General features: G+C 28.6%; 1 protein-coding gene across 1 annotated transcript; it reads left to right on the top strand.

The window, feature by feature from the left end:
* Positions 1-39,535: 39,535 nt before the first annotated feature.
* Positions 39,536-64,589, top strand: LOC119674163 (homeotic protein distal-less-like). Its single transcript, XM_038085289.1, has 3 exons — positions 39,536-39,893; positions 57,689-57,864; positions 64,366-64,589. Exons 1-3 carry the CDS (start codon positions 39,772-39,774, stop codon positions 64,587-64,589), a joined length of 522 nt encoding a protein of 173 aa, XP_037941217.1. The 5' UTR covers positions 39,536-39,771.
* The last annotated feature ends 7,500 nt before the right edge of the window (positions 64,590-72,089 follow it).

The raw sequence follows: 72,089 nt of genomic DNA, 5'->3' as shown, positions 1-72,089 counted from the left end.
CAATACACATATGCAAATGTTTATATACAATACATGTTTGAATTAATGATAAATATTCATATGCATGCAAGAAATACTTATATGTTGCGTTGTTGTAGAGTTTGGTTGTGCTTTGTATAAGTGACCATCTATCAAAAATAACAAAACAACTTTGTTGGCTACCTGTTAAATACATGTTGCACGTATAAGCATTAGACATTTCAATGCATTGCTCTATCCTAGGCGGAAGCTGTAGCAACATCAACATCAACATCAACAAAACAGGAGCAGCCAGAAAATTTGTAGTTGAGTTTTTATGCATTACAGCGCCTCTGGGGGTGGACCTTTTCAGCTAACTTGTAAATTTTTTGTTGCTTTTAATCTTTTTGCTATTTTTGTTTTTCTGTTTACGTCGTAGTATGTTTGCTTGCTTACCATGATGTTTTCAATACATGAGCTTCGAGTCTCGATAACTGCACCTGATGCAATAACAACTTCAAGCTGCTTTCAAACAATATTGGCGTAAGTGGTGGGCACGTTGTACACGACAGTGATACCAATACAATAAACATAGGGAGAAACCCCAGCCGTAATAAAAAAATGCAAAAAACAAAATACATAAAAAACAATATAACTATATGCATATAATGTAAAAACAACTTGTTGCTACAGCTTCTGTATACATTTTCTTTATTGTTGTTATGATTGTTTTTGTTGTTGTTGTTGTTGGAGCACATCGCAAGCTATAATTACCCCATCCATGTCGTTGTTTTGCTACTTCATAAATTAGCATACCATGTGTTGCTTTGCTTATATTTTATAATTTTTTTTGTTATTTTTTTCTTATTTTGTTGCTGTGTTAATGTTAGTAATATTAGAGTACAGCATCAAAATAGTTGCCAAGTCTAGTTTGGCAACTTTAGCAATGCTTACGGCTTCATTTTAATTCATTGCAAACTAACTGCTTTTCTTTTTAGCTTCTGAATATGCCACACTTACTTCTTAACTTTTACTAAAGTTTTTTGCCGATTGTTTCTCATGAGCGTTTCCAAGTTCTCAGGAACTTCAGCACAACTTAGTATCTTCAATACTATATTTACTTATAAAAGTTGTCAGTATTCTTTAGAAATATTGTGGCCTGTTAAGCCAACGAGTTACTGTTGCCAGACACAATACATAAACTTTAACTTGGTAGTCACACATGTGGCATCGATCACTGCTACCCAATCCAATCCAGTCCAGTCCAAGTAAAAGCATTCTATTCTAACCTAACTTAACGATCCAAGCTTTGAAGCTAATATTTTATTATTTTATTTTACTTTGCTTTGCGTTGTTGTAAGATTTAAGCCTGAAGCCATGAACCGCGTGTTCATTTTTTAGTAGGCCTGTTCAGTCTGTCTTTGAGTAGCTGACTCTCCATTCAAGTAGCTATATTTGTACTTATGAACCTGCATTTTCCATGAATCCGTGCAGACCGTTTGCTGTTCAGTTTGCCTTTGTGGCACTCGAGCCCAGCGCTTAGACATAAACAGGGATGTTCGTTGCTGTGTCGTTCTGTTAAGCGTTTGCGGCTACTCTCTTTAACTTTCTGTTCTGTAGGGCTACGCCTTCGTCTTTTGTCCTTCCACAGCTTTTACTTTGCCTCCCTAAAATTTGATTCCTTGCTCTTTTTGATTTCTGCTATCATATTAAACAGTTTATTTGTATTTGGCTTTAAGTGATTTGGTCGCCGACTGTGATATCTGCCTTCAAAACACAACATTTTTCTGTTAATTGTTATTGCTGCTGTTGCTGACTTACTTTTATTGCCGACTTACGTCAAAAATTAAGTTTGCGTGTCTCAAGGTTGATCCTTGGCAGGTTTGGTTTTAAGAAGAAGGAAATGTTAGGCTTAGTTTCTGGAAATCAATCTTATTGTCATTATACCTGAGTTTTATGACCAAAATGTTTCGTGTTTTGTACACGGATACATATTGGGTGTGTATACAAGTTTCCAATATTGCTTTCAATCTATTGTTCAGTTCTTGAAAAAAAATATAGAAAATATTTGCTTGATTTGGAATTTACAATTATTAAATTATATAAAGAAATGTAGAATATATGTTTTATTTAAAATATACAAATATAAAATTTAAAAACTACAAAAACGATAGAAACAGAGTAGAAAAAATGATTACCTATCATTACCTATCATATTATTAAGGACTGATCGAAAAGTCCTTATACATATGTAATATCCCTTAACGTTTTTGTTGTGGGGTGAAATAAATAATTTGAAATATGATTCGTAATTTTAAGCTAAAATTGCTAAAAATTTGAACCGTTGCTTTCCTGAGTAAAATAAAAATGATCTCCTTTGCAAGCGTAAACACCAAAAATAACGTTAATATAGAGATTCAACGAAGAATCATTCTTACCGACAGATATTACTTTGGGCTAAATAAACAATTAGGAAATAAAGCCCTCTCCCGACAAATAAAAATCATGCTCTACAAGTTTTTCATCACGTATTTTCTAATCAGTGAGGCGAATGTATTACTAGCATTCGAAAGAAAAATTCTTCAAAAGGGCTCTGGTCCCGTTAGATGGAACGGTCAACATTACCACGATATTGACATACGAGTATAATTAAACGAAAAAAAATTCAACAGCTTCATTGGCTTGCTTATTGACGACGATTATATAAAAATACTCCGACTAAAAAGGTGTTATGATTTGGTACCCGCTTGTAGAAAGCTCAGAAAGGACGTTAGCATGTTTGGTGGAAGGATCAGTTGATCTACGATATAAAAACCACTTGGTACTACCAGCTGGAGGCAGCAAACCACTGGTCAAGTTGGCTGGCGGAGGCTACTGAAAACAACGAAAGACGACTTACGTTAGTAATCGACAACTAAGAAGATGAAGGATGTTGGATATTATGATTTAGTTATTCTACAACTTTTTTTAAAGTAATCAATCAGTATTAGAAGTTATTAGAAACATAGTTAAATCTCGCAATTCACACCGTTGTAGAAGACAAATGGCGTAGACACTGTCATTAATAGTTAAACCAAGTGAATTTGTGCAAGTTCGAAAAAAGATAAGATTTTAGCGATATTTATAAAACAATTTAGCCGATAAAGCAGGATTGTGTCGATCATGTGTCAGGCTAGGAGAAGATTTGAAATCTATGTGACTCATTTTCTTAAGGACATGACAGATTTGTCATCCCGCATCATTAGAAACTTCATCAGTTTTATAAACTTGTCCGATTGTTGCACTTTCACTTGAATCTGGGCGTCGAGCCTTTCAGCGAAGTTTGTATGCTAGCACTGCGGTTTTTCGGGAATACTCCTTGTCTGAATCTTTGGTATCATAACAGACTATTATTTGTGGTCAAGTGGGCTTTGGTAAAAATACTGTATCACCAATCTTTAGAAGAAAATAGTAGTAATAATTAAAAATATATATTAAATATTTTGTTTCGATATATGGTAGTATAATATATATTTCATATATGTAATACATTGAAATCCTCCTTATTACTGCTTATTCTTATAAAATTTGCTTTATTTTGTATTATATTGAATTTGCAATTCTACTAGATTTTGAATTTATTATATAAATAAAGTCTGTGCTTTTTAACAGTCATTTAGTTCCAATGAAAATAAATATTTAAAACTAAAATACAATAAAATAATATACAATTGTGTATATATATGTATATATGAGTACGTCTTATGTCTTTGCACTATTTCGGTTGAAACAAATCGCGTGCTGCACTGGAGGTCTTCAAAAAAGCTTACGAGTTGCTGCCTTCGAGCGAGGTTGGATCTTATTCGTTTTCTAGCGAGTTTGGCATTTGTATGAAAAACTGGGTGTGAACCGTTGGTGGAAGAGTTAAGTTGCCTCCGGTTAGAATGCGAATGAATACAGTTGAGTAAGGAAAAATATATGGAGTAATGTAAAAATTAAAAAAATCCATATATATTTGTAGCTAAAAGTTTTTTATTCCACCTTAGTCAGTGCTCTTCAGCTCTGCAGCTCTCCTGGCATTTCTTGAGTCTTGCTCTTGTTGTGGCTAATGATGTTGATGCTGTGCCTGTTGCTGTTGTTTTTATTGTTACTGTTACTGTTGTTGGTAGCCGTGGTGTAGTGTGGTTGATGATGATATCCGCCTAATGTATTTCGATGAAGTACAATCATGAATATCACTACACGAACTTTCAAGGTGATGGCGCATAGTATGGAAAAATGATTTTTTTTTGTCATATACTCGTATTTTCGTGTCATATTTCTGTAGCGATTCACTGAATTGTGGTTGAATGTCTTTCTGTTTTTGTGGCTTTGCATGTTGTTTTTTATTCTTGGAGTTGGAGTTGGAGTTATGGTAATTTTTTCTTCATTTAAGTATATTTTGCTTCTGTCTGTAACTTTGATGATTTGTTGCATATCATTTGAGGCTATTTAGTATTAATTTTTTTCACATTTTTAAGAATTTTTTTAAACAGCTAGTTTTTGGTTTAAACTAAACACTTTTGAGTGCAAATTTAAAATTTTGTTAAAATTATTTCTATATATTGTTTTAAATATATACATATATGTTTAAATTTTGAAAAAAGTGGTAATACGGCATGAAAAGTAGATAAATTTGAACGATCGCAATTACTTGCAAATACCATTTATTTTATAAATTACCTCATAAATCCAAAGTTATTAGAACTCCTGCTACAGGATATACAACATATTTGAAGTTGTGTTAAAATAAAAACTTTAAATAAGATTACCGACTATGGTATAGTAGACGATGGTGTAGTAATTGTATTATTACAATTAAATTAAGATAATTTAGCCCTAAATATATATAAAAGACATATTAAAAATTTCTTAGTGTCGAATGAAAATATTTTTTATATTGCCTGAGTACTTCAATTAATGATTTCACATCTGCCCATGGTAGTCCCACTAAAGCATCGGAATAAAGCATCCCATTTCCGGGTCTGGCGATAACTCTTAGCAAATTTTTCGGCATGTTTTTAAAATAGTTTCTACACTTTTATTGTAATAAACTACAATGTAGAGTATTTCGTCAGATATTTCACTCATTTTCAAATTTATATAACTTTTTACACAAGTAACGAATGAAACAACTGCCCTCACAAAAAATGTGGCTTAAAACATTACCTTTCAAATACATGTTCGTTTGATATAATCAGACTAGTATTGTCAGATACTATATACTATATATTATATTTTACATAATTAATATTTTATTAGTATTTTATTAATATGTATAACTCAAATTGTTAATATTATTATATGCAGTAGCAAAGTTAGGACTTGATGTGGTAGGAAGGCGGCCCATAATAGAGTATTGAAGAGACGCCAAATCCAAGCCAGAAAAGAGTTCTTCATTACGACTTTGTATATCCAATCGCACTAAAACAATAAGCTACAAAGCTGGGAGATATAGTACATATGATCATATTAAGCAGTGCACAATAATCAGCGGTCTGCTGCAACCATTCACCGCTTAGTTGACAACAAAGCAACCCCAGCGTTTTTATATAGGTTAATAAGAGAAACAATATAATAGTCTTGTTCAGGGCGATAAAAGTAATGTGAAACAGGCACTGATTATATGATACTTATGTTATGTGTAAAAAAACAGACGTGATTACTATAATAAAATACTATGGGAAAGAATATTCAGGCAATAATTTCTGAGACTATGATTAACATTTGAAAGTAATAAAACAAAAATATAGATTCGTAGGAAGATTTTGTATAGTGCTAAAATATTTTGAATTAATTTTAAGTAAGATTTTTGCAAAAATTACAGAAGTAGCGAAGATATACTTCAAATTTATTTTTATGTTGCATTTTATTATTTTTAAGAGGTTGTTATATAAATATATTTACTTTTCTTCCATTAACTTAAAAACTCTTCGTTTTGTTTGTTTGTATTTTCTCATTTAATGCGTAGGTTTTCGGTTTGACGATTAAAACCCTCATATGTCAACTTAACCATTCATCATTACAATATACAAAACTGTTTCTATACCAGTTTATTAATTTGTATGTTGGTCTGTCTGTCCAACTGTCTCTATATGTATTTCTGTCTATATGTCCATTCATTCAACATTCAAAATCACTTATGCGCACGCATCTGAATGTTGATGAGCTCAAATCTCAGTGTCACTGAGCGCTTCAAAACCAAGCAAAAAAAAAAAAGAAAAAAATCCTACAATACTTGATACAAGAATCTACAGATTGTAATCTCTGATACACTCAAATGAACCATAAAAGATACAATAACAACTCAAAAACTTTGTCTTCATATTTATCTTACAAGTATATTCAATCCAATCAATCCATAAAACCATGTACACAACACAACATACTGGTGTACTCTTCAGTGGACACGATGGACAGACATAAGTTGTGAGTTGATGACTTAATTTTCATTTCATAAAACAAAAACCAACTGTAAAGGTAAACTATAAAAAGACACAAAACATGACAATACGAAGCAGAAGAGAAATAAATTTAATACAAAATAATACTAAACATCTACAAACGTTATTTTTGGAGTACACGCAGTACAGGTGCCACTATACATCATAGCACTTAAGTGGTAGAAACACGCTATACTCGTACTCATACTCCATACTTCATACTCCATACTCAAGGAAATGCCAAAGTGGCAACCAAAATTCGACAAGAAAAAACCAACAAACAACCAACAAATAACCAAGAAAAAACTTTTTTCCCGCATCTAATGAAAATGTTAACTTGTTTACTTAAAAAACTAATCACAACTTTTGAAGCATCATCGAAATGTGTGACGAAGCAAATATACTTAAAGACACTTAAAGTAGTAACCATATGTATCCATCTTCATTTGATTTATGTACCATACATCATAAAATTTAAACATCTTTTTTCTCTTCTGGGTCAGCAGCCACGCAGCCGAGCAGACGAATTGACGAATCGTTGAGAAGAAAGCAATGAATTTGGTTTACGGGGCGCAGAGTTTTCTTGGGGAAAATATGGTTTTCTCTTAACAGTTGAGGGAAGTAATTATTTTTGACAATTCAGTTTTGTTCAATATTATTTAAAACAGAATAAAAATAATCATTAACGAATATATTTAATAGTGATAAAAGAAAAAGTAGTAGTAAAAATTATTTAGATAAAAATAAATATGTTTATAGATGACCTTGCGAAAAAAGTCTCATTAATAAATGTTTGGAATATTTTAATACATTTTATAAAATTAATTACAATAGCTAAAATATTTGTGTGGTTTTGGACTTAGTCACGTAATAATAAATTTTAAATAAATAAGAGATTTTAGTTCTTTAGGACATCTGGTATTTAATTGGTACTTTAACTACACGGGTACAACTGTTAATTTTCTCGAATAATCTTCAGCTTTCTATAGAAGTCAGAGGGAAAATTTAAAGTTATTGAGATTACTAATCCGAATTCAAATAATATTAATAAAAATAATATTTAAATAATAGATATATAGAGGTTTCTCGAAAAGTAGCGAACTATAACAACAAAAATTCTTTTATATTATTTTAATCAATTGAATTTTTTGCTTACCATACAGCTGTTTCGAGTATAGCCAAATACCCATCATCAGTAGTTTTAAAAATAATTCTTGTTCTATAATTAATCGCAAATAATTTTTTGACACTGCAAATAACAGGAATCGAACTCGTGCCCTGCCAAATTTGAAGCCCAGAGTAAGCGCCCCTTAAAGCCGTACTTGACTTTTAATGTTCGCACATTCTTTTTGAGTTTTGTTACTTTGCTGTAAAAGTTTTTTATTAACAAATTTATATATATATATATGAACGTATATTCATATATAAATAAATTCATATATAATACATATATGTATAATCATATATGAATAAATTCATAAATATTAGAACGAAATCATAAACCACCTGTAGAATAATTGAATTAATTAATAACATTTTTTTTTATTCTTAATTGTTAAATTTCAATACTATTCTGTTTGTTATATAGTTACACATTTAATAATATTTATTTTTATACATATATATATCCCAAAATCCGAACTAAAATCTTTTTCCAATACACTTTTGGCATCACCTTCTTCCTCAAGACAGTATTTTCATTTGTTTCTGGAAAAAGGCAAGAATGATACTCTCTAAGGCCCATGTTATGTAGAGTGTCACGGGCACGTCAAAATTGGCTCCTTCGGGCTATGACGAAAATGCATGTTATGCAGAGTTTCACACCAGTATGTCAATTTCCTATTATATTCATACATAGGTACAAGCAACACGGCTTTGACTAAGTGACGAGATAACGTCGGCTCCCATGATCGAATTTAAATCGGTCATTCTTTTTTCTGACACTCACTCTCAGTTTTTTAGTTTGTTTGAAAGCAAGTTAAATATAAGTGTTTCTTGATTCAAAATTGTGTGTGAATGACTATAAATTATTGTAGATTGACCGAATATCAAGCTGCCCGATTATAAAATTGATGTGACTATTAACCTTATATGGCTTTATACAGCTGGACATATATAAGTTGTCTTTTTATTTTGCATTGAATGAATGACTTACGAATTATTACACGAACTGCAAAATCATCATATAATTGTGACACTTTTCAGGAAAACTTTTCATAACTAAAGTTAAGTATGAACTCTCTTAATAGTTTACTTTTATCTTACTTTATCGTAGTTATTTTGTTAGGTATATTATTTTTTGCTTTAGTAGTTAGATGACTTTAACTTGATAAATATTTTGCCAATTAAGATTATTCTCTCTCTACTTATCTTTCTTTCACCCACTCACTTTGTCTTGCTGCATCCCTCTTATTATGGTGGCATAAATGAAACCATAATTACGATTAATACTTTTTTCTCTGGATTCCCATAAAGCAGTTTTAAGTGGGTTATATGGTATCGTTAATCTAACTTCCTCTCCCTATACCATACCTCTTCATTTCCCTTTCTAGCTATTAAGTCTCTTCATCTTAATTGCCTCCCGTAATTACTGAAACTCAGTTTTTCATATTGCTGGGTAGTACAAATGTTCTTTATTCATTCGAAAGAGATGATTTTAGTGGGTTAAAATCTCATACTGTTACTGTCGATGCTTTCCATATACCGCATAAGAAAAACAATATCGTTATAGAAAAATGTAATGATAAATAAAGAGTAAAAGATTATAAGACAATCTTGAGATATTTCTCAAATGTCATAAATGGTAGAGACTGAAATTAAATTTAATTCAGTTATAAATATAAAGACCATTCTTGGTATCAGAACTGGCCATTATATGTACTTAAGCGAGTTTTGGTGCATTAAGCTGCCACTTCGACCTAACTTAACTTATGATTATTCTTAAATAGATCTCCTGAAATATAAATATGTGAATTTGAAACCGACAATTCGATTGTTTAGATATAAAACAAGTATATAGTAATCTCAGGCTTTTGAATATTTTTTTGTAAAATTTTTACTATAGAAAATTCTATAATTTGGAAAAATATTCCCTATTCTGTCTACGCCACTGTTTTCTATAAGGTAACTTCTGTTTAAGTTACAAAAAAAATTGAAGTTTAGTGTCTTTGAATTGTTTTACTCGTATTGTAGGTTGACTGAGAGATGCTTTTCGATTCAAAGAAATGATTAATCTTAATTTGATTAGCATTTGATGTTCTCTTACTTGATAATCTGTAAATAACTTGTTTAAGCTATTTTGATTAATTAAAAACGAATTTATCATTTCAAATGAGTTGCAATGCCATTGTCAATGCTAGGAAACTTAATTCTGCTTATATGAAGCAAATGTAATGAATTTGTTTAGTGTTGTTGTAAATTTCATTCAGTAAAACAAATTACATATAAAAATATTATTTATAAATAATTAATTTAAGATTTAATACAAACAAAGAAACTTGTTGAAAGCATGATCTCGATGTATCTATTGTTCTAATAAAAGTCTATTGAATTTGATTACAATGGATAAGCAGCTGAAAATTCAATAGGTACAAATAAGTTAAGAGTATTGTTATGTTATAAGCTTAAACGATATATGGGCCTTACGTATATAGAGCGTTTAAAGGAGTATAAGTAATTTTTTTGTTCCAAAATATGGGAATATTAAAATAATTTTGAATATTGTAATAAAAACTTGAAGAACAGACTAATCGAAACTAGCTAGAAATTGCACAAAGCCAGGTTCTGAGAAGACTTTTCAAAGTACCATGGTACATTAGGACGAATGACATCCTCAGGGACCCTGAAATTAGCCCTGAAATTATATGCGAAAACTGACAGACTTACCAACACCGCGTTTTTAAATTTTAGAATGGTTACAGGCTCCTCAGGGAGGTATGCAGATCTGAGGTTAATTATTGCTTAGTCTGATGAAGTGATAAACAATAATCCAGTCGAGGCGTAAAGAGGGGTTTTAAAAATACCTCGAGTTAAGAAAGAGTAAAACTGCTTAAGTGCACTGGCTCAAATAGCTTCAACATAATTATAATTAAAAGAAGTTTACGATTTTGTAGTAAAAATCTGGGTAATAAAGTAATGTTACTCCTCTAATTAGATAATAGCGATTATTTCAAATAGTTAATATTGATTATTAATAAATAATTCTTCTTCTATAATCCATCTTCTATAATTTTTTCATATACACTAGCTTAATAACACAATAGATCTAGTAGGTCGCTGTGCATGAGTACTATTACTAGTAGTAGTACTATAAGTACCAAACAAAAACAAAGTGTAACACATATTAATTGAAATATATTGCATTACTTGATTTAATAGTGTTCCATTTTAATAATCTTCATTTCATAGAAATAAATTTAAGACATGTAGAAAGAGAAATATTGTAGACAGTGAAACAGCGAAAATTGGAATACTTCGTTTCTGTCTGAAGAACTATGGTCTATTTAAGTTGATTATTTAGAACACAGTTAAAGGAAGACACGACCTTGATAGATGAAGAATATCATGACTTAAAAATCTATGACAGTTATTTAATAAAAATACAGAGCAGCTTTTTGCGAAGCTGTGGACAAATTAATATAATAATAATTATGTTAGCCAACGTTCGAAGCTGATAAGGCATTTAGCAGTAGACATATGAGTATAAATAAATGATTTCGTGAGTTTTTTTTTTAACAGTAGTAGCTAAGTAGATTTCGGAGATAACTGCAGAAAATGATGTCTGATCGATAAAAAGATTTTTAGCAATAAATACTCCCGATAAGATAAGGTACTAACTAGCGGGTTTTGCTAACAGGAAAGGAAATCATCGAAGTATGTGGTCGGTAGATGCTTTGCACTGATGTATAAATGAAAATGTTTCTTGCGGTTGTTGGGTGAATCGACTACGTCCTATTATGGATAAAAAGTCAGTAAAATAAAACAAAATCCTACTATTTATGGAAAATTTAGGTTATAAAAAGTTTAAGTCAAATTAAGTGTACTGAAAACATTTGGTTAGACCCTGCATAAAAGATTTAGTGCTTAATACTTTGTGTAGGAATACAGACAAATAGATATGATAAGATGGATTATTTTAGAGTCAAAAATTTAGACCTAAACAACTTTATGACTGTGTTATTTATGGCAATGCTGTTCTATTCACCATTAGAAAACTCCAAATTTATAAGAATATTGTGCTGAGAAGTACTAGTATAATATGCTTTTAGTATACTAGTATGCTAGTAAATCAGAAATGAAGATATACACAAAAACTTTACAGTTCAGAGTGTGCAAAAGTATGTCAAAGATAGAGCTTTGAAATTGTTTGATTCTGTGGAAGCGTACACTAATTCAAAATTTCACTCTCTCAAATCAAATGCAATATATATATATATATATATTTTGGGACGAAGATATGCTGGGACTCAAAGTATATTTCTATAAAAGCATCAAAATAAATTATTATCGGAATTCTATGGAGGTCTTATTACAGTGATTCATCTAAATATTCACAGACACTATTGAGCGAAACTGCTTTAGACACTAACTCGCGTTTCATCAAGCAAAGAAGAGGGAGAGATGGATTATTCGATTTATATTATTGGAATATATTAATACTTTTGGAATTAAGCATCACATTTTCTGTAAATCGAAATATCTGTAAGTTGATTGATGTAGAATGCAGTCGAAATCATAAACTATTGCTTTGTGCGCTTAGGATAATGAATGAATGGATCGATCTAAATAGATCTGTAAAATTTATTATTATCCTTAATTTGTGTAGCATAAATTTATGTGGAAGCTATTATTGTTTTATTGAACTCCATAATATGAAAATATTTTACTTTTAAAATTATGATAAAAAGCCGCAGTATTTGTTAATTTACAATTATTATTTGATCTATCTAAACAGAAAAGAAGACAACATTTAAATCCATTGATAAAAATTTTTTTTCTCTGGTAATCATATAGTGCTTTGTAGAATAAAGGCTTCACTGATACAAATCTTGAATGTATCTAGAATATAAGTATTTGCATTTTTTCATTTTACATTACAACTGACAACATAAAGTAGTTTATAGTCTGGCACTTGTATTATATACACTTTTACCATACCTATAATTAATCAAGAAGCTAAACTGAACAAAAAGGATTATCCCTTGGAATATGTACAAATATACATAATATAAGCCCCTTCCACAAAAGAAACGTACACAACACCACACGCACTGAAAATCGACAGTTTCCATTGTAGACATCCTGATATGATCGATGCGAACAATAATCAAATTAGAGCAATCGGGGTCATTAAGAAACAAAGCAACAAAACACTGCACAGCGGGTTGTCTGCGCCGTAGAAGGCTTCCGTCAGCTCATAAAGCAGGTACTTGTCTTAAGGTCGTTGGTTATCGATTGTATTTTGTTGCTGTGGCTGTGCTACTTTGTTTTATCAGTGTTCGGCGGTTGATGGCAATCTGTATCTTTTCTTGCTGGCGTAGGAGTTTGTGTTTTAATAACATCATTAGCACTATGCAGATAACGTTCACTGAAGTGAAGTGAGTGGAATTTCTATAAAAGGTTTTGCTTTGCAAATATATACAGTTTGCAAAAATTTTCTAAAAGGTTTTAAATATATTTTAAATGAGTAAAAATTATTATTTGAATGTAACCTTGAGCCGCAATGATTCCAGTCCTTTAAAATGTTTAAGAGTATCTGATTTTCGTTCCACTTGCACCGAAATTAATAGACGAAAAATTGTGCATTAGAAAAAGATGGGTAGGGGACAGAGAGGGAGAGTGATAAACAAAGGTTGACATTGCTCTAATAAACTTTTCTTTAAGACACACACTAGATATTACAATGCAATATGAGTACTACTTTAATAAAAATTAATTATAATTCTTTATGAATTTTTCTATATTTCTACACAAAAAGTTTAGCTTTTTTTTAAGATTTCTTAATTTTTTAATTAAGTTTACTTTTGTGTGAGGTTCTCGTGTCCGAATTGGCGCCATCTCTTTTAGAGTTAACGTGAAGGTGTGAACGTTTGCAACACATTTTGGCTGAAAGTATTAAAATAAAATATATTTATACACACTACACACATATGTGTATACCGAAGGTTTTAAGGTTCTTTTTGAATGTGTCTACAGAAATGCCTTCATCAAATTGAAATAAAACTACATGCGAGATCACATACATAAAAGAGGCCGACATTGGCGCCAAACCTTAAGACGATATAAATCATATCATTTATTATTGTATGCATGTTGAAAAAGGTGTTCGGAGCTATTTTTCTTTAAATTCATTCATTATTTATTTGTTCTTATTTTTAGTAAAATCTTAAAAATGTGGCGAACCGAAGTGCCCGGCATTTAAAATAGCAAATAAGTATTTTCATTTCGTTATCAAAATGAGACTCACTTGATGCACTCAATGCGATTGTTATTACTAATAAGTAATTGATTCATATTCTTTAATGTTTATTTTAATATACCATATACATTGTATTTTTATCTACAATTATATTTGTTTTTTATGAGTAGAAAATGTTGAATAAATTAATATTTTCTCAACAATTTTGTCATTCGTTGAGACTTACCTTTTGAGAATCAAGATATTGTAATCTGCGACTGACTTTGATCTATTTCTACATTGACTTTTTTCCAACGACTTATTACTTTTTAATTAAGATACCTATTTTTAAATTCAAATGTATCAAAATCTCAATCGCTAAATCTAAGTCTAAATTATGAAATACCAATGGTAGTATATTAAGAAATATTTGTGTTAGCGTGAGAAAAAAGCGGGCGAAAACTGAGGAGTTATTAGCTTAAATTTATTGACGAACTGAGGTGAAAATGATTCTTCAAGTTTGTTTAAGTCAGTTAATAATTCCATACTACAATCAGTATAATAAGAACTATGACTCTCTTATCGGTATTCCGCGTATCTACTATTTGATACTGATGTCTAAAAAGAATGAATAACTATATAGCGTTATGAGTCCAGTATTACTATTGTCATAGATTGACTTAAAATTTGAATGAAACAATAGATGATACAATGACTATTCAAATGATTAAGTGCTATAATATATAATATATCTATATCCATATATCTATGATATATCTTTAATATGTATTACAATGTAATAATATAGATAGAAAATTATTTTTTCATGGATGTTAAGTAACCTTATCAACTCATTATGGGAATAATATAATAATTTCGAATATTCTAATAAAAACTTAGAGCACAGACTAATCGAAACTAAAAGAAGTTTACGATTTTGTAGTAGAAATTTGGGTAATAAAGTAATATTACTTCTCTAATAGGATAATATTGATTATTAATAATATAATTCTTCTTCTATAATTCATCTTCCATAATTTTTTTGTATACACTAGTATTACTATTTAATATATATTACAATGCAATAATATAGTAGATAGAAAATTATTTTTTCATGGATGTTAAGGAACCTTATCATCTCATAAGAACGGTGCCACAGATGAGTTATTCTCAAATTTGAGTTCACTGATATATATTTGAATTAATGGACAATCTACGTTGAATAGGAATGTTTTACTGTTTATCGATTATTGTTTGATGATTGATTGATTAGAAGAAAACTGGAAGAAAAACAGTTTATGGCAAAGGGTATAGATCGTCTAATTGCTGGACTTTGATATAGACACATAAGTAGGCATTATAGCTTATAAGTTATTTTTAAAATATCATGTTATAAATCTTTATTTGAAGCTGTGAGGTTCAAGTCACTTTAAATTGATGGCTGAGTTAGCTGAATCAGGTATGGGAATTAATATTCAGATCATCCTATGCTTTTGAAGCTTTAAACAAAACTTGAGTATAAGCTGGTCTCAGACAACATGAAAAGTATTTCTACTTAAAAAAAAATTGAGGTAAAACTTCCGTAGAAATTCGCGATCATTCATACCCAATTGATATGCACAGAGTGATGAGAAAATTCTGTATTATTCTTTTAAGAAATTATTATTATGACTTTAAGATATGTTGTATAGTTCTTAGTGCTTTTCATAATCACATACAAATGTTTCTATATTTTTTATATGTTTTTTTTTATTTTCTTATTTTTTTAATTATTATTATTATTAATATTAATACTATTTTATTTACATTTATTATTTAATTTATTATAAACATTTTTATAGATCAGTGTAAAAAATGAGTGTATGAAAATCAGTTATTACGAGTATAAGAAATGATAGAGTACACATTTTAATATGGAAAACTAATATCAAAATATTTGTAAATAAAACTGAAAGTCAGGTTTCCATGAGTTCATCATAAATCACAAAAACTTTATGAATAAAAAAAAAACACGATTTAATTTGTCAAAATCATTTCCCCCGCATTTAAAGTGTTGACAACACTTTTTTCACTAAATTAAATTTTGATTAAATTGTTGAAAAACCTAACAAAATAATCATTTTATTGTTAAAAAATGGAATTTGCATCCTCCACGTCGTAGTGAAAACAATAGAGCACAGCGGAGCATATAACTTTGAACAAATGTAGCGACAGAGTGACTTTTGTTGCTTTAACCGAGTTAGATACAAATAAAGAAAAAAGATTGTCAAATGCTAAATTAAACATAACAAGCATTGGAAAACATTAACTGAAGTACAACATAATTTAAATCAAATTAAAATAACATCACCGCGACGAATCCTTCAATTCGGCGCGTAATTGGGTTGAGCTCAGTGGGCAGGGTTCGGTTCTTCTCTGGTGTTTTCATATCGGAACAAGCGCAACAAGTCAATTTTTCATATGTGCCAACGTCACATGCCAGGCGTAAAGCATTTATTTGAAAAGTCATTAAAAAACTTAAAAATATTATTAAAAGCTGGCATTTAACAGCAGCAAAAGGTAAAATTATTCAAATTGTTTACGATTCGGTTGTTTTTTTTTTGTTCGGTTGTTTGAAAATCGTCAAGCTTTGCCCTCTCCACTTATAAATCCTACCATTGACAACCCAAAAATATTTTAACACATTTTTTTTTTGGTGGTTAATTTGAGGTGATAATTGCTTTTTAATGTGACACAACTAAATTTGGTAGTGCGTTAGTTACTTTTATTTCTCTCTGAACTGTGACAACATTTTCCAAACCTTGTCATCATCAGCCACCGGAAGCATATCTATGCGCATGTGCAGCCATGAGAGGAGTCAACGACAATTATTTTCAAATTTTTACTTTTTAATTTTGGGAAATTAGATTTCACTAAACCTGAATCAGGTAAATACATATATTTCGTCATATCACTAAAAAATGACAATGTAGGGACGATGTTGTCGGCATTTGACTGCTTACTGAAGCATTAGCATTTAATTTAGAAACGTTCCGTAAAAAACTCGATGGCGGAAAAGTGTCTTCTATTAACTAAGATACTAGACTATTAGAGAAGCAGATTTACAACAAAAAAATAATTTATCTTAGATGTGTAAGACTACCTCAGAGTACAGTTTGGAGTTGTAATTCTTTCATTTTATTCTTCCTGCGTTTAAGTAATAACTGGTCACACTTACCATATATATGAATGTTACAAGTTATATCTTATTCGACTGATAATTAGAATAGTTGTCATGAGTAAAAATGGTAAACGGAAATAGGAATGCAAACGATATGAGAAAAATTGTGCTCAGCTTATATCCATTTTAAGAAACAGTCCTCTCCGAACTCTATGGATAAGCTATATGTATGCAAATATAAAACCGATAAAATGTCGTGTTCTAGGTATAATAAAAATGAGAACAGATTTTGATGTTAAAGAAGATCTCTTAAATAACTAAATATTGGAAAATACAATATTTTTCTAAAAATTTTGGCTACTGTTGTCATGAAAATAAAAAAATACTAAAAGATACGTTTGCGGATACTTCAACTGAAACGATAGACTTTTGATCTAGAAATTTATTAATTTAAGAGATCACTTTCTTAAATTAATAAAATTGAAATGTTTGATTTTTAAACTACAAGCTTCCCCTAAAGAAAATTTCTAAAATGAAAACATTGAGTAATATATCAACCGGTGTCAATTTGAATTATAAGAAGTAAGAATTGATTAGGTTCACAGTGTCACACAATGAAGGTCTTCTCAGAACCTTTTGAGGCTTACAGAGGTCTATAGTGACCTCGTACTTTTATCTTACAGGATTCGGTGTTACAGGCCTTGGTGTTACGCAGATGCAATTAAGAATCGAAAGCGCGAAATATAAGCTTAAAAATAAAAAAATTCAGAGTGTATCTTAAATCAATTTTGTGTCACAAGACACATTTTAAATAACTATGACAAAATTTCTAATACCGAAATATGAGAATAGAAAACAAAAATGTAATGATTGGTTGGTTTGGTTGGTGTTGTGGCAGGTCAACAGATATTCTTCCAATGACCGTAATTAGCTATTATTTGCCATCTTAAATACTATATTCTTCGATCAAACTAATTTTACAGATATTTCATCATACCCCATGTACAGTCTAATAAATTGTTAAAGAAGGACTTTCCTTAAAATATATTTCTTATGAAAATCAAAGTTGGACAGTCCCAAAGAAAATGCTTAAGTATTTCTTTTTCTTCTAAGTTTCCACATCAATATAATGAGTATTGATAATAATGAGCAATTGTTCGAATTTGGTTCCCATACACCAGTGACCAGAGAGAACTGCATTAAGTCTGACTGAACACATGGCTACTGTAGGAGTTGTCACAGATCCGACATGGCAATATTATCTTGAAGATGTAGTGAACTCTGAAAATTTTCTCTGTTACTGTTTAGCATTTGCAAGAACGGCGCTTAGACTGTTAGGTTAAGATGTGCTTGGTATGAAGAATATTTATGCTTTCTCTTTACCTGATCTTGTGACGTTCATTTAGAAAGTTGAAAAATTCGAGTTTAAGTAACTTTATTTTTCCTATAGTCTCCCCTGTCCCTATCACTAGTTTGTCTATTTTCGGGTTTGGACACAATGGCTTCCCAATTCAATGGTATCGGATTGCCCTGACAATATTCAAACAATTCCTTTTACTGAGTTGTATATATAGATCAAATCAACTAGGAAGTTACACATAACATAAATCTCTTTCATTTATTATTACATACCTCTCTAAAGAAAAATGCCGTTACCCCCAAGATACATCCAGGGAAGCATAAGAGCTGTCTGCTATTTCATTCTTTTCAATATTTTCAAGAACCCAGATTAGAAGGATATCAGTTAGTCAGTTTAGTTTGCAATTTTTGCTCTGCATTCTTTATTTAGCTTTAATTTTATGAAGAAGAAGATTGGGTTCAATTACCGCTTGGCCAATAAAAATAGTACATCTTGATCTGTACTTAATGTGCCTTACAATTAGTCGACATGCATCCCTTATCGTTATAACTTCAGCCTGAAAATCGTGGCTTTATTAGTAAGCTTCAGAATGATTTATATCTACAAATAGTGAGAAAGTTCCTGCTCCTACACCCCATCCATTTTTAAGTCATCTGTGAAAATTGCTATGTTATACTTTGCTTGAAAGTTTCTTATTTTCGACTCGTTTCTTGACAGAAATATTGTCTAAAACTTACTTTCGGAGGTGAAGTGTTAATAGAAATCATTAAACTATGCCATTTTTATAATAAAGAGCTTTAGATCGTACTTATTTTCTGAAGATCATTGAAAGAAAATAAATATTAATAGTAAACTATCAAAATAGATTTCTTTTCATTTAACCATTTATTATAATTATTTTTTATTTGTTATGAAATAAATTTTTACTATATTTATGAATAAGACATCAAACGATATACGATATACGAAATTCGATATTTTCTATTTTCAATTAATTTTATTATGATTATTTCATATTCGCTCCCTTTTCATTTTTTTAAAAGACTTCACATTTATAACAATAGTTTCCGCTATAAAATTGAAGGGCAATCTTTATAGGCAAACCAATTTATGCCGTAACAACTCACTCAACATGTGGCGCCCAATGGCTTTCGATGCAAAAGCTGCAGTGCACCAAACTGAATGGTTACTATAAGCCGCGTTCCAGCGCTTATAGTAACTCTGGTACCGCAACAATTTGTTAGTGCATTCGCTGGTACGTTTGTTCACTAATAAATTGTCGCTCTAGGCTAACTAAACTGCACTAAATGCAGTAAGTGACTTCAGCCTCGTATCTGTTCCTGCTTGGCTATTTTGCTTTCAACCTGATAGCGTCATTAAGATTTAAGACCATTTCACATGCGCATCGGCGGTGCGGCAGCGCTTTAGGAGCGTAATTCATTGCTTTTGACTACAGTAGCATTCACAATATTATGGCGTATTGAGGGTAAAATAATGGTTAATATTAGAAAGTAAACTGCGCATAACTAAATATTTCTTTCCAAAGCAATTCAATATGGTTTGGCTAGGTTCAGTTCGCTCGACACGTACAATCATTGAATGCGAAATCGACCAGAGATGCTAGTTCCACAAACTAATATAAATAGATGAAGGAAGATTACTAGTATGTAAATATGTCTGTATATTTATACTTACTGCAACAGTATATACACATAACTACGTATAATGTATATAGATTAAAATATGTAAAAATGTTTACTTATCATAATCATTTAGCTACCGTTCACTTGAGTGCTACTTTCCGTACTCACAAGTGCAAGTTACGACTTTGGGATGTATCTGCAATAGCTTCAATAGTTTTCTCATCCATTCTTGGTGTGTTGCGCTCTGTTTTAGCTTCAATAAAAAAAGAGTATGCAAATTATTATTTAGGGTTTTGTGGAAGGTTCATTGCATTTTTAGCAAGTATATGGGTGTTCATGTGTCAGCAGTTAATCATTTTGTTCTAAGTCATTTTACATGGGAATTAACGCAATAAACTGAACACCGGCATGTTTATTGCTCATTAGATTCTTTTTTTTTTTGCGGTTAAACTTTAATTGAAATGAATGCATATATTATTTCCAAGAAGATTATATATCTCTATATAGTATTTTAAATATAGTTTACGAAGTTGTGTAGGGAAATCGGAATAAGACACCCTAGAAAACATTTATAAATGTTTTGGTCATATGGTTTTTATATAAATGAGTGGTTTAATTGTGAATGTTAGAGAGACTTTTATATCTATTCAATTGGCACCACTAAATTTATTAATTGGATAAATGCAGCAATACCAAAGATTATGGTTAAAAGTTTAAATCTGTGTTTGTGATTTTTGAGTATTATCAGATTTCTACATTTGCATATATCTGCAATGTTCATGTAAGATAAAATATATGAGTATCTAATGCATAACTATCAATGGTTATAATATAAAAGGTTAAACAAAGCTAAACAATAAAACCAATAAATTACGTCCACTGAGCAATTAAATGAAAGTACGATTTAAGCCGTCATATATTGATTACACCACCGCAAATATAATTTTTAACAATTGATGCATAATTCTCCTGTTAGTTAAGATTGAAACTCTGAACTAGTAAATAGCAACGATTGGGCCCGTATTTATACAGACAGCAGTCCCTATATTCTCTTTCAAACCTTTATCTAAGCCTATCTACTTATAAATAATCTCGAAAGTGGTGTCATTGCCAGTCGAAAAGAGCCTATAACATATCAAGGCAACTTTATCCAAAAATAGATCACCTATTATTACTATTATTTTATAGTATAACTAAATTTTCATCTTTAATATAAAATAGCTGTTCTTTTTTATCAGGCAATTTATATTTATGACCAAACTGTGTGACCCTGTAGATTTGTTTGCAGATGGTGTCAAATTAGGCCATATTAGGATCTCCATCTAAAGAGCATTTTAGGTATTACCGAAGATTCAAGATGATTTGCAAGCCTTTGTTTCTTTTAAGCTAAGTTTGTTGTAATTTACATAACGTGCCAATAGAGCTAATTGAATCCTCTGAATTGTCTGTATAACCTAACCTAATCTATCATATTAGGAGTGTAGAATAGTTCAATGGAAGACCTGAGTATCTGTTTAGTATTAACTATTTAAAACTTAATTTAAATAATAATAATAAATAAATTCAAATTTATTATGACATCTCTGGTACCGCAACATCTCTATCCTACATCTAGATTTCTTCGCTTTTTGATAAATTCTCATAGTAAAGGCCTTGAACCCTCTTTGTTACTTTGATTTTAGAGGTCAATTGATATCAGTTCATATCATTATTATTATAAAAAATGCAATACTAATTCATCAAAGAAATTTTCCTGCAATGGAGGTTAAAAGTTCATTTTTTAATAGTGATTTTCAAAACATGAAAAATTTTTATGATGTGCTATTAGATTTAATATATATAATTAAAGACTTTCATAGCAATATTTTATTTTACTTATCTATATATTTGCACGCATAATATTGTGAATGTACATATAATATATAAATATATCTATATATTATAAATATAACTATTTCAACTATATATTTAAAAACAGATACCTATAGTAAGTAGATGAAAAAGTTTAAACAATGAAACATAAATAAAAATATTTTTTCTTAGCACTTTGTTAAGAAAAGTTAATTGATGACGATTTTTTTGCGTAATGATGTATATGTAAAGTCCCGACTTGTTATATAGAAGTAAATTGGAAGTATCTAGGTTAATATCTGTACTATCGTGACATTGGGCTATAGGACGATATGGGGCTAGGCACGGTCTTCCACGTCTAATCTTCTGATGTACATGTCTACTGACACTAAAAAAGGAGAACCTGGAGAACCTGGAGAACCAGGCTTAATCTATTAGGTACCCTATTCTTTAACATACTCGAATATATTTCCAACATTAGCATTAGCCATATGCTTGATGCTTCTGACTGGTTCTAATATGTCGAAGTTTCTACCCACAGTTATTCAATCAAAACGGCTTTCCTAGCTAATTGAGGAGAATTCGGAACTCCACTTCAACAATATATATTGTTGAAAAATATCTTTTACTGAAAAGATTTCTTTATTATCACAGTTATCTTGTAAGTATCGGTTTTTAGTTCATGCAAAATATATTCGTTAAAACCCATAGTTCTCAAGACATAGATTTGTTTACTATTTAAAGTTATGCTATAGTACGAATTCACGTATTAAAGTTCTTTATCAAGCACTTTATTTTACTTTATTACGCTCCTCAAAGTGATTTATTTCAATCACTGATGTTATTTTGATGGTATTTTATCTTAAATTTAGTATTTTGTCCCTGTTATTTTATATTATTATCAGCTTGAAGAATGTAACCAGATACGTATTCTACTTTCTTTATTATCAGAGTTAGTTTGTACATATTAATTTATAGTTCATATAGAATACTTTATATACTTTCCACAAGGGTTTTCGAGACATAGATATGGTTGGTGGAAACGATAGTCCAGTACATACGTTTCTGTTGATCTAAATAAGCGGGTTTTCATCGTTTTGTTAGAGCTATAGATATACAGGCAAAAATTAAACCAAATTACGACTTTCATACCAACCATACGACTTCATTAATGTGCAATATTCAAAATAAGTAATTGCTTAAAGAAATACATTCGAGTTTATTATAACAGTTTACTAACCTAATGAATTGATATGATATTATGCAAGAAAAAACCGGCACTTAAGGCAAAACATATTAGTTATGAAACGTGGATATCCAAACAAAACGAAAGACTTAAGCAACAAACTTGATTTTATTACCTTCGATCCAATTTCATACAATAAATAACTATATTAAAATGCATAATACCCGTAAACAAATATATCAGTAATCTAATAAATTAATGAGTTAATAAATTTATCGAAAAAATATAAACACGTTCGCCGTTGCAGTCTCGTTTCCAGCACTTCTGTCGCCACCATCACTGCTAATATACAACGCACAATGGACAATAATGAGTTTATACCATAAAATGACAGCTTAGCTAATTGGCGGTAAGAATCCGTTTGCAATTTGTTTTGACAAAGTGACGCTTGCGCAAAGGCTAAGACAAACGAGCAGCAATTCCAGGAATGATAAAGTGTTTTTAATGTGAGATCATGTATCTCTGTATGTGCGTTGCGGTATGTAGTGGTATGTGATGGTAAGGTGTGGAGGAAAGCGCGTGCTTTACTATGGTCACAAGCAATTTAGTCATCAACAGAAACATACTGATCATGTCGGCGATGCCAACACGGCTCAAATGGGATTATTAAATATTGTACATAAAAATACATTCATAAAATCGTAAATCGCAATGTCCAATAGTCGTACAAAGAAACTCTATTTGGCGGTTCAACTAAAAATAACACAACAGCAACAACAACAACAACAAAAAGACGATATACTCTCATAACCGCGGATACAAAACGAGCGGTAATAATGAATGAACACATCAATCTTAAAAATCTATTGCTCCTGCTGCTGTAGCTGATGCTGTTGCCGCTGCGATTATGATTTTATTGCACCAAAGTTATTGCCATTCTGTACAACATTGGCGGATTTTTTAATAAATTCGCTTTAATGGAAGCGAACACAAAACGTGCTCCATACCAGTTAGCCTATTCTAAAGTCGCTACCGCCGGTACACATAACCAATTATTGCAGTAGTAAATACAGCAAACGCTACAAGCTCATCAAATACATCGAACTCAAAGCGCAACCGCCATAAGGTTTTCATTGAAGTCATCATAAAAATGATTTATACTAAATTAAACGCCAATATACTGCGGGAGGTCTTTCCGACGTTAAATTATAGAAAATATATAGCAGAATTAAGCGTCATAAACTCGTCGTTAACGTCATCGCATTAAATATACAAAACTTTAAGATAATTAACAGTGTCGGAAGCGCCAATACGAGAGACGATTTAGTTATGTCTTTTGTACTCAATCCATGATCCTATTTGTATGTAGAATTGGGTTTTGAATGGTTAAGCTGTAAAATTATTCTTCAGAATTACTAAAATGTCTAATCTTTGAAGGCCCAGCAACTAAAAATATTAATCGTAAAGCAATTATTATAATGTAATACTAATAGTAATATTTTCAAATACTAAATTATTATAGTATTTGTAACTTGCAAACCATTCCAATTAAAAGAACATATAATCGAAATTGCTACTTGTATATGATTGCAGCTCTTATACTTATTATGTATATAATATATTGTACTATATTATTATATAAGAATTTCAAATATTGATAACCTATTAACACTTCAATTCAGAATCTTCCATTCCCAATTCTGCTGTCCTCAAAGCTGTCAAGAGGACAGCAGAACACAAAACAAAAAATTGTAGATCAACCTATTATATAGCTTGACAATTCTTCTATTAGAGATAATATGTAGCTGGTGGTGCAATATATATGACACTTATACATAGACAAGAGAAACAGCCTCTTTAAAATAGGAGAATCAGTAGAATTTATACAGAACTTTAAATTTAGAAAAGTAGTTAAAATCTATAAAGAGGTGACTATATTTCTTAAGATCACAGTACTTTATCTATTCCATGGTTCTATATTCAGGTATACATGTTTTCGAGTTTCTCTGTTACTCAGTTTATAAAGAATCAAATATATTTTGCTCTTCTTAACAAACAGATTTTGAAAATTTTTTATGGTATTATTTTGTCTTAGATAACAATTTTTCAAAAATTTACACTTGACACGTTTAATTGACGGTACTACAAATATTGATGAGTAGTAGTAATTATCGAACAGTATCGGTAATTGTGAAAACGAACACATTATTGAAAGTTTTCGAAGCGTTATTTTGTTTTGATAATTACTTTTTTTGAAATTTAACTTTCAACATACATATCATAGATACATACTTTCAACGCTTAACATATCCAGAATCATTGACATCCTATTAACCTTTTCTGATAATCTGAAATTGATGGTGGTATTTATGTTGACTTCCAGTTGGTTGATAAGTTGCATTGACAGATCAGCAAATAACTTTCCGATGACCTCAGTTAGCAGTCTTTGGCGGATTTACTACCTAATTCTTCGCAAAAACCTTAAGATATCCATCTGACATGTTGTCAAAAAATTATTTTCCGTAAAACTTATATCTTCTGGAGGCAAGCGCCTGGCATTCATATCGGAAATGCTTAATTGTTTGTTTATTCTGTAAGTTCACACAACTTGTACAATGGGTATTAAAACGAATTCACCGTTTCTCTACATGGAGTCCTAAACACCAGTGACTAGAAAGAAATGTATTAAGTTTTACAGTATTAACTCGTATGCTTTACAGTTGTTTTCCAGTAATAAAAGGAAAAGACTTTATCTTGGATAAATCCTGCTTAATTTGGAAATGTATTTCGTGGATGATAAACAGATTTCCGTTCCCAAAACTGCAACAAACAATCAACCAATCTGCATGAGTATAGACCTGCATCAACCCTTTAAGCCTCTCAAAGGATACGAAAGAAAGAAACAAGTAGATATCATATAATAATATTATTTAGGAGTTCATATATCATGAATAGAATATATCTTTTCTTTTCTGAATTAAATTATATATTTTCAATTTACAGTTTGTCGTTATATAGTATGTGTGTATATATTTTATACATAAATAAAATACATTTATAGTTCACAACTAATTCTTATTGATATATCTATGTTTAAAATGTCTTTTTATTTTATATTAAAAAATATTTCATTTACTAATAATTAAATATTTATATAATAATTGACTTTATTATATAAATATTTTTACATTTAAATTTAAAAAAGAAACCTACATCCTCCAAACTTTTCTGAATTTCCCTTTAATGCTCCTTGATTCCTCTTGCCTGATTAATTTCGTATGTACTTTCCAATTTCTCATAGAAGACATTTGACTTGTTAGCTAAATTTTTATGATAGGAAGGAGATTAATTCTTCTACGTGCTAGTATCCATGCCACAATTTTATTCGAATGATAAATTGTATTTGAGCATTTTATTCCCTTAATGTTGCTGGTTACTTAGTTTGCAGTACGACTTCTTCCAACATTGTCAGACCCGACCCTCGTGTACATTGAAGCATTAAAGGCGGAGGGGTGATCACGTTTCCTTTGACGTGTGGGCGTTTGCCGCATACTCAAATTTTCCGTTCATTTTATTTTAACATTTACCCGTAATGTGGAAAATGATGAACTCCAAAAGGTTTCTGACGGCCTTTGTAAATTAATTGTGGCTGGTGTCTGGCGCTAATGAGTGTAATGAGAAATGTTTCGTATAAAATCGATTAGGCTTCTGTATTGAATTTAATTTGGTATATTTTCTGCTTAATTTTATGTTTTATTACAAATACTAGAAGATTATGTACTCCAACACCTAATAAAGGCACAAAAATAGATATTTATTTACATATTTATATAAAAAGAATAAATTTTTTTGAATACAAAAGTTTATCGCATTTAACTTTATGACTAAAATTTAATATAAAAATAAATGCAGAAACTAATTTTTATTTACTTTTAAATTTATTTGATATGGCTATTTAATAGAGAATTAGAAATTCTCTTAGGTCAAGCATTGAGCCTTTATTATCAATTCAAATCGAAGCTTATGGGAAGAGGTAACGACGTCATTTCGTAAATAATTTGCATTCTTCACTTCGCGTTCTATTATCATTTCCCAAGTCGTAGCTGTCGCTTCGGGTCATTTAGAACTTTGCAGATTGCAACTCAGCCCTTGTCCCGCAATATTGCAAATTGTTCTACTTAAAGTGAAACATATTCACAGTAATTTACATTGTTGAATTTTTTCTTCTGCTTTAATTTGGTCTGTCTGAGTCCATAACTTGATGTTGGACAGTTTTTTTAAATACATTTATAAAGGTTTGAATTTTAGATTGGATTATAGTGACACACTCCTATTATTCATGGGAATGGGTGGCATTGAAAGTTCGAAGCTTTGTAGATCTGCATATATAGCCGCAGTTCCACATAATTTGACAAAAATAACTTATTTGTTTCTGCTGTTATTGGATTGTCATAATGGTCCCGACGTATGTTATTGAAGAAGGATATGTCAATGGAAGAAATGGAAGAAGGATATGTAACCCTATATCTGCTGCTCTTGATCTTACTTTTTCCACCACAAATTGTAATATGTGTATATGATTTGTAAAATATCAAACTAATACCTGAGTATTACTGTCAGTATATATACTTCTGAAAATGTAAAAGGATGCAAACATATAGGCGTAATATATCCTAGTACAAAATTTTACGCTTGGCACATGTACAATTCATAGTTATTAATAATATAATACGAATACGTAGGTATCATCGTCTTTAGTACAGATGATCCATCATTCTATATTTTAAACCACTTGGCCGAAGCTAATAAAGCGTTCTATATTCATTTCACACTATTTAAATTAAATCTCCTAACCTGAAGTCGTATTTCTAGCATTTGGTTGCGAAGCATAGACCCTCTAGGTACAAGCAGCATTATGACATTAAATACTAAGGGAAATTTATAGCACCTGACGCATTAATATTGCAGGTTTAAAATCTATTGCAACGCTGAACTGAAACTACTATCCAAATATGATAGTATATATTCCATTTCGTCAAAATATAAGTTGACTTGGCCACGTAACTCGAAAATCGTTTGACAATACAATGAAACAGATTTTCAAAGGATGATTCTAGCGTAGAAGGTATACCACGGAATTAATGACTAGCTGTAGAAGCGAGCCTAGGAAAGATCAGCATTTGCAATCACGAATTAATTAATCGCTGAAGAAACAATATGGAGTTTGTTTCGATCCACAGTTTGTTCTAGTATGTAAGCTATCAATATTTCTATATTAAAAATGTATTCTGTTAATATGTTATATAAATAATTCACATTATCTTTAATGGATTTTCATTAAGGTACTTAATTCATCTACATAGTTAAAATATCAAATTTTACTACTACTATTTTCAAATAATAACAAATACCCATTATCAACATATTCCATATATCAATCTCTTAAGCCTTATAAGCTATTATATTAATAACAGAAGTAAATTATATTAATTGTTTGTTTTTAAGACAATTAAATATATCGAGTTACTTAGTAATCAGAATAGATAGTATTATTTCCATATTATAAATTTAATTTCTACAATTTTGTATTATTAATGGATGCTGCTCTTATTATTAGTATTAATGTCTGTAAAAAAAATGAACTGTAGCAACTTGAGTACTATTTTGATATTGATCCGATATAACTGGCTTTAATTGTGAAGATGGAAGACAATCTCTAATCAAATAGGTATTAAAATCGATAATCGGAGTAAGAGAATATAAGAAAATGCTTAATCTCCATTTGAGATGGGTGTATCAAAAACAGAGACATTTGAAGAAAAGGTATTTATAAGGCCAAACTTAGGCAGAGGGTTATGAAGGCTGCTTAAGTAAAACTTATTTTAGTACCAAGAAAGGAATATTAATTCAAATTATTCCATAATCAGTTGATTAAAAAAATATGATGATACTTATCACACCATTTCGATATAATAATATTGTTTTTGCCCTTCAGTAGTGGAAAAATTGCAAAACACTTCAATTATAGTAGGTGGTTTTATAAACATACCACGTTTATATTTTTTTGTATGAAGTAACTAATTTATATATTGACGTAAATAAAAGTTTTTAAAATTGTTAATAACAAATTTTTATACTAATATAAATTACTAATTTATATAGAAATGCGGTTAAATAAAATTAAAGGGGCGTGTTTCTTCAGAAGTATCTTGTTTGCATATGATTAAATGTAAAAAATTTCCAATAAAATTAAATTTCTGTAAAATATTTTGTTTTTATTATTTTGTTATATTTAAACGAATTACAATATGAACTTTGAATCATTCATTTATAAAAATTTAACTGCTGCCCTGTGAATTACTCATCCTCTGCGTTAAAGTTGGTTTTTCCTGTTCGTAGCTTTAAAGAAATAGTCTATACTCAATTATTTGATCTATTAAAATTGTTTTAATATATATTATAACATATATATATATTTGTATATATATATTTATGTATACATGTATCAATACATTCAATATAAATTAGATTTAAAATAAATTTTTAATAATTTGTTATGTATAACAAGACCTTTAAATCAAGTAAAAAGTTAACGTTTTTTAAAGTATTTGTAGCTTTGATCTCAAAACATATCACAAATGAATAAATTTCGAATAAGTGAACAAATAGGTAAATCAGTTTAGACGAATAGATTTCGAATAAGTGAACAAATAAACTAGTTTAGGTGAATAGAGTTCGATTAAGTGAACAAAGAAATCAGTTTAGGCGAATATATTTCGAATAAGTAAAAAAATAAATCAGTTTAGGCGAATAGATTTCGAATAAGTGAAAAAATAAATCAATTTAATAACTATAATGACTGGCAAAAGAGCTATAAAACATGCATCAACTTAATTTTCATAAATTGTTAAGAAAGGAATGGAATTCCAAATAAGTGATTATACAAATGAGTTAAATCGAAAAACTGAGCTTAATACCTTCTGTTGTAAATGGCAAATAAGGGATAGTCGTACCTACCATGTCGCTTCCAAGATGTTGTTATTTGTATTATTCGAGTTCAAGCTTGTGAATAAAACTTGAATATCAAATATACAAATGGATTTCGAATGAGTTAATGTTTGTACCCAACAGTGAGTTGTTTGTATTTAAAAAAAATTTTAATTAAATAAAATGAATTTAAACATACAGAAAATTATCGAATGGCTTGTAATCTGACTAACTTACTGAAGATCTTAAATTAATACTTTCTAAAAAAATCAAGAAAGAGAAGAAAGAGAAATGAATTCATAAGTTGATGATTCTTTTACAAATGTTATTAAAAGTATTGTCTTTAATTCCATGCATTATAATACTTTGTAAAATAAATTTAATAATTTCTTTTGAGTATAATTTTTTCGTTAATATCAGAATTCCTATGGCATTTATTACAATATTAATCACATCAGATGTATATGTGAAAGAAACTAAATTGCAAGTAGATTTTGATAGTTTTCTATTCAGTAGCAACTGTCAAATGTAGAACCTCTTAACTTGGTAGATAAAAATAAAAATTAGAAATATCTATGTTTATTTATGTCCTAGCAGGACACTGGACTATAGGACGACATTTAGACAGATTTGGTCTGCTCTGTTGAATCTTCTGTAGTAGATGTCTACTGGCGATCAAAAAGAAAACTTCAGAGCTGTGCCTATACCCAGGCTTGTCTAGAATCCAGCTTGAGCTAGTAACCAACATTAGTAACCGACATTAGTGACCAACATTAGTATTGACCAAATACTTGCATCTAATAATACATCCGGTTGTTTGTATTATGCTTAACTTTCTACCCGCAATTACGAGGAATCTGGAATACAAACGGATTTCCTATCTAATTAAAGAGGATCAAATTTTCAACATAAGATTGCAGAAATCACAATACTGCTCTGTTGAATCTTCTGTAGTAGATGTCTACCGGCGCTCAAAGAGAAGACATCAGAGCTGTGTCTTTGCTCAGGCTTGTCTAGAACCAAGCTTAAGCTACTGGTTGACATCAGTAACCAACATTAGTATTAATCAGATACTTGCATCTAACAATGCGTCCGGTTGGTTGTAATATGTTTAACTTTGTACCCACAATTTCGAGGATTTTGGTATATATACACGGATTTCTTATCTAATTGCAGAGGATCAAATTTTCAATACATGATTGAAGAAATCACACGACAAGAGGTTACCCTATGAAGCCTGAGACCAGAGAAACACCTTTTATTAACATTATTTTTTTTCCTATTAGTATTTAACATGATTTAAGGGAGGCTAAGATGCACACTGGATTGTAGTGCCAAATAAGAAGAAGTTTAACATGATTTATTTCTATTAACTAACATAATGGCGAGCATTAGCGTATGTTATACTCAAAGAATTTGAGTATGAATTGCTGAGGAACTCAATGTGCTTATCACTGTTGCTAATCATTAGAGCATTCATTTAAGTCCCTGTTGTGTGTTTATAAAATAATGCAGTTAACATTTTAATTGTTAATTTATATTTAATAATTAAAAACAATTATTTTTATATGTATTTTAAATAGTTAAAAATCATTTTAGGCCCGTAGATAAAAAACCATAATTTTAGCTCTTTCATATGCATTATTTTAATAACAAAAAATTCATATTCTTTTAACACAATAATATTAGTTATAAAAATATCTGTCACATTTATGTGCAAAAATAAAAGTAAACAAATAATTCAATCATGAATATTTATTTCATAATTATAGTTGATTTTATTCTAATAAAGATTTTATCTCTTTTATCTTTTTCTCAAAGTACTTTGCGAGTTCGAAACTTGCGACTACAATAATTATACAATTTTTTCAATAATTTTTAATTAACTGCAATTGATATAAATCTTTATGACTAACAATTTCAATTAATTAAACAATTAATATGTGTCTCTAAAATGTGCAATTTTACGATATTGTAAATGAATTCAAATCCATTTCAGTGCTCAATGCATTGCAGACTTTGGGAACCTCCGGATAATTCTTGTGGACTCTACATAGCATTATTTGTGCTGTCTTTATTATGACAAGGTAACTTTTTTCTTGACATTTTTATTGGAGATTTAAATTTTTTACAGATTGTCTGTATTAATTAATAAATAAAAACAGTTTTTTTTTCTTACAAATGAATAATTATTGTTAACTTCTACATTGAAGGCAACAATTGCAACAATTTAATTATACCAATTAAATCCTTTGGTTAATGTTAGTCTTTGAAATTAGTGAAAAAAAATACTAATGCTTTTTTTAAATACAAATATTTAAATAATATAAAAACATCTTAAAAAAAGTAGTCGTACGAAAAATGTACTATAATTTTTATGAAACGCGTTTGCAACGGATATGACACCAAAACTGCTCTAGTATTTGCAACTTTTTCTCGATTGATTAACTTTTTTTATTTTTTAATAATTTTACATATAAAAAGTTAAAAGTTTTAGTTATGATTTTTATAAACAGAAACAAGTAAAACGAGTTGAAAAGCGCGTAAATACATGAGTCGAGCCATATTCCAAACTAACAAAAGCCTTCAGTTTGGTCGGTTGATTTCGGCATTGTTGTCCTAACAGTGCCGCACATAAAAATAAACACTGGAAAAGCACAAACAAAAAAAAATAATTACAACAAATGCACACACAAATTGTGTGTTGCCTTCTTGCCTGCCTGTAAAGCTGCCTGCCTTATGTGTACCTCACCTGCTCACTGCCTACCTCACCTGTTTATGCTTATAGTTCGCTCATAAACTTCAATATGTTGTGCACAGGCGCCATTTTTGCTTCTGCATAAGTTGTACACTGTGTTGTGTTGTGCTGTGCGTTCGTGTGTGTGTTGTGTTTGTAGCATTGTAGTATGCAATATTGGGCGTGTCTTGTAGTGTTGAATTTCCGAATGGTTTGTGTTATTGTTGTGTCTAGTACGGTGCTAAACTGGTTTCAAGTGAAGGCGTGCGATAATGTTATGCACTCCTACCTGTGTGAACAGCTTTACAGGTGTTAGTGGGAATTACTGAGCTTTGTATGTGTTCGCTTGTGTTGGAAATATAAGTTTTTCAATATATTTTGCATATTTTTCTTTTTGGCGCAATATTTTTTTCGATGCTCTAACATTAAAGTCTCAAACATATAAAAAAAACCGTACTGTAGATGGCGCTAGTGGTATTAAATTAAAATAGAATAAATCGTTGATATTCTTAGCATTCTTAATATATTGACATATATAATAGTCAGATAATTTAAATTTTTTTATAACATTAATTATTTCGAATTATTTTTGACAGAATCTTGAAATTCATCCTGTAGAATTTTTTATGTGATTGCACATGAGCAACTAATATTTGTAATTAATAGTTACATTTAAAAATGTTTTTGGATTTTGTAGTGAGCATTGAAATTACAACGTAAGTGATAAGCGACAATTGGACAAGTTTCCGAGTTCCTGTGTGGATTATTAATGAATGCTGTGCTAACCCATGGAAGATTAAGCCATTGGTGAATTTGGAGAAATACGCTAAAATTCTATAATGTACTAGTTTAATCTACTGAAGAAAGATCTATGAGTCGACTTTTAAAAAAAACGTGCTACTATGCTATGAAGGAACTTTTATGTAAAGTGACCGATGCAGTTATCTGTTTCACACCCGAGCATATACTTCAAGTTAAAATTTTTAAGTGTACTAGGTATTAAATATATTAATCAATAAATGAACTTAATCATAATATATAAATCATTCTAACATTTCATAGATTACATCCATTTTTTTGATAAATACTGGAACACAATATCCACCATCGAATATATTCCCTGTAGACGCAGCACTGCTCTTCAACGATTCTGTACTTTGCGCTTTGTAAAAAAAACAAAATCTTTAATTGCTCTTTCAAAAGAGCAAGAGAAAAGAGTATATGGTACAATTTAATTTGTATTAAAATAAATAAAAATAAATTTCCAAAATAATTAAATAAAATGAATATATAGTAATAGATGCGTCCTAAGATATTCGGCGACCGTGGGCAACTAAACTTTTTATTCCTCAAAAAAATTATATTATCTAGTTTTTTTTGTTGTTGTCAGCAAATTTTTTGTTAATAATATACATAATCTATAACGCACAATGTCAATTAACTCCACTACCTAAAACAATATTGTGTCCTTTTGCTTCCAACACAGGGGGTTTCTGTACAGTTATACATCTTTAAATAAGGATAGATTATATCGTCAATATTAGAATCCAGACCAATAGGCCGGTTCATTGTGTTACAGTATAAGAAACTCAGAGGCTGAAAAACTAGATTGAGCTTTTGGCAAAACTTGAAATGTTCTTTAAAGGAAGGAAAACAGATGTTAGGTATTTTTATCGTCCTCTCCACAGTTGCAATAGAAATAATTAAAGGTGAGATTCAATCTTTCAGCAGGGTTCAATAATCGGTTATAACCGGACAACAAACCTATCACAAGATTGATATCTTTACGGGATAGTTCAACGGGAATGCTGGATTTTTTTTTTGAAATAACGCCTTCAATTTACACACATGTGCTTGCATATTGTTAAGATCTGTCCCCTTTTACATTCTTAACTCGTGCATTACAACCATGCCTCCATGGTTGTAATATACCTCAAAATTCCTTCTAAGATACTTTAATCATCCGCTATTTTTATTCAGTGTCGTACATCAAACTTTTTAAGTCATTTCCAACCGCAATAATCCATCTCTCTAAGTGTCTTTCTTTCGTTTTTGCACCCACGAGCGCAGGTCAAAAGATACATACCACATTTGCCAAGATTGTGGGCTCGAAAAAATGTTACATATTGATCATGGGACCCATGGAATAATAGCGCCCTCTAAATGTATTCGATCGATAGCAAAGTAATATCACTTATTAACTATTATCCAATGGGATAATAGTTTCCTGGAAATGCTATGAATAAGTGGAGAAGGTGTGGGTATGTCTGTGTTTAGACAGTCCTAGGCAGTATATTACAGCATATTTTAATGTACTTTAATACATTCAAAAATCACAGAAATACAATTTTTGATTTTTGAACCCTTTTTCATGGTTCCAAAGATAATATTTGCTTCCACTTGTATAAAAGAAAAAATTGTACCATGTACTAAAATTTAAACTAGGTTTATTGTCAGCACAAGTACAGTTCAAATTAAAAGTATCGATTCTTTTAATAAAACAGTATTGATTCCATTAATTTTGTTAACAACCTGAAAGAAGTTTGCTTTTACCTACTCAACTAATTAAAATAAATGAAAGAAGTGACCTTTGTATTCTGTCTAAATATTATACATTATCTTTTTACATTTAATCTTTTTAAATATAGACTAAAGACCGGGTTTGTTGATTTATGCAGATCTGCTGAGATTAATTAAATAGTAAGTAAACACTAAGTGAAAACTTTATTTACTTAAGCAAATTGTGATTAACCAAGCTTTATAAAAATCTCAAAAACTAAAATAAATCTTCATAGACCACCCAATAACAATACTTTCTTAATTTCAATATTAAGATATTCAAACAAATAAAGAATATTAAATATTACTATATATGATTTAGGCAGGATGAAGTGAGCATATAAAATAAAGTGTTTAATTGCATTTAATTTAATGTCAGCACGATCCTTGTCACTGTCCTTTCTAAGTTGACATACTGCTTCACGTGGTCCCTGTTGGATAGCTATAATCATCCGTAAGAAGTGAACCCACCATCCAACATATAAAACATCATTTAAATGAAACCGAAGAAGCAGCCTCGGAAGCGTAGGCTATTGGAGGCGACCAAGGACATCTGTAATGGCCAACTAAATAAGTAAGACTATTATGTGATTTAATGACTAATATAGTATATAAGGGACTGCTTCAGAATATAAGAAGAATTTTGAATATATTGAAAAATTGTTGTGACTTCTCATAAAAACTATACAAATATTAAATTAAGAGATGGAAATAAGTGATTTTTTTTTTTAAATAATTAGTGATCATTCTATCATAGTATATGTTAACCCAGGAGTTGTGAAAAAATTACTCTACAAGTCAGGGGCACAATAGAAATTAAGTCCTGAAAGTGAAGACAGTAGCAATATAGCGACAATGGAATTCAAAGAAAATTTAGTGGTTAGTCGCTCTAGATAAGGCTTGTTGTAGAATATAAGAGACTGTGATAAAGATGTACTGTAAAAAAAATTTTCTTAAAGACAAAATTTGAAATTGCCTTCATTAAACAAACAGCAAAAACTGTCCTACTATGGAACATGGTTTAAACACTGGTTTAAATTATCATACTTTGATTAGAGTTTTTACTACTAGTATTCTTTATAGGTTCTGGTTATAAAATTTGGTTATGATCACTGAAGATGCTACTGGCTGTCATCTGAAACTCCGTTTGCAACTACTTTTGGACTTAAATCTCACATTATGATTTCCACCAATTGTAAAAAAAAAAGGAAAAAAATTCGGGTACTTCTCAATATTTAAATGCAACAGTAAGTATATAATTTAAAAAAGTGTTTCCTGTCCTTATTCTTATTAAACCACCACTGAGAACCTTTCTAGATTTGTAGCTACCCTAATGTCGAATTCATGAGTCGCACAGCAATGTCATGGCTTACTCACAACTAATTTCAGACTTAAAAAACTAATCTAGTCTAGTAAATATAATTTATATTAGTTAATATCTGTTTAATAGTTTTAATGAAAGTAAATATTATTGTTTTTTTTTTTATTTAAAAATTTACGTATAAATTTTATATTAGTTTTCAAAAATTCACGTTAAATGTGCCTTCTTTATACATCTCTAGGCTAGAAACAACTAGCCTGACCGAATTTTATTAAAAGTTTAATTTGGAATAACTTTTAAAATAACGTATGTGGACTTCTTTTTTGGAATATATATACTGGTTTGAACTATTGAATTTTGAAGGAAGTTTTTCTATACATAGTTTCTGAAAGTTTTTTTCTTTAAAATTAGTCTATGTTCACACTGATGAGGCTACTGGTTTCTGTCCTGTAGCCCTGAATGAGAAATTCAATGTTGCTTAACTGTAGGGTATTGTATTATATATATTGTTATTATATTTATTTGTTATTATATTTATTTGTAACAAACTAATCTCTCGAAGAGGCTACAGGTTCTTATCCTCTAACCCTGTATGAGAAAGTCATTGCTGCTTAACTGTAGGGTATTGCATTATATGTATTGTTATTATATTTATTTGTAATTATATTTATTTGAAACAAACTAATCTCTCGAAGAGGCTACAGGTTCTTATCCTCTAACCCTGTATGAGAAAGTCAGTGCTGCTTAACTGTAGGGTATTACATTATATATGATGTTATTATATTTATTTGCAACAAACTAATCTCAGCTTTATATAACATTGAATAAAACACAATATGTAAAAAATGTCGGTTTTTTACATATTAAATTAAACAAAACATTTAATAAATCATAACAAAAAATTACTTTTTTTTTAGAGAAAAAACTTTTAAATGGTTTTGCACAATGAATACAAATCAAAATTCCTCATTATCGCGAGAAATGTCAAAATATTTGCACTTCAAATCAAAACATTCATAAATTTGTACAATTTCCACTTTTGTTTTATGTTCAGCATTTTGTTATTTTGTTATTTTGTTATTTTGTTTTTGTGTTGTTCTATGCTCACTTCAGATAGTCAGTCAGTCACACTACAAAACGCTATAAAAGTGTTACTCTATGAAGTAAAGAGTTGGCTGAACTTACTCATACTCCATTAAACCATTAAACGCAAACAGTACGAAAGAACGAACTCCGCCTTATGCTTTAATAAAAAAGGAGAACTTCATTCACAAAAATCTGATAAGAAATATATGAAATGTGCTAGAGCAGTATAAACTGACACATGCGCACTGCATACTAACTGTGTTGCAAAGTAAAATTCAATAGGAATTGTTAAGTATGAGCACAGACACTGTTGTGTGAGCGGGTAAAATATATTATTAAGAAATGAATTTGTACTCACATCCAACACTCTGCAAAACTATATCCATTACTTTCATGCATACACTAATGCGAGATGTAGACAGAGATATTACTATAAGAATGAATTCCTTTACTATTGGAAACAGGTTCTTGTTAGCCACATCGCCTATCGCATTCATGTAAGTTGCATCGGCAATAGGCTTATACGCTTCAACGCGACAGCTACAAGCGACAAATTTTGTTTAGTTGCTACAATTGTTGTTGTCGTTGTACCACTACCATTGCATGTAGAGCATGTGCTGTCTTTGGTTTGGTTCGCTAGCAGCAGCAAATGATCACACTAGTCGTATACGCACTTTGTTCGTGGTTGGTCGCGCAGACGTTGTTTGCCGTTTGCCGTTTGCCGTTTGTCGTTTGTATGACGAGTTTTGCGGTATTTTGTGTTGTACTTTTTTAAAATTATTGTTATTAAATGACTGAACGTACGCTTTGACGTGAGCGCTTTTTTTAAAAAATTCAAAAAATAGAAAAAGTGGACCGCATTTATTTTGATTGAAATGTTAAACTTGTTACAGTGGCTGCAGTTGTTTTTTAACACTTTTGGATTTAAAATATGAAAAATCAAATTTAATCAGCCGAAGCGTGTTTAAAGCATAATTTGACCATAAGAACGTCGCGCAAGAATTATAATTATATCCAACGTCTCCGCACTGAAGACAAATTGATTAACGAAAATTACACAAAATTAAATAACAATTTATAAATAATAAGATATGAGGCTAATCTTCAAGTACTTGTAATTGTGGTTAAACATAAACGGTATTTAGTGAAAATTACTGGCCACTTACTGGGCCAAGTATAAATTAATTAAATCAATTTCTGGAGTAACAAAAAAAAAAAAAATAAAATAAAATAAGTGTGAATTTCAATTACAATTATTACTGAATTTGTTTTTATTTTTTTAACAAAAAGAAAAATGAAAAACTGCTAAAAAATTAAAAAAAAAATTTCAATATTAAAATTCCAGTTAAAAACAGTAAAAAAAACTACTAAATAAATTTAAAAAAAATTTTTTTAAATCAATATAAATATTAAAATTTCATTATTGAAAACAATAACTGTTCGTAAAGTTGTTAACAAGCCACAATAAAAATTAATTTAACAGTCCCCAACAAATTAATAAATAATTTTATTTTGCACGAGCTCATCAATTGGATTTTTTTAAAAACAATAAAAATATATTCAATCTCTGAAAGTTACTGCACAATTTTTATTAAAAAAAAACACATCACCCATTTATGATCTATTCGAGTCTCTAAAAAAAATGCATTAATAAAAAGTTGAAATAAAAATTTTTTTAATAAAATTTTAAATAAATAAATAAATTTTAATATATATAATTATTAAACTAAAGTTACATAGTTGACATATAAGTCTTAATATAAAATTTTGATTTCTATAGTTAACAACATTTTTAAACATATTATTAATTAATTTATATTGAAGTGTTAAGTTCTATTATTTTTATTGCACATTCAATTTGTTATATTGACTAGTTCTACGTTTTATGTTAAAGACCCACATTTTAATCCATTAGCCATTGGAGAAAAAAATATTTCCTTTATATAACGCGTTAAAAAGAAACCGCCAAAATTTTAGAAAAAGTGGCCTCAATAGGCGCCAACACGCTTAATTTTACTGATATAGGGAGCCCCTACGAGGGGCCTCCCAGTACCCCACAATCCGGTATGGATGCACCAGATGCGCCGCATACACCAAAATATATGGATGGCGGTACAACGACAACAGTACCCGGTAATATGCCTGGTAAATCAGCATTTGTGGAATTACAACAACATGCCGCCGCTGGGTAAGCATTTTATATATATTCATTTATGTTATATATTTCTTCTCCTTCTCCTGAAAATTATGGCTTATAATTCTTTTAAATTAGTTTTATTATAAAAATTCTAGAATTATATTTAAAGACTGTGAATTGCAATATAAAAAGTAATAAATATATTACGTTTTCAAATCGACTCACTGCTTTCGTTGTTAAGTTCCTTCTATGGGACGGTTTTGCTAATCCATTCCGAGGGCTGTCTTTTACTTTGTCTAAGTAGTAGATATGTTAAGTCATTAAGAAGACTGCCGTTAACTTTGTATGAATGGTGAATTTTTTAAGACACTATCAAAATTTTCATTATATTCACTTCAAGTTAAAATGTTAGACTAGACTATTAACTCTATTAACTAGAGCTCGTCTCATGGAAGACGTGATTTTTAGGCCCTAAAAAATAAATTTATTATGATAAACTTAAACTGATTTAAAGCACTTTATGTCAAGATATCCATTACTTGTACAATCTATTGTATTGTTCAAAAAAATCATACCGCGATAATATTGAGCAGATGTTTTAAGAAGTAAGCTTCAATATAAGTTTAAATCATATAATAGCAGTATGACTGCTGGAATAAGATCAAGTATAAACCAAATAGATTTCTACCGATTAGAGACCTAAAAAATAATTATTAGTATATCATCAGTAAAAATGTGCAATTTTAGAATATTATTAGTGAGTCTTGAAAGGTAGTTTAACATTGTATCAGAGGCAATTTTAAGTCCTTAAAACTAGTTGCTCCAAGGAATACCAGATAAAAAGAAAGAAAAGGAGATGCTTTTCTTTAATATTTCTGCATTATATAAATTCTATATTTTTGAATGGACAATTGGTCAATGCTAAAGAATACATTACTTTTTAAATAAGTTTTAAAAAAATATATTTTATTTGCACCAATATTTCGATTAGTCTTCAGGGTACTTAAAAACTTCAATAATAAAAATTTCTAAAATCTATGTATAATGTTTTACTTTAATTTTTATAATTAATTTATTATAATTTATTGCCAAATGTCATTGTAATTCATTAAATAATGTTAAAATATATATGTTAACATATTTGATTTTCAGTTTGATTTGTGTAGGGTCCAAGCTTATAATCTATAAAGATGCCATGAGTCTTCCATGTAAAAATTTTTTGAAACTTTAAGTGAACCTTCAGAAAGGTGTTAGAAAAAAATTACCGAAGTAAGTTTTCATATTTTTGAATTCTGTTGGATACAAGTCATATTACTCTTAATAATGTCCAATGATAAGTTCCAGTGGGAATATGTCGAAATATTTATTCTTTCCTATCAATAATATCTAAGCTAATGGGTTTTGATATTATTCTATGATGTTTCGATACCGATATATCTTCCAACATTGTCAGGGTTTCAATATTGTGAATCATCTACCGGTCTTTATAGGTCTTAATAAATGTCCTTATTTTTGATTACCTGTAGGTTTTGATAAGTTTTTTAGCATTTTGCTTTAGAATATTTAAATATCATTGATTATAATTTATAGGTCTTTATGAATATCCTTATTTCTGATGTACGATACGGCTTTGACGAATCTTTTTAGCGTTTCTGATTATCATTAATTGTAGATTTAGTCACAAAACGAAAGAGATGGTTTTATGATTTGTTTGTAGATGAGTATTATCTTTTTTATACTAAGCATTTCTGTATTTAAGCATAATATATTTATGTATTTATATAGTGTTAGACTCAAATATTTCAGTTTGTTGGCATATTATGCATTGATAGTATTGGCTTTTAGTTTGATTGTCTTTAGTCAACATTTTTGAGATATTATTTCCGATGATAATCGTTTTTATTTCTTATTGATTGCATCCATACATCCTATCCATATTCTAATATGTACCATCAGATTTAGTTATAAATAGAGCCTTCACAGCCTTAAGTTATCTAGCTTAGCGTGGCAAGCTTACCCCAGCGATACGGTATAGATTTTGCTATAGCCTCTTTTCTAATAATAACAATATAAAAATAAATACATTAGTTATATTTTTGTTCTTTTAAGACTCTATCTATTTATATAATCTTAAAAAAATATTTTTTAGCGGCAAAGCCAAAAAGCTCTTTTTCTAAAACGAAACATCGAATATTTCTGAATCGTGACTTGAGAAGTTGACCACAAAAGTAAACTCTCTTCTCGTAAATGTTAAAATTTTCTTAATTAAAAAATATTTGAGACAGTTTTGTGGATATCTCCTTCTCCTTCGACTTCTCTTTATCTTTAATATCAAATTTATCATGAGACAAGACAGATTTATTATTTTTATATTGTAGATTTTAATTCTAGTTTTTAATGATTAATAATAATCAATATTTGTTTTGAATATTTTAAGTATTTATTTTGTTAATTTTTTTATTTATTATATTTATGTTTTTTTAAACTGAATAACTTAAAGAATTACCAAATATTAGATAGGTAGCTGAGTACTCGGGTTAGTTCATTTCTAAGACAGAGATGTACAAGTCAAAAGTTAGTTGTAATATTAATAATATTAAATTGAAAAATTATATATCAACAATTAATGCATTATTATTTACAGCACAGATACTTTATAATTTTTTTATAATTGAAATGTATATGAGATAGAAGAGATATAATAAATTAATAAGAAATGTAATAGATATATATATAATTAATGTGTTTTACCGCAAAAAGTCAAGTAGATATTATATAGCTTTATAGTTAGTTGCAAAGTGTGCTACAGATGCTCTACATTGGATAATAAATATTCAATAAGTTTTATGAATAATGTGATAATAAGTAATTTGAATAAAAATTTATTCCATTGTTTAATATATAATAACACCGATGTGCTTCATTTAAATTAAAACTTTCTCATTATTTGCTGATTTTAAACTACTTCCCTAGCATTTAAATTAAATCTTTTAGTATATATACTTAAAAGTAATTTTTATTCTCAGTGAAGTTTCAGTATGATAATTTAACCCACTAAAACTATTACTAGAAGTGAACTGTGAAAAGATTTTGCTCATCGGATCATAAAAGGCCAATGACTGAAATCACATTCCAGTAACCAAAAAATAAAAGCTAAGAAATTTAACTAATGGTATTTTATTTTTATCTATGGAAGGAATGAGAATAAAATAGGTTGATTCTAGAAATATACATATATAATATTTCTTATGATATAAGAAACTCAAGATATATATATATATTTTTTTTTTTAAATCGTTTAAAATGTATTCGCAAGACTCAAATCTTAGAATTTTAGACTTAGGGTAAGTTTTGCGATTTTTTTCGTTTTAGTAACTAAATTTTGTTAAGAGTATACGAACTTTACGACAATTATAATGGAGGGAATATGATCTATTTTAATAAAATAAAGAGTCAAACATTAAAAACGGTTTATGTGAAAAGGATCAGATAGGCTCATTGTAGAAGTAGTTAAAAATGGTGACATTAAGCACTGTCATTGGTACCATTTTATTGCTGAAAAAGCGACGGTCGCAATTACAGACAATAAATACGAACTATATAAGGATTCAACGTTTCAAAATTATATAGGAAGTTCGATGAATTTTTAATATTATTTGTTTCATTTTATATGTTTTATTCCTCAGGTTCTAATATAATGCTCCTTTAAATTATATCAAAAACTTATCGATATTAATCAGTATTTATAAACAATATTAAGTAGAAGAAATTAGTCAATCAAAAATTGATGTGAAGAAGATTTAATAACTTCGTTGTAGTTCATTTATAAAAAATATTTATTTATTATTTTTTATGAATAATATATAGGATTAAAATATACATTTTTATTGTTTCAAATTATTTATTTAATAAATATTGGATTTTTTTTAATAATATAGTTTATGACCCGTACGTTGTATTTTTCTTACCCGAAGAGGTGTATATTGCATAATGAAAATAATATCTGAGGCCTTCTTGTGTTTCTAACTTATTAAATTTTTATTATTAAATTATTATAACAATTAAATGGAATAAATTATATAGCCAAAAAAGTTTGTATCGAATAAAGAGAATATTATCTGCAAGATAATTTCTTATTTCATAGATTTTTATTTTTCTATTGTAAGCCTTATAGAGCAATGAATAATAGAGAAAGACTCTAACTACAAGGACACTCAGGAACTTTATGAGTAAATATATTATATACATAAATTTCTAACAAAATATTTATTTAAGATATGTATAGTATATAGAATTGAAACATTTAATGTAGAATTTTCATTAAGAATCGTATTTTTCTGTAAAACTCAGTTGCCGTCTTTACGGTAGTATTTAGTTCATCTACATAAAAATTTCTTGCTGAAGTAATTTATTTAGTTCAAATAATTAATAAATAAATAATTAAGTAAAGAAATACATTTTATAAACATATTATTAAAATATTTTTATGTTTTTGAAGGATAAACCAGTTGACTACTTTAACGATTTGAAATTAAATCGGAGAACATTTCCATTGTTATTACTATATTTCATTAAAAATATTATAAAATTATTGAAAGACTTGTGTTATAGGTGTCGTTTTAATGATCTTGTAATAAATATTTTATTTAAATATTAATAATTAAAGCAATTTAAGCCTTAAAGTTAGTCTTAGTGCTCTAAAGTTTTCATGTTTGCAATCAAAATATCTTAGATTAGCATAGAAAATACAAAACATAGCAAATATTCATGAGATGTTAAATTTACAATGTTTTTAGTAATAAAATCAACAAATTAACAGCTTCTAATGGAGAGCAATTAAACTCAATTTTCAAACATAATTGATAATATCAAATAGACACTTTAAAATGTAATTAATAAATTTAATTGCACTATAAGTGATAAAAAAATGCGAGTTAATAATTTTTGCCATATAATTTAAATATCATTACTTTCTATATTAATTCACATTTCTAATGTTAGATATTTTCTCCATATTTTTTATTTTCAATTAAAATTACTTTGAGTGTTTGAATACCGATTTAGTTCGGTTATCAATGCCAATAGCCCCAATATGGTCTTGCTCTTAAAGAAATTACCCTGGTACTTTGTTCTAAATCGTCAATCATCAACAAGATTAGTGAGCGAGAATTTCTCATTGATGTTAAGGGGCTTTAGATCTAATTCCGACGGCTTCTAATACTAAAACAATTTAACTGATAACATTAACATATTAAATTTAAATTGGTCAATAAAACTAAATCATTATCACACAACTAATTTATATATCATAAAATTTATATATCATTTATATATCATTTTATAATGGCTTTATGGTCCATTTGCAGCAGATCACTATTAGAGGTTAGTTGCACCAAGAAAAACTCATGCCTCTAATGGTCAACTAAATATTATCTTAGTTAGTCTTAGTTTTTGCAATGGCTTATCTGTAAATAATGTTGTCAAGGAGTGATTTACTCTCGAACATCCTTCAATGCAAAACAAGATAAACTAAACCCATTCTGTAGAGTTTATGTATCTTAGTTTACCAGATCTTTCGTTTGTACTGATGAGCAGTCAGACAGATTGTCAAAAGTACTGTTGAGTATTTCTGTTCCTTATCCAAAAATCTATTCTTTCTCTTAGTTAAAACTATTAAGTCACAATGATTGAATTTAACATTAATGTTAGCACTACTCTACAACTTCTATACATAAAGTTACTTGGTAGAGTATCTTTTGACAGATTGTCAGGAGAGTTTTTGTGTCTTTTTCTTGCTTAAAAACCTATTTTTTTTGTTTGTAAGTGCTAGGAAGTTACAGTGATTCACTTTTAAATCTAATATTAAATAAATGTTAGCACTATTCTACAACTTCTGTAAATAAAGTCACTTGGCAGACTATTTATTTTTTAAAATTTTGTTTATTTTAATGACAAAACACTTTGGTGACATTTAATTACAAATTTTATTTTAATTTAATATTGTGTTCAATATTATGACCATCATAAGTGATTTTTGTAAGAATATCTGAAAAATTTTCAGACTACAAGTTGCTCAAAATCAGGCTCTCCGAAGACTCCTCAAAGTGCCATTGTACATCTGCATGAATGACATGCTAAGAGACCTTAAAATAGATCAGGTCAAAAAATACGTAAGGGATAGAGACCTGAAGCTATATGGAAACACCGATAGGTTTCCCTACTTAGCACTATCTAATCTCAGAGTAATCACTAACCACACAGTGCGGTACGCAGATCTTAGATGAGCCATTGAATAATCAAGAAGCTTATGAGGAATACACAAATTAGTCAGTGAGATGGGTGAGACTTTGTAGAAACCCCCCAGCTATCAAAGAGTAAAAGTGCCCAGATGCACTAACTCGGAAAAGGCTCAACATAATAATAATAATAATAAGAATATAGAACAGTGATAAGACAATGTTGTAGATAATATTTAATATATATTCATTCAGTTTGGGTAAAAAAAAGAGCTGCGAAAATACCAAGACTTGTGAAAAGATTGTCGTCAGAACTTTAAAAAGAGAATGAAAAACTATTAGTAAAGTTGGTTATACTAGAAGCTCACCCACGCTGTTGTGGCTTAAAGGGATTTTTGTTAAAGTGGACTTCTAGTTAGAAATCAATTTTTGTTCTTATAATATATAAATTTCAAATTTATGTTATAATTTTGTGAAGAGGTTTTTTGAACAGTAGTGAACTATAACAACAAAAATTAATTTTTTATATTATTTTAATTAATTGAATTTTTGGCTGCCCATACAGCTGTTTCGAGAATCGCCAAATACCCAACATCAGTGGTCTTGGAAATAATTTTTGTATTTAATTGTTCGCTAATTGTTATGATTTTGTTTCAAATATATATTTATTTAATTATCACTCATTACACTCCTTAAGAACACATTTTATTTTGACTACATTAAACTCATTTTGTAAAGATATTAAAATATAATTTCATCAAGCAAATTAATAATAAACTTAAAAAGGTTAGTCGCTTCCAAAAGATACTTTTAAGTGTTTCACAAAAAAAAAAAAAAATAAAAATGGGAAAAAAAATATTTCATTTTAATTAGAAAATAAAAGAAAACATCTGTGTTTATTGTGTTACAATACAAAAGTCAACTTAATTCGATTTCATTTGTTTGCAAACAGAAAAAAGTGCTCACGACATAGCAAAAAGGCATGCAAAATCAACAGCACGTATCACAAAAGCGGTTATAAATACTGAATTAAAATTAAAAAAAAATCTCCAATGAAAGAGTAATCACACAAATATATTGTATATTATAAATATAAAGTATATAGTATACAAAAGTATATATGTTAGTATGGAAAAGTGGCGACAAAATGCCTAAACCATAAACGCAGACTGAACGAAATTTTATTTAATTTTATTGTGAAAATGCAACAGCAAAGCCCATACATGCAACATTGTAAACTTATCCATTAAAAATCTTTTATTATTGGTTTTGTACTTTTATTGTTCAAAAAACAACAAAAAAAAATAAATAAATAAAAAAAAAATATGAATAACAATAATAAAAATTCAAAGTGTACAATAACGATAATTTAATGCAAGTAATAATAAAAAAAATATATATATATATACATTTTTCTAACTTTTATTATTGAATGTGAATGACAAATAGAAAAATTTTACAACTCCCACAATTTACAACAAAATGGAGTATAAAATCGTAATTTACAACATATCCAGTGCAGAATTTATAAAGTTTTTAGTAATCGCAATCGAATAATCGCAGAATAAGGCGCAATAATTAAAGAGTATAAATTATTTAAAGCAAACAAATATTAAATTAAAATATCTTTAATTTTTATATTAGGTTTGTGGAAAAAAAATTTTAAATTAATAAACTTATTTATATAAAATGTAATAAAATATTGTTATTTTATTATAAATAGTAAAAAATATCGATAATGATTATCGATTAATGAATATTAAAAAAAACAAACAAACTAAATAAAATTAATTCAAAATGACTATTTCTGTTTCTTTGTGATTTATGAATTGATTTGAATATATCTATAGAAGTCTAAGTTTAAAGCCTCACGTGGATCCCAGATCACAGGCCACAATTGCGAACCGTTACGTATTACAATAATCGTGACGGTCAATACAGAAAGAAGAGTTTTTAAATTTTTTGTTAGTAATTTTTTGATTTTCAACTCAATATATATTTCTTAACCTCTTCCAAAAATAGCACTGCGTCAAGGTCTTAAAAAAAACACATTTAAAACAGATACAACCACTACATTTGACGAGAATTGTTGCTTCCATAATTAAATTTTCATCTTCATTACTAAAAAAATATAGTTACTACTGGTCAGATTTAATGGAAAAGGATATTTAAAAATTTCAAATAGCATTTTAATAGTATTTTGATAAAATAAAACATTTTAGTTAGTCATTAGCCACGGCATTTCTATAATTTCAATATTCAATTATATATTGGAATCCTCAAGGCAGTCATCGACCTGAAGCCCCAGCTAAAACTTCGAGGAGGACAATTGAGGAAGAGCTAAGAGGAGCCAATTATTCGTGGAATGATATCTGCCGAGGTCCAATAACAGAATCCTATATAAGAGGATGGTATCGCTGTATTATGCAATATAATATTGTAAATAAAATCCTTCATCATAGCATTCAATCTCAAACAGTTAAAGAATATCTGGATTGATTTGATAAATTCAAACACTTAAAGAATATTTGGATTGACTTGAATTCTTTTATATCTAACTCTGTTAAGGAAAAAATGTTAAATTAAGTCCGATAAATATAATCAAGAATTGACTTTTTAAAAATTTTGCATTTATATATAATTCCGTTAAAAGAGGGTATCAATGCATAAATCCTGCTATAATAGCAAATGCACTAACCATAGTTTTAACCATAGTTTACACTCCTGGATTAACAAGTTTTTATAAAATTGCATTATGATAATTATAATTAAAAGTTTTGACGTGAAATCGCTCAACGGCCGGTACTGCGGCCAGAAAAGTCCTATTATACCAATTTCACTATTGATTACACAAACCTTTTAAAACTTTATAAAGAAAGTCCAGAACTAAATTTAAAGAACAGTTCTTAATCTGTACTGGTGACAGAAGTTCCATATAAAGCAAGTTTCTTCTGTGTGTTATTAAAGTTGGACAGTCACAAAGAATATGCATGATAGTTTCCTCATCTTCGAGATAGAATCTGCATTCCGGATTAGCAGATCATTATAGTTTATGAAGGTGATATTTCAGACCATAACGATCTGTAAAGAAACTCGTTAACAATCTTAAATTACATTTTGAGAATTTAAGGATGTCTTTGTAGGAGTACGGCGTTGTGCATTATCCTAATATTATATGATAAAAAAATATTGTTGTCTACAACAAAAAAATTTAATGAAATAAAATTAAATTGTGAAAAATCCGCCACTGTAATTTTGGAATAGAAATGCAAACTTCATTAAGTTTAACCTACAATGTAAGCTTATCAAAAAATCATCAACAAATTGTGTGTAGTTGGAAAAAATACAACAAAAAAAAAAAAATTATATTAAAACAAGGAAAATAGTGAAAAATAAGAAAGGAACAAATGCAGAGTAAATGGCATAAAATGTCGCAAAACGCGACATTTAGGCACGCAGCGCACACCCACCATAAAGTTTTTTTTTCGAACTTTTGTCGAAAACAAAAGGTGACTGCTGTGACATTTGCTGATTTTAATGAAATACTTTTTCTACTTTTAATTTTATTATTATTTATTTATTAATGCTAAATTCTGCTGTTAATAAATTAATCTTTTTTCCGTACATCATTTCAGCATATGAAGTGCTTGTGCTTTATGATTTTATGGCATGTCCGAGTTTCTCGACTCTCGTACTCTGTTTGGCCAGTGTTGCCAACTATTACAATTATAATCGCATACCATCATGAGTGCCGGTACGTACCGGAAGTTTTACTCTACTATACATTTAATATAAATTTACTTTTACTTTTTTATGCTGGTTTGCTGTTTGCTGTTTTGCTCTTTGCTCTTTGCCGTTTGCCGTTTGCTAGTCACTATTCACAGTGATTTTCTGTAGTTTCATTTATTGGATTTATGTGTTCACAAATATTCCGTAGCATGTTTGTTAGCTTGAATTTGATAAATTAAATGTCGCCTTAATATTTTCCCGAGCTGCGATATGAATAATGTGATTTATTTACTATTTGTTATTGTTCTTGTAGTTCAGTTGTTGGTTTTGTTTTTGGTTTTGTTTTTGTTCGTCACTCTGATGTGAATTGCTGCCCTCTTTAGGCGGAAGTAAGACACAGCCACACAGTCAAAGCTGTTAATACTTTCTTCGTTTATTTAATTTCTTTTTTTGTTTTTTTTTAGTTTTTGAGAACTGAAATTGATTTTTGTTTTCATTTAAGTTAATTTAAGTTCATTAGCAATCTTTTATCTTAGAAGATACTTTGTATAAAATTTATTCGGAAACGTTTATTAACAATTCGGTACCGACTGTAAGCGATTTTATGTAGACAGTGCCTACTATAAAAAAATAGTGCATAACATATTTTTAGTTATATTTAAAAGAGTTTCTCAAGTTCTTACATTTTCAACAGGTGAAACACAGTTTAGATTCCAATCCATTGCATTATATTCTCTTATCATAATAATTTCTTCCTTCTAATAAATTGTTTACCTTCAGTCTTTGTCTATAATAGTCTAGGTATAACAGGACTATCCAGACCATATGCCATCGCGAGAAATCAGCGTTAGAGGGCCGCAGAAACAAATACACACGTTCCTAGTTGTTTTCGACAAAAAGAAAAATACGAGTATAATGTTAAATTTAGTTTTATTTATTTATCAATTAAAATTCAATTATTTGGTATAACATAAAAATAAAATAATGTAATTTTCCGAGTACACCAAAACAGAATTTGCGTAATTGTAATAATATAGATTAAAAATATATCGCACAAATATTAGAGACGGATCGTACTTTGGACAGCCTTGATCTATAATATAAGTTGTAGGAGAGAAAACTTAAGATTACAGAAAATATGCACCAGAAAAAATATTTTTAATGTTAAAAGCGCTATTCGCAGTTGAAGACAAAGTCTGTTTAACATTTTAAATGTGATTATGTATAAATCTTCAAGAATTTATGATCAAGTTTCTGATGTATTCTCTCTGGTTACCTCACCTGCTGCTGCGTGATTGCTGCGATAAATATGTAATTGGTGTTCATATCAACTATTGTTCTCATACTATTCAAAGCCCATATATTTGAATATATCAGTCTTTACATTTGAAGACTAATAATATCTTGAATTTGTAATGACAAGTATAAAGTTGTGTTTAGTGGTAAAATTTAAAACCCATACTCTTGTAATAACAAAATTTTAATAGACACTCAATGACTTTTCATTCAAGGTCCCACACATACTTATTTCACTATTGCGGTGTAATCTACTTTCAGCTAAATATAGTTTCTAGATGTCGTAAAATTCTAATCTACAGTGATTGCTTATTTGATTAATAGACAAAATAAGGTTGAAATGGATCCACACTTTGTAACCGAAATATACGTGTCTTAGCATTAAGTTATATTACTCTATAAATGTTTTTTTCGTTTCACATTTATTTTAATGTAAAACGTTTTTCTTAATAATCGGCGAATAAAAACCAATACTCTCTCTGATAGGTGCTTGGTTTACTTGAATCCACACGTACAAATATATATATATTAAATTAACTTATTAGTACACCATCAAGTGCTAGTACACAAAGTTTGCTTCATTTGTTACAGCAATTATTCTAAGAAAATGTTCCAATAAACGAGCGAATAAAAACCAACACTCTTCTCTGCATAAGGTGCTTGGTTTACTTGAATCCACACGTACAAATATATATGTATTAAATTAACTTATTAGTACACTATCAAGTGCTAGTACACAAAGTTTGCTTCATATTCTTGCAGCAATTATTCGTCAAGAAATTGAATTTCGTATTAATGAGCACGAAGTGTTAAGTTGTTATATTAACATTTAAAAACAACATTATCTTCAGCATAATTTATTTTCTTATATACAAATAATACTTGAAACTTAATGAGAATTATAATAATTTATACCACTAATATCAACTAATATGTTTACTTTATAATTCATATTAGTTAAATTTTTTATAATTCTCATTAGGTACTAAAGCAATTATGAGTAGAAAAAATGATTATTATGTGTGGTATAATGTTTGGAGATATTTGGGATCGTTCTATTCTGTTCTATGACATTATTAAGTTAATTCTAACTTCACAAGTGTAAATAAGATTTTTTCATACTAGTTATATAAATTCTATCTAAAGGTTTTTTAACGTGTATTGTATGAACGCTGTTGTGGGTCTATAAACTGTCGTTAAGGTTATTGGTATTAGACTGTTAAATCTTTGCTATGAACATTTTTGCATACATATTATTACTACTATCCTATTTTCAAATATTACAATAAATTACAGGCAAACTCTTTAAATATAAATAAATTTCGTTAATGCCAGAAATATATCTTAGTACAATATATTTCATCAGATGCTAACAGAATTATATTAAATGCTCTTTTAAAATTGTTGCACTATATAAGTTTGAACGTCACTTGTTCTTCATCATCAGTACATACTCAACAAATCAACCAACACTATCTTGTAGAATTTTATTGATTAACTTTTGGAGTTACTTTTATTTGATAGAACTACCATTATGCGTGCGAGCTTGGGAACATTCGGCGTCATTTCCAAATCACTTTATTTCCTAATCAATAAATTTGATGATATACAGTTTCAAATGTTTTTTTCAAATTCTTATCTATTTCTTATCTATTTCTTATCTATTCATATAAGAAAAATCCAATAAGGCTCCTTTTCTGCTAATGGCTTTCAAATAAATATTAAATGACATTCCTTAACCTATTTGTCAAAACCTTAACTTGGCATGTTCTGTTCAATATTAACAAATAAAATTTCATATAAGTGATTGACATTAGACTATATGCATTATAAATATTTAATTTATATTTTTATTTAGAATTTTTCTTTTTACCTTTAAAAATTATTTATAAAAAGGCATTCACCCAGCGAACGAACTGGAAATGCTAAACTAAAATTATGGTCGTCACATTTTTGATTCGCACTAACGCACGAACGGACATTTTGCGGTTTATCGGTGCGGTTTACTAAAACGGTTTTCATATTGGCAGTTATGTGTATGTGGTCGCTTCCGTTTCCGTGTTATTCCATAATATATACAACAGTTGAACTATTGTACAGAGCGCTATTGAAAGGAAACAAAAACAATGAATTAGCCACAAACGTAAGACACGATATGTTGTGTGTGTTCAAATTTAAGAAATTATAAAAAATAAAAATATAAATTATATCGTCCACATGAAAGTATCTAAAAACCGCAAACGGATATCAGTTGGACAGCCTTCCATAATGGAGTGAAGTAGACATTTCGTATTATATAATTTTTGTTAAAATATTATCAATTCTTTATGTAAAATATTAAATGGAAAATATTTATTATGGGAAAATATGGTTGAGGTGCATGTGCAACTCAACTTCGTTTTTATGATTTTTATTTGAAGTTTAAGGTGTTAGGATAATATTTACATGTACAAGAAAGCGTTTTGAATGTTTTGGAAATTTAAATACATATTTAATAATATATAGTTTTAGTTATGAAGTCCTTAAGGTCAACCAACACCCTGTATAATTTCAATGTAATTATGTTAAACACATTTTTTTTAAAATTTACGGGTATCAATACCAAAACCTTCTTCTACGAAAGAAGTTTACTTGTATATGAAACAGGTTAATTTGTTATTACCTTTAAGATTAGTATAATATATAAAAATAATAATATAACTCTATGTTATAATATAATAATAATAATAAGTCTAATTAACCTTTTTAATGCAATGATTAAGTTAACATCACTAAATAATTTTTTTTCTTTACATGTTTTAAGTACTAAATACATATTGTAAATTTATATATTTATTACCAATATAAATTTCAATAGCTTTCTTTAGATTTTTGAATAGATTTTATGGTATATATGTAGTATATATTTAATAATATTTTTATTTTCGCAGACATCTATTAAAAATTTCAAGTGTGTGTATAAAATTAATTACTCAACACTATTTGCTAATTAAGATTGTTAAATTTGCAATATTCATAAATCAATGAAATAACAAAAATTTTTGCTTTGTACCATAAATAATATTTTATAATTATTTATGTACTCAACCACTAAAATGCTTGTATCAATATCTTAAGTTCAAGTTAAAGATGAATGTAGTAATATTGACGAGGACTTACGATTTTTGAATAGTAAATATTAGTAAACGTGACGACCTCACGGTTTGCAGTTACTAGATATATATAGATAATGAATATAGAAAATATGCTTTTTAAAAATTTGCTCACCATTATTGGTTTTCTAAAAGTTAAGTTGGAATAAGGCAATACAACTATTTCTAGGCCAGCCGATTTGACGATGGATTTAAGTAAATTCGCCTAACGGATTATACTTTTTCCATCAGGTTATGTGTCAACATACTTTAATTTTCTAGATAGCGTAGAGTAAAAATTTTTTTACAATAGGCATCTTTACTTAAATTCGATGTCAAATCGAAGCGCCACAGAAATAAGAATCCTGCCAGAGTAAGTTTATTTTTCATTCTCTGATGGAGTATAGTTAATATATTTTAAAATGCTGTGCAGTCAATTCTTATTATTCTTTATTTTTAATTTTTTTTAATTAAAATTTTAAAAACAGTTTTAAATTTTTTTTTATTTTAATTTTGCATGTTTATCATTTATCTGGAGTCTTTACATAGTTCTTTCTAATTTTTTGTGTATATATATATAGTACGTGTTTCTTTATAAATACTTAAATATTAGTTTTCTAGTCCTTACAGCCTATATAATGTCTGAATTATTTAATAAACGGTTGGATGTAGAACTCAAGGTTTTAAAACTATTTAAATTAAATAGTTCAATGTGAAGAGACTACTTATTTCGAATATCAAAGGTGTGAATCTAAAACAGAAGTTTCTAAGAAACTGAACTTCACACATTTTCCGATTATTATGTATTTAACATGAGTATGCATATACATACGTATGAGTAACTGTTACCAACATACGTAGGCAAGCACAACAATGATATGCAACGTGCAAAGCAATATTCATCGACAAGTACTAAGAAATTACACAAATAACTTTTGTTTAGATTTGAGTAAAAAAATAATAAAAAAATGGACTTATTAGAATATTGCAGATTTTGAGTATTTAGATATGATATTGTGTTTATTGTTGATATTCTTGTTTAGGTCTTTTGTTAGATTTCTATGCTCAAATATCAATAAGGTGCAGTATGAAATATCTTTATATGAGTCAAACTTTATGAGTTTAGTATTAATTGTGTATAACATATTCAATATATACAAAAGTTTTAATTAGAGTGTGAATAAAGACGAAACTTAGATTTTAATAAAATAAATAGTCATATATGTAATTACTTAATTAAATCTTTTTGCTTTTCTGAAAAAAAAACAATGGTAACGTTTCTTAAAAAATCCTGTGTATTTATATTTCTTTATTATATTTATTATCTAATTTAAAATTTAAAATAATATTAATTAGAAGCATCATTTTTATAACAATTTGTTCAGTGCATGACATTTTATGTGTTACCATATATGTTATTTATGTGGGATGGTTGGTTTCGGTAGATAGATAAGATGAAAGATATAAATTTATAAAAATGCATTTGGTATATAATTATTTCATATAATCATGCATTCAATTCACCATTCAAAACAATGCTTCATATATAACTACTCATTTGGCGGTCTCTTAATTATTATTGAATATATTAAACGTAGTTTACAGACAAGTATAAACGTTGTTTAGAAATTCCTATAATACTAGCGTATTAAAAAAATATCAATCATAAGTTTAAATATATTGAAATATAGTGTCTTTACTATATTAATAAAAGTATAAAAGTTTTAAAATTCATTTAAACAGGATTTATACTGAAATCGGTTCCATAAGCATTTTAAATTAAAATGCACTGTTGCCATAGGTTATAACAATAAAATACTAAGTAAAAATTTAAAGTATTATTAAATGTTTATACTTTCTTAGTAAAATAATATATAATAAAATATTTCGTTAGATTTTTTATGACTTTTTTAAAAACACACTCCAAGCACGCAAACTATATTTTATGATTTGTTTATATATTTAATTATCATTGAAAGTAGTAAATTGTGTATGTCGGCACTTTGCTTGTGAATATGAATATTATAGAGAGAATATTGCCAGGGGAATTTCAAACAGTATTTCTTTTTAAAGCCAATTTATTATATCATAAGTACTATTCAATAAATTATTTGAAAAGAAAAACCCATATAAATGTTAATTTTTGATTTTTTTTCACTCTAAACTTAGATCATGAAAATTAAGTAGTTGAAAGCTACTGAAAGCAAATTGCATTCCAAAGTAAATAAAACTTTTTAAAATATTTTTATCGAAGTTAAAATATAAAAATAAAATCATAAGATGAAATGTGTTTTATTAAAATATTTTATTATTATTAAATATTAAATCATTTTAAAAAGTATAGTAGTTCGAGGCATTTTGGTATGGTAGTATTTTGGTAGGCAGGTCTTATTAGTTTACCTTTTGATTTGTTTTCATTGAGATCTTGAATACAAGGATCGAGTACCATATCTAGAAACCTCCCGTAATTAAAGATACATGAAGACAGTATAAAAACAAGACATATTCTTTGACATGATCAAATTGTGTTTGTGAGACTCATTGAAACGGAAAATGTGATACTGAAAAGCATAGTCCATCAAATTTTCGCAGAAGATTTTGACTAACGTAAGGTCTGTGTGTGCTCTGACAGATGACTAAAAAGACAGAGATCTCTATAACTAAGACATTTAAAATATGTTCGTTAATAATGTCAGCATTATTAACTGGTAAAGAAAAGTGCTGTTTTGAGTATGAAACGAAAACAAAACATCAGTTACTAGAAGCCCCAAGTTAGAGAAAATTAGAATTTCAGAAGAGCAAAATCAAGACAATTCGACTGGTTTTTTTCAATTCAAAGAAAATTGTTCCCAGTGAATTCATACCAGAAGGCTAAACTGTAGCTCTGTAATCGAATATAGTGATATAATAATGCATCATGGTAAAAAACTGGAATTTCTAACAAATTTTCTATACTTTTGCTATCATAACTATCATTTTTACCCAAAATTTTTTTTTTGGTTAAAAATCAACCGCATAACCGAAATTTTCCTGTTGAAATTTATTCCAAAGTCTCATCAGAATTAAAAAAGATTCTGTATGTATATATTTAAAGCATTTAATAGTCAAATGCCAACTCTAGACTGAACTCTGCAAGTGGTGCTTCAAAGATGTAAGCGCTAATAGAGAAGAATATGGTTTCACCAACTTAAAATATGATAAGACGATAGACTTTAATGAAAGATCTATCCGTAGCGTCAGTAATTAAATATTAATTAAAAATTAAACTTACAAATTAAATAATGCTATAATAATAAATAACTTTAAACACCCATACACTTTTCTTTTAAAAATCAAGAAACAAGAACTTTATAAATTCTATAACTTTATATATATAAACTATTCAAAATTATATACATATATAAAAATATTTAAACTTTATCAGTAATATTAATATTATATTTTATATTTACAGTTACGGTGGCATACGTGGAGGATATCAACATTTTGGACCACAAGGTGGACAAGACTCTGGTTTTCCAAGTCCACGTAGTGCACTAGGTTATCCATTCCCGCCCATGCATCAAAATTCATATTCCGGCTATCATTTGGGTAGTTATGCGCCGCCATGTGCAAGTCCACCAAAGGATGGTAAGTATAAAAAAAAAAATAAAAAAAAAATGACAAATGAAATGCTATATATATTGTTTAATCAATAATACAATAAAGTAAAAATTGTGTTTGCAAGAATCAAAACACAGCAATTGTCACATTCCAATGACCAATTGACCTTTTTCCCGTATCTTTATCTAAACTATTGAACATGTTATTTAGGAACAATAATGGCGCTTATGTGTCACGTGAGATGTTTTCTAACCGAAAAATACCACAAAAAGTACAAAAGCGATTTTTATCAGCAATTCGTCCTGGTGTGCATGTGTAGGGACTCAGGACAGAACGCTGTTGTTGTTCTTTTTATTATCGCAGTGAGGTTGATCGATGGTTGGTTATGAACTGTGGGTAGTCTTGTTGACATTTTGGGCTCTGACGAATGGGTTTTTCTGTTTTTTATATTGGAAAAATATTGTTGTGCTAATCGTTTTGTTAATCGTGCTAATATTTAGTTTAGTTAAAATATTCGCCATCATTATAAGGCTATAGAAATGAATATTTTATGAAATAGTACTTTTTATTGATTTGCAGTTTGATATGTTTTATTTATTAAATGAGTTTATACTGCCAATTTTTTAATTCTTTGATAAAATAAGTTAAAGATACTTTAACGAAAACTCTAATACATAAGTAACTACTTACAAAATAAATAGAAACTAAATATTTAACAGATATTAATTGAACTTGTAATATACGTGTCTATACTCAAAAAAAAAATTTAGTTGAATTAATAAAATTTTAACTAAATCTGAAGACAAGATATTCTTACTCGACGGTATCATATTTACGACGGTTTAACTACACTACACAACATATTGGTATTTATATCTTCTTTAGCACATGAGCTAAAATTTTTCTAACAAAATGATCAGGTCAATTTAACTAGTATGTGGTTAGAGTATATTTTTCTGAGTGTACTGATAACCTACTGATAACATTTTGACAGCATACTAGACTAATTAAGATATAAGATATATAAGATATAGCTTTTGGGATCACATTTTTTTTTTATTCTAAAGGACTATGTTTTGCTTTTGTGTTCTCTTTCCTAATAAATAGTAAATATATATTATATAAAGTGTTTGTTAATATTAGACCAAAATTTTGATACCCTAGAAGACTATGCACTGAATTGCTGCTCTTTTTCCTACTAAAGGATTATCATATATGTAGTTTTTCAATTTTAGAGCCAGATTTCTTCGTATTCCCTACCCTGGTAAAGGATTATTATAGATATAATTTTTTTACTAATTAAATAAATGTTTAAATTTTTTTGTTTTGTATTTTAATAGAATGCATTTTAATTCTACTGATCGATTCATTTTTTTCCAAAAAAAGAAAAGACTATTGTGGTGACATAATTGCGCGCTTGACTGTGACATTTTTCCAAAGTGAAATATTTCTTTATATTCAACTTTTTTAGGTTTTATGGTTGAGTAGTTTTTAGTTTGAAATTAGAAAAAAAAAATTACTCAACGATTTTGTGGTTATAAATGTATACACCAACGCCACTGACGAGTTCATAGTCGTGCCATAATTAACCTTGATTTTATTTCCAAATATTTTGCATATAACAAAAAAACTTTTTTCTTTACTTTCATTTATTAAAATTTATATCTTTTTGTATCAATTGAGATATTAAGTACGAAGATACTTATTCAAATTACTGCGCCACTGTGCTACTAAGGCAAGTCAACAAAATCTATCAATGTAATATAAATAATTTTTAGTTTTTTTATAAAATTTTTTATATAAAAAAAATAATAATAATTTTTTATTATTATTACTAGGCATATGATAATTTATATACAAAATTACACAACTTTTGCCATAAAAATATAAAACAAAAATATTTATCGCAGACATAAATCTTTTCAAAGTTTTTTTATAAAATATTAATTATACAATATATATATTTTCAGCAAAAAGTATATATATACATATATATATGAAATATATATACATTTAACAAAAAGTGTATATTAATAAAATATATTTCATTAAACGTGGCTTTTGAACTGTAAGTTATATTTCAGTACTGACAAACAACTGACGTCAAACCCTAAGTAGTGGGAAAAATTTTTTTATATTAATTCTTTATCGTGATTGATAATGTGATTTTTTTTGTATCTAATGCTTTTCAAAATAATTTATTTCAAACAAAATATTTTCGAAATTTTCCAAACGCAGATATTTTTTAGCTGAAAGCCGATATACATATATAAAAATTTCTAAGAATTCAAGAGTCGATAATTTTAATTATCAATTATCGAATTTGATTACTCGTCATAGAACCCAAAAACTCTAATAACAAACTGGACTATAAGATACGAACAAGTGTTTTTTATGTCTTTGCCTCGATAAAGCGACTGTAGAATTGAGTAACATCTTAAACTCTAAACATTTAAGACCAAGAATGCAAGAGATCTAAAGCAAGTACGCAGGGCATCTAAAGCAAATAAGATGAAATGTCTTTTACAAATAATAGTAAATTAGAAGATAGACAAATTTGTAACAGTTAATAAATTTATGCAGCTGTGGTTTATGTATTAGTTTTTATTATTATTATTATAGATAGACTGTGCATTAACTCCGACCTGAAAAACCTTTTGAGTAGCCTTTCATTCAACTAGCTCAATTCCAAACTTGCCACGGCTGGACAGGCACATAAAACGTACTCTGCAGTTTCATCTTGCTTTTGACAGAATCGGCAGGAATCGTTTTCTGCTAGCCCAATCTTTTTCAGTTGGTATCGCAATCTACAGTGACTTGTTAGCAGTTCCGTGTACATTTTGATATCTGTTCTGCTTAAGTTTAAAACAGCTTCAGCCGTTATATGTTAGGAGGAATTAAGCCGTTTTGACTGTCTCATGCCTTTTTGAGCTCTCCAGAAGTGTGTTACGTTTTGTTTTATATATTATGTTAGTTATAAAAATAGTGCAAGTAGATATTAGCTTTGTGTGTTAACATGCAAATCTATGGTTGTAATATAACTGGGGTTAATTCTGGAAATTTGCAGTACAAAAAGTTATACACGAACAATTAAACCAATAGATGTTTGCAAAGGCTAGGGGTCTATGAATGAATATCTGCTTGGGTCAGCCCAAGAATTGATTCGGTTAGAAACGAAATTTTTGCACTATTATTCCCACTTAAAATAAACATACAAATAAATTTTATTTTATTAGTTTAATTTATTACTACAATATATTTATAATTTTAATTTCATTCTACCAATTAATGGTTATTAAACTTTAAAAGCTACTTTTTATAGTTTTATATGAGTGTATGCAATATCAAGTTAAGAATTATTTCCATTTCTGTTCCATCATTAATCAAAAGATACAAATTGCAAGAAATAAGATAAACTAATGTGGGAGGATATTTGTTTATATTTTTTTTATTCGATCGAAAGTATATACGCTTGTGTGCCTACGAACATTGTCATTATTTATTAATTTTGTAAAATATAATGTCAATTTAAATGTGACTACTTTGCCTGCTTTACAATCACTGTAATTTCAATATCACTTATAATTAAAAGTTATATATGAGGCTCAGTGCTCGTAATGATGCTATTCATTTATCAATTTATTTTATGAATGAAATGTCTAAAACTATGGGGGGTGCATTCTATTTTATTTATTGTAATTGCTGCTAATATTATTGCTGTTGCTCGGCAGGGAAACTATCAACAAATAACTAATTAAATGGAAGCAAAATATAATTTATACAAAAGAACTTGATATATGGGCAAGATTGTGTGAAATAATTTATATTGTAAATTACACAATGACAATTTAAAGATTTTTTTTTTAGATTTATAATAAACAAATTGTATATGGTATATTTTAGGTATTTATTCTTTATAAATAAAATATAATGATACTAATGATAATAAAGTAATTCATTCTGCTTTATGATATATGATAATATTTGGGTTTTTTAATTGCAATAAATCGTATTTACGTACTTGTATCTATATTGGTCGCGTTCAGTAATGTTTGCAAGCCAGCCTGATTAGTAGTTTTCTGTCATCAATTGCCAGTATTGAGTTATATTAAATCATTCATCAAATTATAGATGAATTTTTGCTTTTTCCACTATCACGTTCTGAATGTTATTCTGCATGTTTCACTATCAAGTACTGAATGTTAAGCCTTTCTATCCAAAGTATTTTGCCGAATCGTATGATATGATTCAACCAGCCAAGCAGTTGTCTTTTAATTTGCTTAACTATAACAATATTAGAGTGTATATAAGTCATAATTTCTTCTAACTTGATACTTGAGGCTAAATTGGTATGCAGTCTGCAGTAGACTCTACATAAATTATCTGTGAACCACCCTAGTACTCTTCTTATTAGATGCTCTCTCCTAATAATGAGTTGTTTTCTAAAGGGTTTTTCATGATACGTACATTCCTGATATCACTTTGTGTTTGTTGCACGGGATTTTCAAAACAACGGTTTTTCAACAATTGTACGCATGCTTATTGTCAAGTCTAGACATATACACATTAGATAAGAGCTTTTGATAATTCTAGCTCCTCTCTTTACAAAGACCATTAAGATAATCAATTAGAACTCTACGCCTTCAAGACAACTACGCAATATATGAGATCTTGATAATTTATGCTCTTCTCTATACAAGGACCGTTAAGATCATCAATTGGAACTCACTCTACGTCTTCAAGATCTTCAAAACAATGTTATTTTCAACAATTGTAGCATTGCTTCTTACCAAGTGTGGAACTCTGCACAATAGAAAAGCGCTTGATAATTCGTGGTCTTCTCTATACAAAGACACAAAGACTGTTAAGATAGGCAGTTAAAACTCCAAGAATTTGTGCATGCCTGCCTATGAAGCAGTCATTGCTTACAAGAGAAAAAATACTACCTACTCTTAAAGAGATAATCATATATTTCGATTCTAAGTTAGAAAGTTTATTAGTTCTAGTTGGTTTTATTGATAGCCAGATTTTTCAATCTTGGCATGAGTTCTCTCATTTTTCGACATCATTTGTAAAGAGAGGTTACAGGCTGATTATTAGATAATAACTAATATTTAATATTTATTAATTAATAATAAATTATTTTTTTGAAAAGAGTGTCAAAACTCAGTAAAGAATTCCTTAGCAAAAGCATTCTATATAATCATATACTATTTAATTTATTGATTATTGTTAAAAATATGCACAAATACTTTAAGGAATTTTATGTACTTATTAAACTTTGTTTTAAATAACAGCGGTTTATTTACATTTATATATATGTAGTCGTATGTTTAGATATGCGATATATTCAGACATTGAATATACAAATTACATTTTTATAAATTTTATTACCGCATCTAGCCTAGTAATTTGCTTAGTGCTCAGTGCCCATGCGTATTTCGTCAGTAATTATAATTGCAGTAATTACACTTTCGTTTGTTGTAATTAATTACTCTGTGTCATTGTGTTTGAGCTCTGTTCATTTTTGTTATATTGTTTATTTTTACCCTTGATTGTTTACAGTCTAGGACCTATGTATTAAAATACATATAGATTATTTATACATACATGTATGGTATATAGTAGTATCCTTGCATATCTGAAAAACTGCTTGCCAAGTAAGCAAGGTATCGTCTATTTTTGGTATAAAATTGTTATATACTAATGTATGTATTTATGTGTTGTATTTGTTGCTTGTGTAGTATTACTATTTTTCTATGAATTAAGTTTGCAGATACTATATTTGCCTATTAATGGTTGGTAGCGATGTACGAGTGTATGTTTGTGTCTGTAAGTTTGTATTTAAATACTCTGTTGTGGGTAAAATTGATTGCAATTTGAAGTGCTTTGAACTTTGCGTTAATTAATGTAATTAAAGTGTCTTTACGTTTAAATACTTTTATTCACAGTTCATTGTTTATATATATTAAATATAATTTATTGATTCGTTGTGACTTTGAAAGTGGAAGACATATATACTTTTAACGCTCATACATTTATGAGCGTTAACATTAAATGCTTGGAATCAGTCATGAAACTATACAATATTTTGAAAGCAACAGGTTCAGTAACAATTAAAAAGGTTTAATTAAACTTTAAAGTTTAATTACTGCGCAGAACTTAAAATAAAATAAATTTTTTATATAGATTACATTGAGTTGACGTATTTTATTTTGATGAAATATTGATACATATTAAATAGTCTCGTAAATGGTTGTATAATGTGCACTACTTAATACGTAATTATATTATAAAAGACTAAGTTATGAATATTCATAAGTGTTTTGAACTATCGTATTTGATCTATCTATCACATATTGTTAGAATGAAATATGAGGAAAAGTTATTAGATATTTGTAATTAACCTTTGGAAAGCATTCCATAATAAAGAACTTCCTTATTTAATTCAGATTTTAAGAAAGTTTTTTTTTTTAAATTAAAAAATTTTTTAATCACTTCAGAAAATCTAAATTTTTTTTTTAACAGATTTTTCCATTTCCGACAAATGTGAGGAATCTGGTTTACGCGTCAATGGTAAAGGCAAGAAAATGCGAAAACCTAGAACGATTTATAGTTCACTGCAGTTACAGCAATTAAATCGACGGTTTCAGCGCACCCAATACTTAGCATTGCCGGAACGCGCAGAATTGGCAGCGAGTTTGGGTTTAACTCAAACACAGGTGAGTGATTTCGATTTAATTAAGGCTTGAATATATGTATTATTGACCGAATAGTTTAAGTCTTTCTAAGAATACAATAATTAATAGCTGCATATTGAACAACTTTTATTCATATCTCCATAAATAGTTGAACTACCAAATTGCATTTTATCGTTTACATCCTGTATTTATTATTGTATGGCTTTTGGATTTTAAACCCAAAGGTCAAGACTCTTAACAATTATATTGCGAAATATTTCTTTATCAATATTTAAGCAAATGATTGTCACTCATATTCATCGAATATACCAGTTAGCATAAAAGTGATATTTCTATGAGTTACTAGAACACTATTAATTAAGCTTATCCAAAATATTATTTATGGTCAATTAAATTTTATAATTATGTTGGGGCTAGTTGAGTCAGTGCACTTGAGCACACAACAAACAAAAAAAATTGCGGATGAACTAGTAAGTATCCTCACAGAAGGAAAAAAAATCTTTAACAAGATTTCACCAAATCAGATAAAATATCTAAGGAAAGTAGGCAAAGATCTGTAAGATCTAAGATATTCGAGCAATGGAACAATGGGGTCTTATATGACAACTAATGATCAAAAAAACTAATTAATTGATCTTGCTTAACAAAATCGTCTTGAAAAATACCTATAGTGATAAAAAAAACTTTGCTCAATTTATATTCAATTTCTTCTACAACAAATTTAAAACTTAAAGAATTTGATGATTATTTTTCAACGACATATACCTCTATTAAAAATTTGGGAAAATCAATGTGAAAGACCTACATACATATTAATATTATTAATTTTTTACTGACCTATATTTCACAAATTTTCTGGCAATTAAGACTTACCATACAAACAGCGTTTAATGAAGTTGCTTTAATCAATTAAATTTCTGGCCTGGTACAATTTTCTGTCTGAAACAATTGAGTCAATGGGAAAAATTTTCAAGTATTTTGAAGGCCATTGTCCCGCATAAATCCTAAGTTGCTTTTAATTAAATATTTGCATTGAGGGGAGAGGGATTGTGGTATTGTGTAGTGAACTTCAGTTGATATGCAAATAGAACCGCAATGTCAGGATGTTCTGGTATGTACTAGTGAGAGTGCAATGTTCGAAGTACTCGCACTCCAACAATCAATGAACGACTTCCGTTTTTTTATTGCTCGAAAACTTAAAGGCGGATTTAATTAGCACAAGAAAGTTTCTAGTACGCAAACCAACAGCAATGAAATGTGAAATCGTTTATTCCACGGACTTCAGAAATCCAATAGTGTATCTCATAAGTAGTGAGTGTGTTTATCGTTCTATTTAAAAGTACATAAATAAACAAAAACATTCTTTAAGTTAAAATAAATGTTAAGAGGCATTAAACAAAAGTGAAACACACGTGCATTTAAACAATTTACTTCGACAGAGTAATCTGAAGTGAAAAATAACAGTTACACCCTTTTGTGAACTCATAAATTAATTTTGGTACCCTCTTGTAAATTAACCCTTGCACGCCTCAGGGCATACAATGAGACATAAAAACAATAAATGCGGCCAAAGTGCTTGTATACGGTAAAAATAAAAAATTAAGATAGAGCAAACTTTTTTTTATAACTTTTTACTATATTTTTACTTAAATACTTCCAGCTCTATTGATTGAAAAAACTCGCTACTTGAAGCCCCCTTACTCTTACTATAAGTTAACTTGAGGCCGCTCGCTTAAGCCAACAAAACTGCCATTATTTATTGCAGTTTTATTAGATAAATACATTGGTATTGAGTTAAGCGAGTTTGTTGGTTTGTTGGTTTGTTGGATTGTTTATCTGTTGTTTGACTTACTCGTTATGGCAAAGGGGGTGTGTCAAATTTGGTTTTGCAGCTTATTTTTATGTCTTTATGTATTACACAAAACCCAGAAAATAAAATTTATAAAAACAACTAAAAATACTTATTTCACATTCTGTGGCTGAACTCATTTGCAAAATGTTGTCTAGTCTTGTTACCAAATGTTCGCGTTTAGGCCACGATTGACAGCTGCCTGTTTAAGAATAAACCGAAAGCCTTTTAACATTGTTCAACGCCTGCGGTTACTTGCTTGCATGCAAATATGCAATTGGTTTTGCCTTCATTGTCGTTATGCAAAAGGCTGGATCTTAAACGCATATGACATTCAAAACCACCGAGTAATGGAAAATATCAAAAAACTGCGCTTAAGTGAGTGCAATATATTGAGAATATGTGTAGTTATATCACAAATACATGTGATGTTATATGGTAATATATGAGAATTCAGATATACAAGTCATATATACATTTTTTATAAATTTTATTAAATCAGTTTTATCAAAATAATATATGATATAATATAATATACTAGCTGTTATATCAAAATAGCATTTTTAACAGCTAGTATGAATATTACAGCATAAATTTTTTTGTAGATAGTTAACATAAGCACAGCATCGTATGTCACTAACGCATAACGATTCAGTAACATTTTCGAAACTTTGATTTTAGTTACTAATAAAACATTAGTTTTTGCAATAATATAGAATATTTTCCAAAATTGAACAAATTAGTTGTGTTATAGTTAGATCGAAATACAGATCGGTACTTGAACAAAGTATAATATGATTGGAACACAAACATATAAACCAAATAATCAATTGTTAAAGAAAGTCTGAAATATCTTCTTTGTTTCTAACCAGTTCTATGTTTAAGCATTCTAAATTAATTGTACAACCTACCCAAGCAAATAATCGATTACTTTACCAAAGAAACCTTGAAATATCCTTTTCGTTTCTATTCGATTTTTGTAAAAACACGATTAAAATTGCTTGATTTTACTTATTTTGGGAACTCAATTTCTTCCATGATACTATCACACTATCTATTAGATCACTTAGATCGCGTTCAAAAACTCTAAGTTATATTAATTAAACGTATTATAGTGTAAAAAAATGCTTAAATATATGTATTTACTTTTATTTTTAATGTTATTTCGAAAATGATGAAGAATTTTAGTCAGCAACAGAAATTGTCTTTAAAAAGCACCTCAGGCTTTATTATATATTTAATATGGTTCTTAACGTTTTGAGTTTTATACACAATGGGTCAATAAGCCTCAGAGCCTATTGTTATAACAGTCATACGACAAATTGTCACCGTGTTTCTACATTCTTTTTGGGCATGACCTAAAGGAACATTATAGAGAGAGTAATATTGTCAATTTCTATTTTTATTACTATTTTGGTACGTTTTGTATGGATATGTAAGCATATTCATAAATAAATACACATATTCATTCCTAATAGGTCCAAATTCTAGCATATATTATTGAGTGATACTGTTCTGACTAAAGTGATGAACAACACACCCCGACCGTAACCGAATTTAAATCGAAATTTCTCTGTTTCTTAATTTAAAAATTTATATTGAGAATAATAGGTTATACCGCCGATCCCAAGGGGACTCACTTAGTTGAAAATAATAACAGTTTTAAATTTGACATGACCACGATTTTCTCTTCCTTAGCTCCCTTAGTAGTTCCTTTGATTCACAATAGTAACTTTATCTAACTCAAACTCAGAGTATTTCGAGTATTTAAATATTTTATTCATGACAGCTACATTCAACGATCGTTCCTATTTTAGCTTACATATATTATTTTCTATTATTAACATTGGCTTATGAGAGCAAGGATATGAATTTACTCTTACTTATCATATATTCACATTGGTAAATACATCATTTATAATATTGTAATATTTATTACAATATTGTAGATGCAGACTTAATTATATTACATATGTATATATATATATATTTGACATTATATTATATATGGCAAAATTATTTATTATTAATTTTATAAAATAATATAGATTAAATTTTAAGATATTATTTTTAACTCTTATAAAAATGTTAGTTAATTCAAATACATTTAAAACAGTTTAAAAGATTTTGTTATGATCAGAAGTCAAGAAAGTCATATATATTTTTGATAAACATTATAAAAAAAATTAAATTAACGATATATTATATTTACTATAAATTGGAAAGTAATTTTTAGAAACTGTTGATATGCCTGTGTGAAGAAAGTATTTTAATTCTCAGTAGAAGAATTTTAACAGGCCATATATCTTTCCGATCATAGTTTGGTTTTACGAAATTTAGAATATGAAATGATAAGTTATTTATATTATAAACAAAATTATATATTATAAACAAAATATTGACTACATTTCATTCGATTTAAGTAGAAATTTACTCGTGTGTACAACTTAATATGTAAATTGTTTAATTCATTTAACATATGTTATAAGTAATTTTCAGTTGCTTGATTGAATCAATAAGCCCTTATAAATAGTGTAGTGCTCCAAATAATGAAATAAAATTAAATGAATACTTAAAACACTTTAAACTGCAACACCCACACATTATACATACGAAAAAAAGTCCATTCAAAATAAAATAATAAATGAAAAACAAGTTTAAAGTGTACTTGATATAAAAATTATATTCGAAAACAAATACATTTGTTACTATATCTACAACACCCCCTCTCTGAACGTACCGGTGTAGCGTGCTCGTGAAATATAGTATGTATTATCAGATACACACACGTTTTTAACTGCAGATACTTTTTCACTTATTTGTATGTTGAAACTTGTGGCACACTAATTCAATTAGGAAGCCCACGCCCACTATCAATAAATTTTATAAACAAGACTTGCTTTTCTTGACTTGACGTATGGTGACTCTCAGTACTTTTATTCTCTTCGTTTGCTATTTATTAGTATAGTAAAAAGATTGATTCTTATGACTATGTGAAGTTTGAAAAATACCATTTTAATATAGCAAGAACTTCGCTTCACATACCATATATAGTACTTCTTATCATTCAGATTCAAGTTAAGTTTTCATTTTCATTTTAAGTGATGCTGTTATTAACATTGGCATTTACATAAATTATTGCCTGCTATTAACATGTGTAGTGCGTTTATTATAGTGATATCTATGAGATAGTAAAAGTGAAAATATATACATCCACATTTTGTATGGATTTAGTTGATTGTATATTAGTTTTATGTATATTTGTAAACAATATAATGATATGATTTTAAATTTAAATTTATTTTCAGAGATTATAGATATAACTTTACAAACTATATAATTTAACAACAATACCTTTTGATTTATAGATTACAATGTTTTGAAAACTTTTAGATAAGCAGAACCTATATAAGTTGTTTAAAAATTTTTAAAATATGTTAAATATATATCATATAATTCAATTTAATATACATAAATAGAAATCAATTTGATCGTAACTTTGTAAAATATTGTCATTATAATAATCATTAGTTATAAAATATTGTATAATATTTTATACTGAAGTTATTTTTATATAATCATTAAATAGCATAATACCTAAGCGTGAGTTATAGCCTACTTGATCGTCTACTTTCATTTCTCTCTTACATTGTCATCGAGTTAGTTATGCTAATCTTCTTACATTTAAGTCGATGTCACCAAACCAACACAATTGAAAGACTGTGCTTCCGATTAAAAGATAAAGAGGTTCTAGTTTTTTTTTTGTGTATAATCCCTAATCTAATCCCTATTTAATCCATAAATTAAATTATGGATTCAAGGAGTGCTTTGACTAAGAGGTACATTCAGAATTGCCACATTGTAATAAATATTTTTAAGTATTTTTTTTAAAATGGATTTATAACCTTACAAATAGAGGTTAATAGAAAAAGTCAAGTGGGGAATATGGGGCGGTCCGTTGCCATATTTTATAAAGAAGGGAGAGTGAATACGATGAAGAGATTAATGTGAATAATGAAGGTATGGCCAAGAACAATCAACATTCTCGATTTGTTTTATTTATTATGTATTACACTATTTTATAGTAAGATATATAAGTGAAGATAAGGGGAGAATATGGGGTAGTCAACACTCAAGAATAAAACTCTTAAAAGTGTTTCGCACGCGAATAATAAAGATATGGGAAAGAGCATATTCAGAAAGTCTTATACGAGTACAGCAACAATATAATATAATCTATGAACCTATTTTTTGTAAATCAAATTTGTTATTGATAGCAAAGTATTTATTCCAATACTTTATTTGACTGGTAGTTGTTTTTGTTGTCCACGGTCTTAGAACAACTTCTAAGTGATTTCGCGGTTTACTCATATAGTCCACGACGTTGACGAGACGGGTTAAAAAACATCAATATAGAGCAGGTATCAATTATTCTCAAAAACCCAACAAACATTAATGCTACGAGTACATTGAAGTGTCTATAGTTTCATTTGCCATCTCTGTTAAGATGGCATAAAAGATTTATTCACATTAAGGTGCTCGAGGGCTTGTGGTTTTTGACTCAAGTACTGAAACATCTTGCTAATACATTTGAATTATATTATCAACAAAAACAGTTTTTTGCAACAAACTAAGATAATATAATTCCGTAAACAATAATAAGAGCTATCGTTAGATGAAATATAGATGCAGTGTTGCCACAAGTTTGAAAGTTATAGCAGTATGCAGCTAGTTCAATTCAATCAGGTCACAATTCATATGATTCGAGAGAAATATTATTGCATATAATTTTTCACTATATATCGATGTTATGATAAGAGACTTTTGTCCCGAAATTAAACTTAATATAATTAAATACAATTTTACAATCAAACACCGAAAAATATCTACATTTGGATAGACGTAGACACTATTTTATATAACAAAAATTTTATTTAAAAAATAGTAATTCTCTACAGAGAATTTCTACCTTACTTGTAAATTATTTTACTAAAATTTTTTTTTTCAAAAAAATTGCATATTGTCACAAAATTACTTCGACAGAATAAATATTCTATTCTATTATATTATATATAATATTTATATGTAATATATTCTAATTAAAAAAAATATATGCTAATAAGGATTTAAATTTTAAAAATATTTATGGGAAAATTACTAGATATAATGACATTACATTTATTAGCAAAAACTTGCTTATCTCAAATTTATCTTATATAAATGCTATATCTTTGTTCATAAGCTCAAATATGCATTTTATACTCTAGTCTATTCAAAATAATATCAATTGTTGGATTTTAACTGTTTGTTAGTTTTTGACTTTGCTAAAGAGATGCATCATTTATTATTCCAATGTCATGTAACACAATGAGCTCCAGCACCACGTAAGATTTCACTCTGCCTTCGGTTATTTTAGGCTAGCATGTCACATTAGCAGCTTGGAAGTGTACCTCCATGAAGTATTATTGACTCAAGCATTATGCAGATTACGAGCGGCTTGCATGCATTTTTGCATGCAATGGCAACACTTTCGTAATATTGCACGTTGGTACGCCTTGCAGCAACTTTGAAAAGAAAAAAAAAATAAATAAAATAAAATAAAATAAATCAGCTAAAATAATAATAAGAAAATGTGCAGCTAATCTGCAAATAAAATCGCAGATAATAAAAACAATCGCGCAAAGATTTTAATAATGTTGGAA

The sequence above is a fragment of the Teleopsis dalmanni genome, chromosome 2 (assembly GCF_002237135.1).
Source record: "Teleopsis dalmanni isolate 2A chromosome 2, ASM223713v2, whole genome shotgun sequence".
NCBI classification, from domain to species: Eukaryota; Metazoa; Arthropoda; class Insecta; order Diptera; family Diopsidae; genus Teleopsis; species Teleopsis dalmanni.
The sequence above is the reverse complement of the archived record's forward strand: the minus strand, read 5'-3'. Positions and strand labels throughout refer to the sequence as shown.

Excerpts from the sequence above, each read along its gene's own strand:
- LOC119674163 (XM_038085289.1), top strand. The coding sequence starts at position 39,772 with ATGGATGCACCAGATGCGCCGCATACACCAAAATATATGGATGGCGGT. Across the intron at positions 39,894-57,688 it reads CAACAACATGCCGCCGCTGG|TTACGGTGGCATACGTGGAG; the intron begins GTAAGCATTTTA and ends TTATATTTACAG. Across the intron at positions 57,865-64,365 it reads TGCAAGTCCACCAAAGGATG|ATTTTTCCATTTCCGACAAA; the intron begins GTAAGTATAAAA and ends TTTTTTTAACAG.